The 65,979-nt window shown below is 43.5% G+C and overlaps 1 protein-coding gene across 2 annotated transcripts; it reads right to left on the reverse strand.

The window, feature by feature from the left end:
• Nucleotides 1-28,223: 28,223 nt before the first annotated feature.
• On the reverse strand, nt 28,224-55,226 carry LOC143765063 (uncharacterized). 2 transcript variants are annotated; one of them, XM_077251343.1, is made up of 6 exons: nt 55,099-55,226; nt 54,722-54,812; nt 50,199-50,236; nt 49,170-49,302; nt 48,727-48,897; nt 28,224-30,118 (listed from the first exon to the last, which is right to left on the reverse strand). In XM_077251343.1, the coding sequence occupies exons 2-6, from the start codon at nt 54,788-54,790 to the stop codon at nt 29,414-29,416; spliced, it is 1,116 nt and encodes a 371-aa protein (XP_077107458.1). In that variant the 5' UTR covers nt 54,791-54,812; nt 55,099-55,226; the 3' UTR covers nt 28,224-29,413. The 2 variants fall into 2 exon arrangements, with proteins under 2 accessions (XP_077107458.1, XP_077107457.1); XM_077251342.1 differs by having other exon boundaries at nt 29,264-30,118; nt 50,199-50,239.
• Nucleotides 55,227-65,979: the final 10,753 nt, after the last annotated feature.

A 65,979-nucleotide genomic window follows, 5' to 3' on the forward strand; every position in this document is an offset into this window, starting at 1 on the left:
CATTGCTTTAGGAAGATCAAGTATTTTCAATATGTGACAACTTCTCTACAGCTATAAAACTATTATGAGAGGAAGAATGTCTCATCAATAAATAAAAGGACTGTGGCACAATCTACAACTGTTGGACTGTGAAGAGATACATGTAGTCTGGTTTCACATCAGCGTATCTGTGCACAGCGTATGATCCGCATGCGTCATGCGTACATCTCTTTAACATGGTGTATGCAGGGACATGTGTTTACATGAGTTCACATGCGGATGTGTACGCATGAGTCGTTTCGCGTTGCGCGGTGTGTCCGTCGAATGCAACATGTTGCATATTTTTTGAGGTGTCAAATATTGCGCAATCATGCACATGCGGATGAGTGCATCAAAACAACACATTACTGTCTATGGGAATGCATTGGTACGCAAGGACATGCATACGCATGCATTCGATACGCATGCGTACTTCAGACGGCGCATGTCTAGGAAGTGATTTCACCACCTCCACCATAAGCATAAACAATGGAAATGCATGCCAAAATGCATTTAAATGCATGCACACGCAGTGGGTTTTTTGGGTCATGCGTAAGATGATGCAGAGTAAAAGCACAGCATAAGCATGCGCTTGTGCATGCAGATGATACGCTGCACAAAAAACGCATATGTGAACCTAGCCTTAGGAAATTTTGGACACCACCTATCTACAGATCTAGCCATGAATGAGTGTACATCTCATCAGAATCAAGTTCTCCAAATGAGCCTTCATATTCTTTTTTGGGTTTATCAATGTAGTTATTATGTTTTCTGAACAATTGAATTTTCTGTACCATCAGGCACTTTCTTGTTTTTAACCTATACAATTGGAAATTTGGTGTGAAAAACACACCAATTTTGGAGATGGAATGGCCAGCTGAAGGGGTTGGAGGAGGCTGGATTTTTTAACACCATGTGTGCATGCCCTAAGACTAACATACATGTTGTTAAATTTGTTTTTTTTTTGTGGCCTAACGGTTCAGAATTTTTACAACTTTGTCAACTGGTGAGATGGCAAATCTGTTTCCTTCCGTATTCATGTTGTGCCCCAATTCTTTCAAAGAAAATGGTCCAGAATGGTACCTTTATTTAGGTGGAGAGAAAAGAAATGGTATCCATTGATGAGATATGAGAAGAATGCACTGACCAATGGATGAGAGGAATAGTGCACACAATACACAAAAGATGGATGGTGGTGCAACATATTTAGAGAGCTCTTGACACTGTTTGCACACCTCTAAAAGTATGGCCATTTCTTCAGCAACATCAAGTTTTTTACATATGTGTTCAACTTCTTCACAGCTGTAGAACCGTGATGGGACATCAATGGATCAAATGGACTGTCACAATCTGCAACTGTTGGACTGTGAAAAGACACATTTAAGAAGTTCTGGACACCACCTACTTACAACTCTAGCCATTGAAAGAGGCGAGCTCTTCATCAGAATCGAGTTCTTCAAACACCTCCATATTCTTTTTGGGTTCATCAGTGTAGTTATTAGTTTTCTGAACCATTGAATTTTCTGTACCATCAGGCGCTTTCTAGTTTTTAACCTATACAATTGGAAATTTGGTATGAAAAATACTCCACTTTTGGAGATGGAATGGCCAGCTGAAGGGGTTGGAGGAGGCTGGATTTTTTAACATCATGTATGCATGCCATGAAGACTAACATACATGTTGTTAAATTTGTTTTTTTTGTGGCCTAACGGTTCAGAATTTTTACAACTTTGTCAACTGGTGAGATGGCAAATCTGTTACCTTCCGTATTCATGTTGTGCCCCAATTCTTTCAAAGAAAATGGTCCAGAACGGTAATTTTATTTAGGTGGAGAGAAAAGAAATGGTATCCATTGATGAGATATGAGAAGAATGCACTGACCAATGGATGAAAAGAATAGTGCACACAATATACAAAAGATGGACGGTGGTGCAACATATTTAGAGATCTCTTGACACTATTTGCACACTTCTAAAAGTATGGCCATTTCTTCAGCAACATCAAGTTTTTTACATATGTGTTCAACTTCTTCACAGCTGTAGAACCGTGATGGGACATCAATGGATAAAATGGACTGTCACAATCTACAACTGTTGGACTGTGAAAAGACACATTTAAGAAGTTCTGGACACCACCTACTTACAACTCTAGCCATTGAAAGTAGTGAGCTCTTCATCAGAATCGAGTTCTTCAAACATATCTTTTTGGGTTTATCAATGTAGTTATTATGTTTTCTGAACCATTGGATGTTCTGTACCATCAGGTACTTTTTTGTTTTTAACGTATACAATTGGAAATTTGGTGTGAAAAATACACCAATTTTGGAGATGGAATGGCCAGCTGAAGGGGTTGGAGGAGGCTGGTATTTTTGACATCATGTATGCAATGCGTGCCATGAAGACTAACATACATGTTGTTAAATTATTTTATGGTGGCCTGTTGTTTCAGAACATTTACTCGCTTGACAATTGTTGAGTTGGCTAATCTTTTTTCTTTCGTATTCATCCTGGGCCCTAATGCTTTCAAACATTGCCATCCAAAATGGTACCTCCAGGAGGAAGGAAGAGAAATGGTGTCCACTTACGAGAAATTAGTAGAACTCTCCAAAAGATGGATGAAAAGAATAGTGGCACAATACTCAAAAATTGGAGTGTGGTGCAATATACAGTATTTGGAGAGCTCTGGACTCTAAGCACTTGCATACAAATCTTAATGAATGGACATTGCTTTAGGAAGATCAAGTATTTTCAATATGTGACAACTTCTCTACAGCTATAAAACTATTATGAGAGGAAGAATGTCTCATCAATAAATAAAAGGACTGTGGCACAATCTACAACTGTTGGACTGTGAAGAGATACATGTAGTCTGGTTTCACATCAGCGTATCTGTGCACAGCGTATGATCCGCATGCGTCATGCGTACATCTCTTTAACATGGTGTACGCAGGGACATGTGTTTACATGAGTTCACATGCGGATGTGTACGCATGAGTCGTTTCGCGTTGCGCGGTGTGTCCGTCGAATGCAACATGTTGCATATTTTTTGAGGTGTCAAATATTGCGCAATCATGCACATGCGGATGAGTGCATCAAAACAACACATTACTGTCTATGGGAATGCATTGGTACGCAAGGACATGCATACGCATGCATTCGATACGCATGCGTACTTCAGACGGCGCATGTCTAGGAAGTGATTTCACCACCTCCACCATAAGCATAAACAATGGAAATGCATGCCAAAATGCATTTAAATGCATGCACACGCAGTGGGTTTTTTGGGTCATGCGTAAGATGATGCAGAGTAAAAGCACAGCATAAGCATGCGCTTGTGCATGCAGATGATACGCTGCACAAAAAACGCATATGTGAACCTAGCCTTAGGAAATTTTGGACACCACCTATCTACAGATCTAGCCATGAATGAGTGTACATCTCATCAGAATCAAGTTCTCCAAATGAGCCTTCATATTCTTTTTTGGGTTTATCAATGTAGTTATTATGTTTTCTGAACAATTGAATTTTCTGTACCATCAGGCACTTTCTTGTTTTTAACCTATACAATTGGAAATTTGGTGTGAAAAACACACCAATTTTGGAGATGGAATGGCCAGCTGAAGGGGTTGGAGGAGGCTGGATTTTTTAACACCATGTGTGCATGCCCTAAGACTAACATACATGTTGTTAAATTTGTTTTTTTTTTGTGGCCTAACGGTTCAGAATTTTTACAACTTTGTCAACTGGTGAGATGGCAAATCTGTTTCCTTCCGTATTCATGTTGTGCCCCAATTCTTTCAAAGAAAATGGTCCAGAATGGTACCTTTATTTAGGTGGAGAGAAAAGAAATGGTATCCATTGATGAGATATGAGAAGAATGCACTGACCAATGGATGAGAGGAATAGTGCACACAATACACAAAAGATGGATGGTGGTGCAACATATTTAGAGAGCTCTTGACACTGTTTGCACACCTCTAAAAGTATGGCCATTTCTTCAGCAACATCAAGTTTTTTACATATGTGTTCAACTTCTTCACAGCTGTAGAACCGTGATGGGACATCAATGGATCAAATGGACTGTCACAATCTGCAACTGTTGGACTGTGAAAAGACACATTTAAGAAGTTCTGGACACCACCTACTTACAACTCTAGCCATTGAAAGAGGCGAGCTCTTCATCAGAATAGAGTTCTTCAAACACCTCCATATTCTTTTTGGGTTCATCAGTGTAGTTATTAGTTTTCTGAACCATTGAATTTTCTGTACCATCAGGCGCTTTCTAGTTTTTAACCTATACAATTGGAAATTTGGTATGAAAAATACTCCACTTTTGGAGATGGAATGGCCAGCTGAAGGGGTTGGAGGAGGCTGGATTTTTTAACATCATGTATGCATGCCATGAAGACTAACATACATGTTGTTAAATTTGTTTTTTTTGTGGCCTAACGGTTCAGAATTTTTACAACTTTGTCAACTGGTGAGATGGCAAATCTGTTACCTTCCGTATTCATGTTGTGCCCCAATTCTTTCAAAGAAAATGGTCCAGAACGGTAATTTTATTTAGGTGGAGAGAAAAGAAATGGTATCCATTGATGAGATATGAGAAGAATGCACTGACCAATGGATGAAAAGAATAGTGCACACAATATACAAAAGATGGACGGTGGTGCAACATATTTAGAGATCTCTTGACACTATTTGCACACTTCTAAAAGTATGGCCATTTCTTCAGCAACATCAAGTTTTTTACATATGTGTTCAACTTCTTCACAGCTGTAGAACCGTGATGGGACATCAATGGATAAAATGGACTGTCACAATCTACAACTGTTGGACTGTGAAAAGACACATTTAAGAAGTTCTGGACACCACCTACTTACAACTCTAGCCATTGAAAGTAGTGAGCTCTTCATCAGAATCGAGTTCTTCAAACATATCTTTTTGGGTTTATCAATGTAGTTATTATGTTTTCTGAACCATTGGATGTTCTGTACCATCAGGTACTTTTTTGTTTTTAACGTATACAATTGGAAATTTGGTGTGAAAAATACACCAATTTTGGAGATGGAATGGCCAGCTGAAGGGGTTGGAGGAGGCTGGTATTTTTGACATCATGTATGCAATGCATGCCATGAAGACTAACATACATGTTGTTAAATTATTTTATGGTGGCCTGTTGTTTCAGAACATTTACTCGCTTGACAATTGTTGAGTTGGCTAATCTTTTTTCTTTCGTATTCATCCTGGGCCCTAATGCTTTCAAACATTGCCATCCAAAATGGTACCTCCAGGAGGAAGGAAGAGAAATGGTGTCCACTTACGAGAAATTAGTAGAACTCTCCAAAAGATGGATGAAAAGAATAGTGGCACAATACTCAAAAATTGGAGTGTGGTGCAATATACAGTATTTGGAGAGCTCTGGACTCTAAGCACTTGCATACAAATCTTAATGAATGGACATTGCTTTAGGAAGATCAAGTATTTTCAATATGTGACAACTTCTCTACAGCTATAAAACTATTATGAGAGGAAGAATGTCTCATCAATAAATAAAAGGACTGTGGCACAATCTACAACTGTTGGACTGTGAAGAGATACATGTAGTCTGGTTTCACATCAGCGTATCTGTGCACAGCGTATGATCCGCATGCGTCATGCGTACATCTCTTTAACATGGTGTACGCAGGGACATGTGTTTACATGAGTTCACATGCGGATGTGTACGCATGAGTCGTTTCGCGTTGCGCGGTGTGTCCGTCGAATGCAACATGTTGCATATTTTTTGAGGTGTCAAATATTGCGCAATCATGCACATGCGGATGAGTGCATCAAAACAACACATTACTGTCTATGGGAATGCATTGGTACGCAAGGACATGCATACGCATGCATTCGATACGCATGCGTACTTCAGACGGCGCATGTCTAGGAAGTGATTTCACCACCTCCACCATAAGCATAAACAATGGAAATGCATGCCAAAATGCATTTAAATGCATGCACACGCAGTGGGTTTTTTGGGTCATGCGTAAGATGATGCAGAGTAAAAGCACAGCATAAGCATGCGCTTGTGCATGCAGATGATACGCTGCACAAAAAACGCATATGTGAACCTAGCCTTAGGAAATTTTGGACACCACCTATCTACAGATCTAGCCATGAATGAGTGTACATCTCATCAGAATCAAGTTCTCCAAATGAGCCTTCATATTCTTTTTTGGGTTTATCAATGTAGTTATTATGTTTTCTGAACAATTGAATTTTCTGTACCATCAGGCACTTTCTTGTTTTTAACCTATACAATTGGAAATTTGGTGTGAAAAACACACCAATTTTGGAGATGGAATGGCCAGCTGAAGGGGTTGGAGGAGGCTGGATTTTTTAACACCATGTGTGCATGCCCTAAGACTAACATACATGTTGTTAAATTTGTTTTTTTTTTGTGGCCTAACGGTTCAGAATTTTTACAACTTTGTCAACTGGTGAGATGGCAAATCTGTTTCCTTCCGTATTCATGTTGTGCCCCAATTCTTTCAAAGAAAATGGTCCAGAATGGTACCTTTATTTAGGTGGAGAGAAAAGAAATGGTATCCATTGATGAGATATGAGAAGAATGCACTGACCAATGGATGAGAGGAATAGTGCACACAATACACAAAAGATGGATGGTGGTGCAACATATTTAGAGAGCTCTTGACACTGTTTGCACACCTCTAAAAGTATGGCCATTTCTTCAGCAACATCAAGTTTTTTACATATGTGTTCAACTTCTTCACAGCTGTAGAACCGTGATGGGACATCAATGGATCAAATGGACTGTCACAATCTGCAACTGTTGGACTGTGAAAAGACACATTTAAGAAGTTCTGGACACCACCTACTTACAACTCTAGCCATTGAAAGAGGCGAGCTCTTCATCAGAATCGAGTTCTTCAAACACCTCCATATTCTTTTTGGGTTCATCAGTGTAGTTATTAGTTTTCTGAACCATTGAATTTTCTGTACCATCAGGCGCTTTCTAGTTTTTAACCTATACAATTGGAAATTTGGTATGAAAAATACTCCACTTTTGGAGATGGAATGGCCAGCTGAAGGGGTTGGAGGAGGCTGGATTTTTTAACATCATGTATGCATGCCATGAAGACTAACATACATGTTGTTAAATTTGTTTTTTTTGTGGCCTAACGGTTCAGAATTTTTACAACTTTGTCAACTGGTGAGATGGCAAATCTGTTACCTTCCGTATTCATGTTGTGCCCCAATTCTTTCAAAGAAAATGGTCCAGAACGGTAATTTTATTTAGGTGGAGAGAAAAGAAATGGTATCCATTGATGAGATATGAGAAGAATGCACTGACCAATGGATGAAAAGAATAGTGCACACAATATACAAAAGATGGACGGTGGTGCAACATATTTAGAGATCTCTTGACACTATTTGCACACTTCTAAAAGTATGGCCATTTCTTCAGCAACATCAAGTTTTTTACATATGTGTTCAACTTCTTCACAGCTGTAGAACCGTGATGGGACATCAATGGATAAAATGGACTGTCACAATCTACAACTGTTGGACTGTGAAAAGACACATTTAAGAAGTTCTGGACACCACCTACTTACAACTCTAGCCATTGAAAGTAGTGAGCTCTTCATCAGAATCGAGTTCTTCAAACATATCTTTTTGGGTTTATCAATGTAGTTATTATGTTTTCTGAACCATTGGATGTTCTGTACCATCAGGTACTTTTTTGTTTTTAACGTATACAATTGGAAATTTGGTGTGAAAAATACACCAATTTTGGAGATGGAATGGCCAGCTGAAGGGGTTGGAGGAGGCTGGTATTTTTGACATCATGTATGCAATGCGTGCCATGAAGACTAACATACATGTTGTTAAATTATTTTATGGTGGCCTGTTGTTTCAGAACATTTACTCGCTTGACAATTGTTGAGTTGGCTAATCTTTTTTCTTTCGTATTCATCCTGGGCCCTAATGCTTTCAAACATTGCCATCCAAAATGGTACCTCCAGGAGGAAGGAAGAGAAATGGTGTCCACTTACGAGAAATTAGTAGAACTCTCCAAAAGATGGATGAAAAGAATAGTGGCACAATACTCAAAAATTGGAGTGTGGTGCAATATACAGTATTTGGAGAGCTCTGGACTCTAAGCACTTGCATACAAATCTTAATGAATGGACATTGCTTTAGGAAGATCAAGTATTTTCAATATGTGACAACTTCTCTACAGCTATAAAACTATTATGAGAGGAAGAATGTCTCATCAATAAATAAAAGGACTGTGGCACAATCTACAACTGTTGGACTGTGAAGAGATACATGTAGTCTGGTTTCACATCAGCGTATCTGTGCACAGCGTATGATCCGCATGCGTCATGCGTACATCTCTTTAACATGGTGTACGCAGGGACATGTGTTTACATGAGTTCACATGCGGATGTGTACGCATGAGTCGTTTCGCGTTGCGCGGTGTGTCCGTCGAATGCAACATGTTGCATATTTTTTGAGGTGTCAAATATTGCGCAATCATGCACATGCGGATGAGTGCATCAAAACAACACATTACTGTCTATGGGAATGCATTGGTACGCAAGGACATGCATACGCATGCATTCGATACGCATGCGTACTTCAGACGGCGCATGTCTAGGAAGTGATTTCACCACCTCCACCATAAGCATAAACAATGGAAATGCATGCCAAAATGCATTTAAATGCATGCACACGCAGTGGGTTTTTTGGGTCATGCGTAAGATGATGCAGAGTAAAAGCACAGCATAAGCATGCGCTTGTGCATGCAGATGATACGCTGCACAAAAAACGCATATGTGAACCTAGCCTTAGGAAATTTTGGACACCACCTATCTACAGATCTAGCCATGAATGAGTGTACATCTCATCAGAATCAAGTTCTCCAAATGAGCCTTCATATTCTTTTTTGGGTTTATCAATGTAGTTATTATGTTTTCTGAACAATTGAATTTTCTGTACCATCAGGCACTTTCTTGTTTTTAACCTATACAATTGGAAATTTGGTGTGAAAAACACACCAATTTTGGAGATGGAATGGCCAGCTGAAGGGGTTGGAGGAGGCTGGATTTTTTAACACCATGTGTGCATGCCCTAAGACTAACATACATGTTGTTAAATTTGTTTTTTTTTTGTGGCCTAACGGTTCAGAATTTTTACAACTTTGTCAACTGGTGAGATGGCAAATCTGTTTCCTTCCGTATTCATGTTGTGCCCCAATTCTTTCAAAGAAAATGGTCCAGAATGGTACCTTTATTTAGGTGGAGAGAAAAGAAATGGTATCCATTGATGAGATATGAGAAGAATGCACTGACCAATGGATGAGAGGAATAGTGCACACAATACACAAAAGATGGATGGTGGTGCAACATATTTAGAGAGCTCTTGACACTGTTTGCACACCTCTAAAAGTATGGCCATTTCTTCAGCAACATCAAGTTTTTTACATATGTGTTCAACTTCTTCACAGCTGTAGAACCGTGATGGGACATCAATGGATCAAATGGACTGTCACAATCTGCAACTGTTGGACTGTGAAAAGACACATTTAAGAAGTTCTGGACACCACCTACTTACAACTCTAGCCATTGAAAGTAGTGAGCTCTTCATCAGAATCGAGTTCTTCAAACATATCTTTTTGGGTTTATCAATGTAGGTAATATGTTTTCTGAACCATTGGATGTTCTGTACCATCAGGCACTTTCTTGTTTTTAACGTATACAATTGGAAATTTGGTGTGAAAAATACACCAATTTTGGAGATGGAATGGCCAGCTGAAGGGGTTGGAGGAGGCTGGTATTTTTGACATCATGTATGCATGCCATGAAGACTAACATACATGTTGTTAAATTATTTTATGGTGGCCTGTTGTTTCAGAACATTTACTCGCTTGACAATTGTTGAGTTGGCTAATCTTTTTTCTTTCGTATTCATCCTGGGCCCTAATGCTTTCAAACATTGCCATCCAAAATGGTACCTCCAGGAGGAAGGAGGAGAAATGATGTCCACTGATGAGAAATTAGTAGAACTCTCCGAAAGATGGATGAAAAGAATAGTGGCACAATACTCAAAAATTGGAGTGTGGTGCAATATACAGTATTTGGAGAGCTCTGGACTCTAAGCACTTGCATACAAATCTTAATGAATGGACATTGATTTAGGAAGATCAAGTATTTTCAATATGTGACAACTTCTCTACAGCTATAAAACTATTATGAGAGGAAGAATGTCTCATCAATATAAAAGGACTGTGGCACAATCTACAACTGTTGGACTGTGAAGAGATACATGTAGTCTGGTTTCACATTAGCGTATCTGTGCACAGCGTATGATCCGCATGCGTCATGCGTACATCTCATTAACATGGTGTACGCAGGGACATGTGTTTACATGAGTTCACATGCGGATGTGTACGCATGAGTCGTTTCGTGTTGCGCGGTGTGTCCGTCGAATGCAACATGTTGCATTTTTTTTGAGGTGTCAAATATTGCGCAATCATGCACATGCGGATGATTGCGGATGAGTGCATCAAAACAACGCATTACTGTCTATGGGAATGCATTGGTACGCAAGGACATGCATACGCATGCATTCGATACGCATGCGTACTTCAGACGGCGCATGTCTAGGAAATGATTTCACCACCTCCACCATAAGCATAAACAATGGAAATGCATGCCAAAATGCATTTAAATGCATGTACACACAGTGTTTTTTTGGGGTCATGCGTAAGATGATGCAGAGTAAAAGCACAGCATAAGCATGCGTTTGTGCATGCAGATGATACGCTGCACAAAAAACGCATATGTGAACCTAGCCTTAGGAAATTCTGGACACCACCTATCTACAGATCTAGCCGTGAATGAGTGTACATCTCCTCATCAGAATCAAGTTCTCCAAATGAGCCTTCATATTCTTTTTTGGGTTTATCAATGTAGTTATTATGTTTTCTGAACAATTGAATTTTCTGTACCATCAGGCACTTTCTTGTTTTTAACCTATACAATTGGAAATTTGGTGTGAAAAATACACCAATTTTGGAGATGGAATGGCCAGCTGAAGGGGTTGGAGGAGGCTGGATTTTTTTAACACCATGTGTGCATGCCCTAAGACTAACATACATGTTGTTAAATTTGTTTTTTTTGTGGCCTAACGGTTCAGAATTTTTACAACTTTGTCAACTGGTGAGATGGCAAATCTCTTTCCTTCCATATTCATGTTGTGCCCAAATTCTTTCAAAGAAAATGATCTAGAATGGTACCTTTAGGTGGAGAGAAAAGAAATGGTATCCATTGATGAGATATGAGAAGAATGCACTGACCAATGGATGAAAAGAATAGTGCACACAATATACAAAAGATGGATGGTGGTGCAACATATTTAGAGATCTCTTGACACTATTTGCACACTTCTAAAAGTATGGCCATTTCTTCAGCAACATCAAGTTTTTTACATATGTGTTCAACTTCTTCACAGCTGTAGAACCGTGATGGGACATCAATGGATAAAATGGACTGTCACAATCTACAACTGTTGGACTGTGAAAAGACACATTTAAGAAATTCTGGACACCACCTACTTACAACTCTAGCCATTGAAAGTAGTGAGCTCTTCATCAGAATCGAGCTCTTCAAACATATCTTTTTGGGTTTATCAATGTAGTTATTATGTTTTCTGAACCATTGGATGTTCTGTACCATCAGGCACTTTCTTGTTTTTAATGTATACAATTGGAAATTTGGTGTGAAAAATACACCAATTTTGGAGATGGAATGGCCAGCTGAAGGGGTTGGAGGAGGCTGGTATTTTTGACATCATGTATGCATGCCATGAAGACTAACATACATGTTGTTAAATTATTTTATGGTGGCCTGTTGTTTCAGAACATTTACTCGCTTGACAATTGTTGAGTTGGCTAATCCTTTTTCTTTCGTATTCATCCTGGGCCCTAATGCTTTCAAACATTGCCATCCAAAATGGTACCTCCAGGAGGAAGGAAGAGAAATGGTGTCCACTGACGAGAAATTCGTAGAACTCTCCGAAAGATGGATGAAAAGAATAGTGGCACAATACTCAAAAATTGGAGTGTGGTGCAATATACAGTATTTGGAGAGCTCTGGACTCTAAGCACTTGCATACAAATCTTAATGAATGGACATTGCTTTAGGAAGATCAAGTATTTTCAATATGTGACAACTTCTCTACAGCTATAAAACTATTATGAGAGGAAGAATGTCTCATCAATAAATAAAAGGACTGTGGCACAATCTACAACTGAAGCGATACACGTAGTCTGGTTTCACATTAGCGTATCTGTGCACAGCGTATGATCCGCATGCGTCATGCGTACATCTCTTTAACATGGTGTACGCAGGGACATGTGTTTACATGAGTTCACATGCGGATGTGTACGCATGAGTCGTTTCGCGTTGCGCGGTGTGTCCGTCGAATGCAACATGTTGCATATTTTTTGAGGTGTCAAATATTGCGCAATCATGCACATGCGGATGATTGCGGATGAGTGCATCAAAACAACGCATTACTGTCTATGGGAATGCATTGGTACGCAAGGACATGCATATGCATGCATTCGATACGCATGCGTACTTCAGACGGCGCATGTCTAGGAAATGATTTCACCACCTCCACCATAAGCATAAACAATGGAAATGCATGGCAAAATGCATTTAAATGCATGCACACACAGTGGTTTTTTTGGGTCATGCGTAAGATGATGCAGAGTAAAAGCACAGCATAAGCATGCGTTTGCGCATGCAGATGATACGCTGCACAAAAACCGCATATGTGAACCTAGCCTTAGGAAATTCTGGACACCACCTATCTACAGATCTAGTCGTGAATGAGTGTACATCTCCTCATCAGAATCAAGTTCTCCAAATGAGCCTTCATATTCTTTTTTGGGTTTATCAATGTAGTTATTATGTTTTCTGAACAATTGAATTTTCTGTACCATCAGGCACTTTCTTGTTTTTAACCTATACAATTGGAAATTTGGTGTGAAAAATACACCAATTTTGGAGATGGAATGGCCAGCTGAAGGGGTTGGAGGAGGCTGGATTTTTTAACACCATGTGTGCATGTCCTAAGACTAACATACATGTTGTTAAATTTGTTTTTTTTTGTGGCCTAACGGTTCAGAATTTTTACAACTTTGTCAACTGGTGAGATGGCAAATCTGTTTCCTTCTCTATTCATGTTGTGCCCCAATTGTTTCAAAGAAAATGGTCCAGAATGGTACCTTTATTTAGGTGGAGAGAAAAGAAATGGTATCCATTGATGAGATATGAGAAGAATGCACTGACCAATGGATGAGAGGAATAGTGCACACAATATACAAAAGATGGATGGTGGTGCAACATATTTAGAGAGCTCTTGACACTGTTTGCACACCTCTAAAAGTATGGCCATTTCTTCAGGAACATCAAGTTTTTTACATATGTGTTCAACTTCTTCACAGCTTTTTTTTTGGAAGTGCATCTGAACAGCAAGGTGGATTGCTGTTGAGGGGAGATAGAGAGAAAAAAAAAATCTATAAATCTTCAGCACAGCGAGTGTGAGCGAGCTGAGTGTGACCTGAGCGTAAGTGTGAACGGCGGTAAGTGTGTGACTTGTGATTCAGTGAAGAGGTATTTGGAAGGCCTTTAACAAATACCTGTGTGAATTGGAGTGAGTTGCTGAATTGGGAGTAGCTATATTCATAAGGAGTTAACTTAGGGTGGGGGCTCATAATTAAGGGGATATAAGGGGCAGCTGTTTGGGGCTCAAGTCCTTTTTGGAAGTGCATCTGAACAGCAAGGTGGATTGCTGTTGAGGGGAGATAGAGAGAAAAAAAAAATCTATAAATCTTCAGCACAGCGAGTGTGAGCGAGCTGAGTGTGACCTGAGCGTAAGTGTGAACGGCGGTAAGTGTGACTTGTGATTCAGTGACTTTGGAATCAGGGAGTTTCCAAGGGAGGAATTGCTTCTGTTTTTTTTTTTTTTTTTTTTGGGTTTAATTAATACTTTGTATTTATTTTTAATTAACGTTTCTGTGTGGTGCAATCCCCATTAGGAAATGTGCTCCACAATTGTTAATGCCATCCAGTGCACATCTTGCCACATGTATGCAGTCCTTGACCAGCCGGTCGAGGGTGCATACTGCTGTGCGAGATGTGAGCACATTGTGCATTTGGAAACCCAGATACTGGATCTAAATGTGCAGCTGGCAACACTGAGATCCATAGACAATATGGAGAGGAGTCTTCTGCTCACAGAGCAGACGCTCAATGGGATAGATGAGGAGGGGGATGGTAGGATGGAGCTGCAGGACAGTGTGGCAGTTAGCTGGGTGACAGATAGAAGGCGGGGTAGAGGGAAGAGTGCCAGGGAGGCTAGTCCTGATCTGGCACACCCCAATAAGTTTGCTAAGTTGGCAGATGAGGGGGGTGCCAGTACAGGGGTAGCACTGCTGCAGCCAGGCATGTCCTCTGAAAGCCGGAGGAGTGACTGCTCCAGTAAGGAGGGAAAAAGGAGAGCAGGGCAGGCCAGACAGGTGCTGGTAGTGGGGGACTCAATTATTAGGGGAACAGATAGGGCAATCTGTCACAAAGACAGGGATCGTCGGACGGTGTGCTGCCTACCTGGCGCTCGAGTCCGACACATCGCTGATCGGGTGGACAGATTACTGGGAGGGGCTGGTGAGGACCCAGCGGTCATGGTGCACATTGGCACAAATGACAAAGTTAGAGGTAGGTGGAAGGTCCTTAAAGATGATTTCAGGGAATTAGGCTGCAAGCTGAAAGCAAGGACCTCCAACGTGGTATTTTCCGAAATACTGCCTGTACCACGTGCCACGCCAGAGAGGCAACGGGAGATTAGGGAGGTTAATAAGTGGCTCAAGAATTGGTGTAGGAAGGAGGGGTTTGGGTTCCTGCAGAACTGGGCCGACTTCTCAGTTGGCTACAGGCTCTACGCTAGGGACGGGCTGCACCTCAATGGGGAAGGTGCAGCTGTGCTGGGGGAGAAAATGGTTAGAAGGTTGGAGGAGTGTTTAAACTAGGGATTGGGGGGGAGGGTATTCATTTTATAGGAGGGGAAGATAGTGCAGATAGAGACCTGGGCACAAATAAGGAAGTTGGGGGTGGCAGTGGCATGGGGGGTGGGGTTAGAACAGTTAGTAATTTAAGAAAGAATAGAGGTACAGAGAGTAACATCAAGTGCATGTATACTAATGCCAGAAGCCTCGCCAACAAAATGGATGAATTAGAACTAATGTTGTTGGAGCATAATTATGACATGGTGGGGATATCTGAGACGTGGCTGGATGAGAGCCATGACTGGGCTGTTAACTTGCAGGGCTATAGCCTGTTCAGAAATGACCGTACAGATAAGCGAGGGGGTGGGGTGTGTCTGTATGTAAAATCGACCTTAAAACCCATCCTGCGTGATAATATAGGTGAATCTAATGAAAATGTAGAGTCTCTGTGGGTGGAGATAAGGGGAGGGGGAAAAAATAATAAATTACTGATAGGGGTTTGTTATAAATCTCCAAAACTAATGGAAGCAATGGAGAATATCCTCGTAAAGCAAATAGATGAAGCTGCGACTCAAGGAGAAGTCATTATTATGGGGGACTTCAACTACCCTGAAATAGATTGGGGAACAGAAACCTGCAGTTCCAGCAAAGGTAATCGGTTTTTGACAACTATGAGAGACAATTACCTTTCACAACTGGTTCAGGACCCAACAAGGAGGGGGGCACTGCTAGACCTAATATTAACCAACAGGCCAGACCGCATATCAAATATAAGGGTTGGGGGTCACTTGGGGAATAGTGATCACAAAATAATAAGTTTTCATGTAACCTTTAATAAGATGGGTAGTAGGGGGGTGACAAGGACACTAAACTTCAGGAGGGCAAATTTCCAACGGATGAGAGAGGATCTTGGTGCAATTAACTGGGACGATATCCTGAGACATAAAAATACACAAAGAAAATGGGAGACATTTATTAGCATCCTGGATAGGACCTGTGCACAGTATATACCGTATGGGAATAAACATACTAGAAATAGGAGGAAACCAATATGGCTAAATAGAGCTGTAAGGGGCGCAATAAGGGACAAAAAGAAAGCATTTAGAGAATTAAAGGAAGTAGGTAGTGAGGAGGCATTAAATAAATACAGAAAATTAAATAAATTCTGTAAAAAGCAAATCAAGGCAGCAAAGATTGAGACAGAGAGACTCATTGCCAGAGAGAGTAAAAATAATCCCAAAATATTCTTTAACTATATAAATAGTAAGAAACTAAAAAATGACAGTGTTGGCCCCCTTAAAAATAGTCTGGGTGAAATGGTGGATGAGGATGAGGAAAAAGCCAATATGCTAAATGACTTTTTTTCATCAGTATTTACAAAAGAAAATCCCATGGCAGACAAAATGACTAGTGATAAAAATTCCCCATTAAATGTCACCTGCTTAACCCAGCAGGAAGTACAGCGGCGTCTAAAAATAACTAAAATTGACAAATCTCCGGGCCCGGATGGGATACACCCCCGAGTACTGCAGGAACTAAGTACAGTCATTGATAGACCATTATTTTTAATCTTTAAAGACTCCATAATAACAGGGTCTGTACCACAGGACTGGCGTATAGCAAATGTGGTGCCAATATTCAAAAAAGGGGCAAAAACTGAACTCGGTAATTATAGGCCAGTAAGTTTAACCTCTACTGTGGGTAAAATCCTGGAGGGCATTCTAAGGGATGCTATGCTGGAGTATCTGAAGAGGAATAACCTCATGACCCAGTATCAGCACGGGTTTACTAGGGACCGTTCATGTCAGACTAATTTGATCAGCTTCTATGAAGAGGTAAGTTCCGGACTGGACCAAGGGAACCCAGTGGACGTAGTATATATGGACTTTTCCAAAGCTTTTGATACGGTGCCACACAAAAGGTTGTTACATAAAATGAGAGTAATGGGGATAGGGGAAAATATGTGTAAGTGGGTTGAGAGCTGGCTCAGGGATAGGAAACAAAGGGTGGTTATTAATGGAGCACACTCAGACTGGGTCACGGTTAGCAGTGGGGTACCACAGGGGTCAGTATTGGGCCCTCTTCTTTTTAACATATTTATTAATGACCTTGTAGGGGGCATTCAGAGTAGAATTTCAATATTTGCAGATGACACTAAACTCTGCAGGGTAATCAATACAGGGGAGGACAATTTTATATTACAGGATGATTTATGTAAACTAGAAGCTTGGGCTGATAAATGGCAAATGAGCTTTAATGGGGATAAATGTAAGGTCATGCACTTGGGTAGAAGTAATAAGATGTATAACTATGTGCTTAATTCTAAAACTCTGGGCAAAACCGTCAATGAAAAAGACCTGGGTGTATGGGTGGATGACAAACTCATATTCAGTGGCCAGTGTCAGGCAGCTGCTACAAAGGCAAATAAAATAATGGGATGTATTAAAAGAGGCATAGATGCTCATGAGGAGAACATAATTTTACCTCTATACAAGTCACTAGTTCGACCACACTTAGAATACTGTGCACAGTTCTGGTCTCCGGTGTATAAGAAAGACATAGCTGAACTGGAGCGGGTGCAGAGAAGAGCGACCAAGGTTATTAGAGGACTGAGGGGTCTGCAATACCAAGATAGGTTATTACACTTGGGGCTATTTAGTTTGGAAAAACGAAGACTAAGGGGTGATCTTATGTTAATGTATAAATATATGAGGGGACAGTACAAAGACCTTTCTGATGATCTTTTTAATCATAGACCGGTGACAGGGACAAGGGGGCATCCTCTACGTCTGGAGGAAAGAAGGTTTAAGCATAATAACAGACGCGGATTCTTTACTGTAAGAGCAGTGAGACTATGGAACTCTCTGCCGTATGATGTTGTAATGAGTGATTCATTAATTAAATTTAAGAGGGGACTGGATACCTTTCTGGAAAAGTATAATGTTACAGGGTATATACACTAGATTCCTTGATAAGGCGTTGATCCAGGGAACTAGTCTGATTGCCGTATGTGGAGTCGGGAAGGAATTTTTTTCCCCATGGTGGAGTTACTCTTTGCCACATGGGGTTTTTTTGCCTTCCCCTGGATCAACATGTTAGGGCATGTTAGGTTAGGCTATGGGTTGAACTAGATGGACTTACAGTCTTCCTTCAACCTTAATAACTATGTAACAGCTGTAGAATCGTGATGAGACATCAGAGGATAAAATGGACTGTCACAATCCAGAACTGTTGGCCTGTGAAAAGACACATTTAAGAAGTTCTGGACACCACCTACTTACAACTCTAGCCATTGAAAGAGGCGAGCTCTTCATCAGAATTGAGTTCTTCAAACACCTCCATATTCTTTTTGGGTTCATCAGTGTAGTTATTAGTTTTCTGAACCATTGAATTTTCTGTACCATCAGGCACTTTCTAGTTTTTAACCTATACAATTGGAAATTTGGTATGAAAAATACACCACTTTTGGAGATGGAATGGCCAGCTGAAGGGGTTGGAGGAGGCTGGATTTTTTTAACATCATGTGTGCATGCCCTAAAGACTAACATACATGTTGTTAAATTCGTTTTTTTGTGGCCTAATGGTTCAGAATTTTTACAACTTTGTCAACTGGTGAGATGGCAAATCTCTTTCCTTCCATATTCATGTTGTGCCCAAATTCTTTCAAAGTAAATGATCTAGAATAGTACCTTTCTTTAGGTGCAGAGAAAAGAAATGGTATCCATTGATGAGATATGAGAAGAATGCACTGACCAATGGATGAAAAGAATAGTGCACACAATATACAAAAGATGGATGGTGGTGCAACATATTTAGAGATCTCTTGACACTATTTGCACACCTCTAAAAGTATGGCCATTTCTTCAGCAAAATCAAGTTTCTAACAAGTATGTTCAACTTCTTCACAGCTGTAGAACCGTGATGAGACATCAATGGATAAAATGGACTGTCACAATCCACAACTGTTGGACTGTGAAAAGACACATTTAAGAAGTTCTGGACACCACCTACTTAGAACTCTAGCCATTGAAAGAGGCGAACTCTTCATCAGAATCGAGTTCTTCAAACACCTTCATATTCTTTTTGTGTTTATCAATGTAGTAATTATGTTTTCTGAACAATTGAATTTTCTGTACCATCAGCAGGGCCGGACTGGGACTAAAATGCAGCCCTGGCATTTGAAGTTACACAGGCCCACTTGTCACATGGTGACTGTATAATATCTTTGTACACTTGTAGGCAGGGCCGGTTTTAGGCAAAGTGGGGCCCTAGGCAAAGTTTAAAATGGGTCCCCAAATGCTAACATATTGCACATCACACAGAAGCCTTTCTGTTGTATTTACGTGCGCTGAGTTCAGGCCGCTAAACGAGTTTGATCGACAATACTGAAGTTGTTCAACGCTTGTTTCCCGGCCTCTTTCCACCAGCTGAGGAATAATGATGAGACAGAACGATCACTAATAGATCACCATACAGTATCATGTTTTCAGCAGCACATCTACAGTTTACACTGGCAATGTGCTGCTGACAACAAGGCTTTTTGTTCCAGCAAAAACAATCCGAATATGCAGCATTTTACTTGTTTAGTAAAATACACCCCATAGTCCTCCATATATTATAATGTGCTCCATAGTCCTCCATATAGTATAATACACTCCCTATAGTCCTCCATATATTAAAATACACTGCTCAGTCCTCCACATAGTATAATACACTCCTCATAGTCCTCCATATAGCACAATACAATCCTCATAGTCCTCCATATAGCATAATACAATCCTCATAGTGCTCCATATAGTATAATGCACCGCCACAGTCATCCATGTAGTACAATTCACTTCCCATAGTATAATGCACCCCATAGTTCTTCATATAGTATAACGTATTCCCCATAGTCCTCGATACAGTATAATGCAGCCCACATATAGTATAATGCAGCCACCCCAGAGTATAATGCAGCCACCCCAGAGTATAATGCAGCCACCCCAGAGTATAATGCAGCCACCCCACAGAGTATAATGCAGCCACCCCAGAGTATGTAACCCCCATAGAATATAATACAGCCCACCTCCCCATAATATATAATGTAGCCCCCCATAGAATATAATGCAGCCCCCCATAGTATATAACGCAGCCTCCCCCATAGAATATAATATACCCCCACAATAGTATATAACACAGCCACATAGTACATAACATGGCCTCCCCCATAGAATATAATATACTCCCCATAGTATATAGCAAAGCCCGCATATTATATAGCACAAACCGCATAGTATACAGCACAGCCTGCATACTATAGCACAGCTCGCGTAGTAGATAACACAGCCCACACAGCAGTATTCAGCACAGACCACACAGTAGTATACAGCACAGACCACACAGTAGTATACAGCACAGCCCACGTAGAAGTATACAGCACAGTCCACACAGTAGTATACAGCACAGCCCACAGAGTAATATATACAGCACAGCCCACAAAGTAATATATACAGCACAGCCCACAAAGTAATATATACAGCACAGCCCACAGAGAACTATATACAGCACAGCCCACAGAGAACTATATACAGCACAGCCCACAGAGAACTATATAAAGCACAGCCCAGAGTACTATATACAGCACAGCCCAGAGTACTATATAAAGCACAGCCCAGAGAGTACTATATTGAGCACAGCCCAGAGAGTACTATATACAGCACAGCCCAGAGAGTACTATATACAGCACAGCCCACAGAGTACTATATACAGCACAGCCCACAGAGTACTATACACAGCACAGCCCACAGAGTACTATATACAGCACAGCCCACAGAGTACTATATAACACAGCCCACAGAGTACTATATACAGCACAGCCCACAGAGAACTATATACAGCACACAGTAGTATACAGCACAGAGCACAGCCCACAGAGAACTATATACAGCCCACAGTAGTATACAGCACAGAGCACAGCCCACAGAGAACTATATACAGCACAGAGCACAGCCCACAGAGAACTATATACAGCCCACAGTAGCATACAGCACAGAGCACAGCCCACAGATAACTATATACAGCCCACAGTAGTATACAGCACAGAGCACAGCCCACAGAGAACTATATACAGCACAGAGCACAGCCCACAGAGAACTATATACAGCCCACAGTAGCATACAGCACAGAGCACAGCCCACAGATAACTATATACAGCCCACAGTAGTATACAGCACAGAGCACAGCCCACAGAGAGCTATATACAGCCCACAGTAGTATACAGCACAGAGCACAGCCCACAGAGAACTATATACAGCCCACAGCAGTATACAGCACAGAGCACAGCCCACAGAGAACTATATACAGCCCACAGCAGTATACAGCACAGAGCACAGCCCACAGAGAACTATATACAGCCCACATCTCTTCTCTTCCTCCCCTCACCTCCTCCGAGAATGGCCCCACAGTCCAGAAAAAAAAAAAACTCTCCTCACCTCTCCTCGTGCCCAGCGTTGCTTCCTGGTTCCTGCTCCTGTCTCAGCAGCTGCAGTCTGCCCGGGACACAGCAGGTGCGCGATGATATGACATCATCGCGCACCCGCAGTGTCAGAGGCAGAGCGGGGAATGATGGGAGAGGGGGCGTCAGCAGACGCTCTCTCCTCCATCATTGCATTCAACTGTACCAGCGTCTATACGCCGGTATAGTTGAATGCGACGGCGGGGGCGGCGGATTGAGCGGCCCACCACTGGCACCGGCCCTTCTGGCATTTGCAAGAAGTGCCCTATGGCCAGTCCGGCCCTGACCATCAGGCACTTTCTTGTTTTTAACCTATACAATTGGAAATTTAATGTGAAAAATACACCAATTTTGGAGATGGAATGGCCAGCTGAAGGGGTTGGAGGAGGCTGGTATTTTTGACATCATGTATGCGTGCCATGAAGACTAACATACATGTTGTTAAATTATTTTATGGAGGCCTGTTGTTTCAGAATATTTACTCGCTTGACAATTGTTGAGTTGGCTAATCTTTTTTCTTTTGTATTCATCCTGGGCCCTAATGCTTTCAAACATTTCTATCCAAAATGGTACCTCCAGGAGGAAGGAAGAGAAATGGTGTCCACTGACGAGAAATTAGTAGAACTCTCCGAAAGATGGATAAAAAGAATAGTAGAACAATACTCAAAAATTGGAGTGTGGTGCAACATACAGTATTTGGAGAGCTCTGGACTCTAAGCACTTGCATACAAATCTTAAAGAATGGTCATTGCTTTAGGAAGATCAAGTTTTTTCAATATGTGACAACTTCTCTACAGCTATAAAACTATTATGAGAGAAAGAATGTCTCATCATTAAATAAAAGGACTGTGGCACAATCTACAACTGTTTGACTGTGAAGAGATACATGTAGTCTGGTTTCACATTAGCGTATCTGTGCGCAGCGTATGATCCGCATAGATCGGCATACGTCATGCAAACATATCTTTAACATGGTGTATGCAGGGACATGCATTTGTATGACTTCACATTCGGAAGCGTACTCATGCGTCATTTCGTGGTGTGTGGTGGTGTCCGGCGAATGCAACATGCTGCATTTTTTGAGGCGTCAAATATTCCGCAATCATGTGCATGCGGATGATTGCGGATGAGTGTGTCATCAAAGCAACGCATTACTTTCTATGGGAATGCATTGGTACGCGAGGACATGCGTACCCATGCGTTCAATATGCATGCGTACTTCAGACGGCGCATGTCCAGGAAATGATTTCACCACCTCAACCATAAGCATAAACAATGCAAACGCATGCTGAAGCGCATTTAAAGGCATGCACATGCAGCGGGCCTTTTTTGCATCATGCGTAAGATGATGTGGAGTAAACTCACAGCATAAGCATGCATTTGCGCATGCAGATGATACGCTGCGCAAAAAACGCATGTGTGAACCTAGCCTTAGGAAGTTCTGGACACCACCTATCTACAGATCTAGCCATGAATGAGTGTACATCTCCTCATCAGAATCAAGATCTCCAAATGAGCCTTCATATTTTTGGGTTTATCAATGTAGTAATTATGTTTTCTGAACAATTGAATTTTCTGTACCATCAGGCACTTTCTTGGTTTTAACCTATACAATTGGAAATTTGGTGTGAAAAATGCACCAATTTTGGAGATGGAATGGCCAGCTGAAGGGGTTGGAGGAGCTGGAGTTTTTAACATCATGTGTGCATGTCCTAAGACTAACATACATGTTGTTAAATTAGTTTTTTTGTGGCCTAATGGTTCAGAATTTTTACAACTTTGTCAACTGGTGAGATGGCAAATCTTTTTCCTTCCGTATTCATGTTGTTCCCCAATTCTTTCAAAGAAAATGGTCCAGAATAGTACCTTTATTTAGGTGGAGAGAAAAGAAATGGCATCCATTGATGAGATATGAGAAGAATGCACTGACAAATGGATGAAAAGAATAGTGCACACAATACACAAAAGATGGACGGTGGTGCAACATATTTAGAGAGCTCTAGACACTATTTGCACACCTCTAAAAGTATAGCCATTTCTTGAGCAACATCAAGTTTTTTACATATGTGTTCAACTTCTTCACACCTGTAGAACCGTGATGGGACATCAATGGATAAAATGGACTGTCACAATCCACAACTGTTGGACTGTGAAAAGACACATTTAAGAAGTTCTGGACACCACGTACTTACAACGCTAGCCATTGAAAGTAGTGAGCTCTTCATCAAAATCGAGTTCTTCAAACATGTCTTTTTGGGTTTATCAATGTAGTGATTATGCTTTCTGAACCGTTAAATTTTCTGTGCCATCAGGTACTTTCTTGTTTTTAACCTATACAATTGGAAATTTGGTGAAAAATATACCAATTTTGGAGATGGAATGGCCAGCTGTAGGGGTTGGAGGAGGCTGGTATTTTTGACATCATGTATGCATGCCATGAATACTAACATACATGTTTTAAAATTATTTTATGGTGGCCTGTTGTTTCAGAATATTTACTCGCTTGACAAATGTTGAGTTGGCTAATCTTTTTTCTTTCGTATTCATCCTGGGCCCTAATGCTTTCAAACATTGCCATCTAAAATGGTACCTCCAGGAGGAAAGAAGACAAATGGTGTCCACTGATGAGAAATTAGTAGAACTCTCCGAAAGATGGATGAAAAGAATAGTGGCACAATACTCAAAAATTGGAGTGTGGTGCAACATACAGTATTTGGAGAGCTCTGGACTCTAAGCACTTGCATACAAATCTTAATGAATGGACATTGCTTTAGGAAGATCAAGTTTTTTTCAATATGTGACAGCTTCTCTACAGCTATAAAACTATTATGAGAGAAAGAATGTCTCATCAATAAATAAAAGGACTGTAGCACAATCTACAACTGTTGGACTGTGAAGAGATAAATTTAGGCTGGTTTAACATTAGCGTATCTGTGCACAGCGTATGATCCGCATGCGTATATATCTTTAACATGGTGTACGCAAGGCCATGCGTTTGCATCAGTTCGCATGTTGAAGCGTACGCATGCGTCGTTTCGCTGTGTGCGGTGGTGTCCGGCGAATGCAACATGTTGCATTTTTTGAGGCGTCAAATATTGCGCAATCATTTACATGCGGATGATTTCGGATGAGTGCGTCAAAACAATGCATTACTGTCTATAGGAATGCATTGGTACGCAAGGACATGCGTACACATGCGTTCGATACGCATGCGTACTTCAGACTGCTCTTGTCCAGGAAATGATTTCACCACCTCCACCTTGTGCATAAACAACGCAAACGCTTTTAAACGCATGCACATACAGCCCCTAATTTTATTCCCCCAATCTGCACAGCCTGTTACTTTATTCTCCCAATCTGCACAGCTTGTCAGTTTATTCCCCCCTCTGTACAGCACCTCCTTTTATTACCCCCCTCGGCCGAGCCCCTCAGCTTATTCCCCCATCTGCACAGCCCCTCATTTTATTCCCCCCTCTTCACTGCCCTTTATTTTATTCACCTCCTTTTATTCCCCTTTGTTAACACAACTGCTCACCTCATAATATTCCCCCATTAGCAGAGCCCCTCACCTTATTTTATACCCCCATCAGCACAGCCCCTCACTTCATTTTACTCCCCCATCACAGCACCTCACCTCATTTTATCCCCCCATTACCACAGGCCTTCACCTCATTTTATTCCCCTCAGCACAGTTTCTCCATTCAATTTATTCCCCCATCAGTACAGCCACTCCCCTCATTTTATGCCCGACCCCCCTGCACAGTAATATCACTGGATGTTATATAGCTGGATGGCTCGATGACATCACTGCAGTGCGTCCTGCTGTAGATCCTAGTGGAGCAGGGGAGATGACAGCTCCACTGCTCCTGTGCCAGTGGCGCACACAGCAATTGCATTCGCGTCTGATAAACATGAATGCAATTGATAGCAGTGAGGGAGACAGCCGGGATGCAGGGAGAGAGAGGGGTGAGTGGTGTCAGTGACTGTGCCCTCCTTGGGTAGGCAGGAGATGACGCCCTAGGCAGGTAGCTACTCTGCCTACCCCTTGTCCCGGCCATGGGTGCCAGTAAAATATATTTAAAGAAATATTCCAGGTAAAGGTCTACATTGTTCTATGCTAAGTGTTGAAGAGCCTAAGGGGATTTCATGTAATGGGGATTAAAAGATCAACTAACAGAGAATCTCTGCCTTGAATACTACTCTCTTACATTTTACACTAGGCATTTTATGGTTGTCCATGGAGTGACATTGTTATACAGATTTTGTTATGGTAGAAAAATGAAATTTGACAACCTGAATAAATACATGAAGCACAGAAAAAAAGTACATGATTCCTAAAATGCCTTACAATTTTATTTTATATTGTAGAAATACAGGATGTATTACAAAAGTGGAAAAAAATAAACCCAGGAAAAAATCTATAAGCTTGAGGTTACAATGTTTTAGATAGTGGTAGAGACAGTATAAAAACCTTCATTATAAAAAGCTGAATTTTAAAGATTAGCTTTCATGGAAAGCATCCATAAAGGTGTATTCCCTTTATGGCAGGTGTGATAAATGTCTGAAAGATACAAGTCCCACCTCTGATCCCATTTCCAAATGGGAGTTTCTCAACATTTCTAATGAGATAGTCATTGGCGGCAGGCCTATACCAGAGCATTCGCACAGCTTACTTCATTCACTTAATAGCCAAAACACACAAAAAAAATTACATGTGGATCTGAAAATAAAAGGTTGATCAGCATGGACAGCAGTGTTCCCCATCAGATTACCATCTACCCAAGAGGGGCCTCTTCATCAGGATGTCCCTTGTGTTATAAATAATGGCCATTCAAAGAGGGTCTGTCAAAAAGCATGCAACACCTTTTAATTTTAACCTCTATAGCAGGGGTCCCCAACTTGTACCTCGAGAGCCACATGGGGATTGCAGGCCTGTGATATTTGGCTTGCGGCTGTCTGCCAGCTTGGTGCATTAGACCCAGGTGTAGCAAAGAGCTACAAGGACTCAATCTCTAGATGGTGACTTGTGTGTAGCTCTGCATAGAAGAGCAGATCTGGAAGGGGGTAAGATAAGAAACCCTGGAGCTTGGCATACTTCCCTGGTGTGATTTCAGAAGAAAAGCTTTGGCTGTCATTATATCAGTAATGGGGGGCGCTGGGTGTCACAACTGTGAGTGGGGCAGGAGCTGGATGTGACTCGTGAACGTCTCTCAGAGCTGAATGTGGCTCTCAAGGTAAGAAAACTTGGGAACATCTGCTCTATAGTTTACTAATATTTTAGTGTTTTTTGCAGTTCGTGCACATATTAAATGTACTATTCCTATCTACACAGGCTATTTAATGACTGACAATCACCAAACAAGTAGTTACCAGTGGTCGTTTACTGCTACAAGTCAGGTTGTGTCTAGAGATTAATACCAACCAACATGTAGGTTCTCCTTCGGCTTAATAGAGATCAACCTACACGATGAAAGTCTTGTTCCCTTTACAGTCACAGTTTTTGGTCCTCTGTAATTATTTCTTTAGGAAACAAAATATCAGGAGATCATAATTTTATTTATTTTTTTTAAATTAATGAACATTTTATTAGCGTAATCATCATGAAAAGGGGCCCTTGTTTATAATAAAAGACCCTCTTCATTGAAGAAAACGCTATAATTATTAAGCTTCTTGGTCTGAACACTGCTAGTGGCCCAAATATGGTACCTTTAGTGCCAGGTATTCCGAATATAAAATAATATATTGGACATTAGACAACAGCTTTAAGATTTTTTTATATGTTAGAATTACAAGATAAAAATGTAATTTTAAACATTTTTTTTATTTTAACCTGGACGAGAAACTGCCTGACAGTTACTAGTCCCTTATTCTAGTGTGAAATATACACAACTCAACTTGGATGAATCCCTTCATAGAGAGTTTCCCCAATGAATAAGCTCATCCAATGAAAGTAATAATAGCCCAATGTTTCACAGCTAGGGCTACTGGAATAAAATAAGTATTATTCCACCATAATTTCTATACTGTGCACACAATATTCTTAGGTATGCAAGTCACATTCATTGTTTTTGCCCAAATTTCTGTAAGGATAGGTTAACACAACTTGCTGATAAAATTTCTTGATGCTTACATTAACCGTGTCGCAAACTTTCATTAGTTACATGCAAAGTGGACACTTTCATAAATATGTATACAGTCTGTATGGTATACTTTTTGTTGATTTTAATGAAAGTAATTGGTAAATGGCCATAGGCAAACAGTTGCATACCCCTGGGGAATACGCTGAGTGAAATTAATCAAGCAATCCTGCCAAATGTGCACCTGAAGTTATAAGAAACAGATCAGAGATTCTAACCGGGAGACATCTCACCACGTATGATCATTTTAACCGTGACTTTTATTAGTCAAGTCAAGTTGAGTGATCCGTGGATAAAACAAACATCATCCTCCAATAATTGGATATCTGGATTCTGCTACTGATCTCATTCTGGAGATCATATGAATTACAGAAATTCATCTCAAGGATGTCTCGGTCATCTCAGGGAACTTGTCAGGAGAATCATGTTATCTGATCCACGGACAGGCTACCTCTTTACAAGCAACCATGTTTTACTCTGAAATCCTGTGGCATTGTAAAGAAAACAGTGGTTGGAATATGAGAAACTTATCAATCATTCTGAATATGGCAGTGGTAAACCAGAGGGTCCAGCAGTAGGTTGTTCATCTTGTACCTGGACACTGCTCCCTGTCTCTGCCTCGTTCTACAAGCTACGTTTTATCTGAAACATCAGATTTCCCAGTAAAAGCATAGTTTTGTAATGAGGGAACCTGTCTGTATATCATACTGCCCATAGTTTGGGCAGCAAAAAATATCTTACAGGTTCAGTTTAACACCAGCATTAATTACATGGATTATCAAAGGATAATTTTAAAAATATTCATACATTTTTGTATAAACTATCATAAATACAATCCAGAAAAAAATAATTTGCACATTTTGCCAATTAAATACTGTATGTAAATTAACACCAGCATTAATTACATGGATTGTCAAAGGATAATTTTAAAGATATTCATACATTTTTGTAAAACTATCATAAATACAATCCAGAAAAAAATAATTTGCACATTTTGCCAATTAAATACTGTATGTAAATTAACACCAGCATTAATTACATGGATTGTCAAAGGATAATTTTAAAGATATTCATACATTTTTGTATAAACTATCATAAATACAATCCAGAAAAAAATAATTTGCACATTTTGCCAATTAAATAAAGTATGTAAATTGTTGAGAGTAAGTCTTCTGATTGGCAGAGTAAAGCCTCATTCAAACGTCTGAATTTATCACTTTTGTTAAGGAATAAAACCTCGAAAAACAGACATTCAACAATGTTTTGGGCTCGATTTTCATCAGTGTTTGGTCAGTGTGACATCAGTGATTCAACAGTGATTTTCATGAGTAAGAAAGAAAACCGATTACAAAGCTTCGCTTACCAATGTTAATGTTACTTACGGACAGCACATGGACTACAAAGTGATGCCATCCTTGCGCTCTCTGTGATTTTCATGGACCCATAAACTTCTGTGGGTAATTTTGACCCATGACTCCGATCAAAAAGGGACATCTATGTGTTTTGTTTTTAGTAGGCACATGGTCCACAGTAAATCACAGTCCTGTGAGCAGCCCCATAGATTGTAATGGGCAGATGTGCTATCCGTAAAAACACCTACATGATAAATAGATGTCTGAATGAGGCCTAACGGTTAGGTTAGCTTTTGTTGGTTATAGAAGACACTCTAGATGATACATCAAGGGATGAAGAACTTCCATTCTCCGGAGCCAAGCTTAAATCCCCGAGATGAAAGGAGGTTTTTTATTTCCTCTTTTTTTGCATCCTCATATTTTTCTTTAAACTTACTCTGTATATCCTCCCAATTCATCAATGTCTCCCCATTTTCACCTATGATACATATTTTTTCCCTCACAGTTCTGTCACTTTGCAGCAGCCTACTGAATGATTCATTTTCAGCACAGTTTCCATATGGCCAGTCTTCCTTCTTGTTATGTGCTTGGTATTTTGGGCTGAACTTTACAGTATACATCTTGTTGCATTTTGTGCATGGAGCAGTTTTCACGTATCCTCGTATTTGAGTTTTAAATTTATAGGCATTGCAGTGTACTTGTTCTGGGAATGTTATAGGAAGATCTGTGCCAGCACAACACACTGCATACGAGATCGCCTTGTCCCACACATGCAGGGCTGATATAGCAATCATTATTTGTCGTTGGACCTTTCCTTTACAGGACATTGAGGATCCATAAGCTTTCTTAAGAACTTTTGCATCCCTAGAATCTTTAACACAGCAATATGTAACTACTGTAGCTGTTAAGGCAAAATCATTGGCAATGGGTTGGTTTCCTTCTTCGTCAGTAACCTTCCACAGGGACTCATTGATAACCACCAGTTCTTTCAGCAATAAATCTGGATCTTCAGGTTTCAGACATTCAGTCATCTAGAAGCGAAATTAAAGGAAACATACAATTAGTAGAAAAACCCATATTTGCCAATTAGGTGAGATGAGAGAGAACTTGCCTTAACCCCCTTCCTGCATTTTTCAAATCTGATCAATGTGACTTTCTGTGGTTGTAACTTTCTAATACTTCTACGTATCTCAGTGATTCTGAGAATGTTTTTTAACACACTGTACTCTATTAGTAGTAAATTTACGTCAATATGATTTGTGTTTTTTATGAAAATATAAGAAATTTGACAAATTGAGAAAAAGTCTTCATTTTCGAACTTCGATTCTTTATGCTTTTAAACCAGACAGTAATAGTATCGGTACTCAAAATGAATATATAACATTTACCATATCTCTACTTTATGTCAGCATCATTTTTTAAACAAACTATTTTTTGCTGTTAGGAGGATTAAAAGTTTAACAATTTTTTTTATCTTTTTTTCAATGAAATTTACAAAACCTTTTTTTTCTTCAGGGACAACTTCACATTTGAAGTGACTTTTAGAGGCCGCCTATATGTCAGAAAACCACTAGTGATGAGCGAATATACTCGTTGCTTGGGTTTTCCCGAGCACGCTTGGGTGGTCTCCGAGTATTTATCACTGCTCGGAGATTTAGTTTTCATCTCTGCAGCTGACTGATTTACCACTACTAGCCAGTCTGAGTACATGTGTGGGTTGCCTGGTTGCTAGGGAATTCCCACATGTAATCAAGCTGGCTAAGGCTTCTTTCACACTTGCGTCGTGTGACGTACGTCGCAATGCGTCGTTTTGAGAAAAAACGGATCCTGCAAATGTGCCCGCAGGATGCGTTTTTTGCCCATAGACTTGTATTGCCGACGGATCCGTCGTGCACTGGATGCGTCGTGTTTTGGCGGACCGTCGTCACGAAAAAACGTTCAAGGGAACTTTTTTTGTAGGTTGCATCCGCCATTTCCTACTACGCATGCGCAGCCGGAACTCCGCCCCCTCCTCCCCGGACTTTAGAATGGGCAGCGGATGCGTTGAAAAACTGCATCCGCTGCCCACGTCGTGCCACATTTTCACAACGTGTATCGGTACGTCGCGCCGACGCTTAGCGACGGACCCGTACCGACGCAAGTGTGAAAGAAGCCTAACAGGTGTAAATCATTCAGCTGCAGCAAGGAAAACTAAATCTCCGAGCACTAAAAAATACTCGGAGACCACCTGAAATCTCGAGTAACGAGTATATTCGCTCATCACTAAAAACCACTAAACAAGACCCCATTTTGAAAACAGCATTCATAACCACGTTTGGAACGTTTGTTAACCCTTCAGGTGCTTCACAGGAATTAAAAAATGAAAAATTACATTATTTTCACTAAAATGTTACTTTTTCACCCACATTTTTCATTTCCAAAAGGTAAACAGCAACATTACTCCACAATTTGTTATGCAATTTCTTCTGAGTACGGAGATAGCCCACACATGGTTGGAAACTACTGTTTGAGAAGAGAAGGAGCACTATTTGAATTTTGGAGCGCAATTTTGGCAAGAACAAATTGCAGATGCCATGTCACATTTGAAAAGTGCCTAAGGTGCCAAAACAGCATACACCCCCACAGGTGACCCCATTTTAGAAACTAGACCCCTCAAGGAATTAATTTAGATGGATAATCACCATTTTGGACTCACTGGTGCTTCACAAAAGCTTCTAACATTGGAATGCAAAAAATTAAAATTTTCATTAGCCCCTTTCTGACATATGACGTACTATCCCATCAAGGTGGTCTGTTCCCCTTTGACCACCGACGGGATAGTACGTCATATGCGATCGGCCGATCACTGCCGGGTGTCAGCTGATTATTACACAGGAGCGGTCACGGACCGCTCCCGACACATTAACCCCCGGAACACAGCGATCAAACATGATCGCAGCGTTCCGGCGGCATAGGGAAGCATTGTGCAGGGAGGGGGCTCCCTGCGTGCTTCCCAGAGACCCTCGTAGCAACGCAATGTGATTGCGATGCTCAGAGCATCTCATCCCTGCAGGCCACGGATCCAAAATGGCCACGGGGCTCCTTCTGGGTCCTGCAGGAAGGTGGCTTGCAAGCGCCTGCTCAGAGCAGGCGCCGGGAAGCCTCCCTGCAGTGCCTGTCAGATTGCTGATCTGACACAGTGCATTGCAAAGTGTCAGATCAGCGATCTGATACTATACTGTGATATCCCCCCCCTGGGGCAATATTATAAAGCAAAAAACATATACAGTGGGGCAAAAAAGTATTTAGTCATTCAGCAATAGTGCAAGTTCCACCACTTAAAAAGATGAGAGGCGTCTGTAATTTACATCATAGGTAGACCTCAACTATGGAGACAAACTGAGAAATAAAAATCCAGAAAATCACATTGTCTGTTTTTTTATCATTTTATTTGCATATTATGGTGGAAAATAAGTATTTGGTCAGAAACAAAATTTCATCTCAATACTTTGTAATATATCCTTTGTTGGCAATGACAGAGGTCAAACGTTTTCTGTAAGTCTTCACAAGGTTGCCACACACTGTTGTTGGTATGTTGGCCCATTCCTCCATGCAGATCTCCTCTAGAGCAGTGATGTTTTTGGCTTTTCGCTTGGCAACATGGACTTTCAACTCCCTCCAAAGGTTTTCTATAGGGTTGAGATCTGGAGACTGGCTAGGCCACTCCAGGACCTTGAAATGCTTCTTACGAAGCCACTCCTTCGTTGCCCTGGCGGTGTGCTTTGGATCATTGTCATGTTGAAAGACCCAGCCACGTTTCATCTTCAATGCCCTTGCTGATGGAAGGAGGTTTGCACTCAAAATCTCACGATACATGGCCCCATTCATTCTTTCATGTACCCGGATCAGTCGTCCTGGCCCCTTTGCAGAGAAACAGCCCCAAAGCATGATGTTTCCACCACCATGCTTTACAGTAGGTATGGTGTTTGATGGATGCAACTCAGTATTCTTTTTCCTCCAAACACGACAAGTTGTGTTTCTACCAAACAGTTCCAGTTTGGCTTCATCAGACCATAGGACATTCTCCCAAAACTCCTCTGGATCATCCAAATGCTCTCTAGCAAACTTCAGACAGGCCCGGACATGTACTGGCTTAAGCAGTGGGACACGTCTGGCACTGCAGGATCTGAGTCCATGGTGGCGTAGTGTGTTACTTATGGTAGGCCTTGTTACATTGGTCCCAGCTCTCTGCAGTTCATTCACTATGTCCCCCCCCGCGTGGTTCTGGGATTTTTGCTCACCGTTCTTGTGATCATTCTGACCCCACGGGGTGGGATTTTGCGTGGAGCCCCAGATCGAGGGAGATTATCAGTGGTCTTGAATGTCTTCCATTTTCTAATTATTGCTCCCACTGTTGATTTCTTCACTCCAAGCTGGTTGGCTATTGCAGATTCAATCTTCCCAGCCTGGTGCAGGGCTACAATTTTGTTTCTGGTGTCCTTTGACAGCTCTTTGGTCTTCACCATAGTGGAGTTTGGAGTCAGACTGTTTGAGGGTGTGCACAGGTGTCTTTTTATACTGATAACAAGTTTAAACAGGTGCCATTACTACAGGTAATGAGTGGAGGAAAGAGGAGACTCTTAAAGAAGAAGTTACAGGTCTGTGAGAGCCAGAAATCTTGATTGTTTGTTTCTGACCAAATACTTATTTTCCACCATAATATGCAAATAAAATGATAAAAAAACAGACAATGTGATTTTCTGGATTTTTATTTCTCAGTTTGTCTCCCATAGTTGAGGTCTACCTATGATGTAAATTACAGACGCCTCTCATCTTTTTAAGTGGTGGAACTTGCACTATTGCTGACTGACTGACATGTGTAAAAAAAAATAAAAAATTCCTAAATAAGGAAAAAAAATATATATATATATTGTTCCAATAAATACATTTCTTTGTCTAAATAAAAAAAACAATAAAAGTACACATATTTAGTATTGCCGCGTCCATAACGACCCGAACTATAAAACTGTCCCACTAGTTAACCCCTTCAGTGAACATCGTAAAAAAAAAACAAATGAGGCTAAAAACAACGCTTGATTATCACACCGCCGAACAAAAAGTGGAATAACACGCGATCAAAAAGACAGATATAAATAACCATGGTACCGCTGAAAATGTCATCTTGTCCTGCAAAAAACAAGCCACCATACAGCATCATGAGTGAAAAAATGAAAGAGTTATAGTCCTCAGAATAAAGCGATGCAAAAATAATTATTTTTTATATAAAATAGTTTTTATCGTATAAAAGCGCCAAAACATAAAAAATATATAAATGAGGTATTGCTGTAATCGTACTGACCCGAAGAATAAAACTGCTTTATCAATTTTACCAAACGTGGAACGGTATCAACGCCCCCCCAAAAGAAATTCATGAATAGCTGGTTTTTGGTCATTCTGCCTCACAAAAATCAGAATAAAAGCGATCAAAAAAGTCACGTGCCCGAAAATAGTACCAATAAAAATGTCAACGCATCCCGCAAAAAACAAGACCTCACATGACTCTGTGGACCGAAATATGGAAAAATTATAGCTCTCAAAATGTGGAGACGCAAAAACTATTTTTTGCAATAAAAAGCAACTTTTAGTGTGTGACAGCTGCCAATCAGAAAAATCCGCTAAAAAAACGCTATAAAAGTAAATCAAACCCCCCTTCATCACCCCCTTAGTTAGGGAAAAATAGTAAAATTAAAAGAAATGTATTTATTTCCATTTTCCCATTAGGGTTAGGTGTTGTGAAATTGGATTCTGGGCTCCCCCGGTGGCCACTTGTGGAATTGAACTTGTGTGCATCATCCCCTCTGTTCACCTGCTCCTATCAGGATGTGGGAGTCGCTATATAACCTTGCTCCTCTGTCAGTTTCTTGCCGGTCAACAATGTAATCAGAAGCCTTCTGTGCTTGTTCCTGCTACTAGACAACTCCCAGCTAAGTTGGACTTTTGTCCTTGTGTGTTTTTGCATTTTGTTCCTGTTCACAGCTGCTGTTTCGTTACTGTGTCTGGAAAGCTCTTGTGATCGGAAATTGCCACTCTGGTGTTATGAGTTAATGCTAGAGTCTTAAAGGAATTTCTGGATGGTGTTTTGATAGGGTTTTCTGCTGACCATGAAAGTGTCCTTTCTGTCTTCCTGCTATCTAGAAAGCGGACCTCGATTTTGCTAAACCTATTTTCATACTACGTTTGTCATTTCATCTAAAATCACCGCCAATATATGTGGGGGCCTCTGTCTGCCTTTTGGGAAAATTTCTCTAGAGGTGAGCCAGGACTGTCTTTTCCTCTGCTAGGATTAGGTAGTTCTCCGGCTGGCGCTGGGCATCTAGGGTTAAAAAACGTAGGCATGCTACCCGGCCACTTCTAGTTGTGCGGCAGGTTTAGTTCATGGTCAGTATAGTTTCCATCTTCCAAGAGCTAGTTCTCATATATGCTGGGCTATGTTCTCTCGCCATTGAGAATCATGACAGTTTGACCGGCCCAAAAAAGGGTTAAATTACTGGCTGAGAAAGGAGAGAAAAAAGAAGTCTGCTACAATTTTTTTTTTTTTTTTTTTCCCTCTAGTTCTGAGTGTGCTCTTAATTGAATCACTTGCTAGTCTGCCTATACTGCAGCCTTCCTCTCTTTCTCTCCTTCTAATCCTTGAATGGCTCTGTGTTCACCTGTTTCAAATGGATCTTCAGAGTGTAGCTACAGGTTTGAATAATCTCGCCACAAAGGTACAAAATTTGCAAGATTTTGTTGTTCATGCACCTATGTCTGAGCCTAGAATTCCTTTGCCTGAATTCTTCTCGGGGAATAGATCTCACTTTCAAAATTTTAAAAATAATTGCAAATTGTTTTTGTCCCTGAAGTCTCGCTCTGCCGGAGACCCTGCACAGCAGGTCAGGATTGTAATTTCCTTGCTCCGGGGCGACCCTCAAGACTGGGCTTTTGCATTGGCACCAGGGGATCCTGCGTTGCTCAATGTGGATGCGTTTTTTCTGGCCTTGGGGTTGCTTTATGAGGAACCTCATTTAGAGCTTCAGGCGGAAAAGGCCTTGATGTCCTTGTCTCAGGGGCAAGATGAAGCTGAAATATACTGCCAAAAATTCCGCAAATGGTCTGTGCTTACTCAGTGGAATGAGTGCGCCCTGGCGGCGATTTTCAGAGAAGGTCTCTCTGATGCCATTAAGGATGTTATGGTGGGGTTCCCTGTGCCTGCGAGTCTGAATGAGTCCATGACGATGGCTATTCAGATCGATAGGCGTCTGCGGGAGCGCAAACCTGTGCACCATTTGGCGGTGTCTACTGAGAAAACGCCAGAAAATATGCAATGTGATAGAATTCTGTCCAGAAGCGAGCGGCAGAATTTTAGACGAAAAAATGGGTTGTGCTTCTATTGTGGTGATTCAACTCATGTTATATCAGCATGCTTTAAGCGTACTAAGAAGCCTGACAAGTCTGTTTCAATTAGCACTTTACAGTCTAAGTTTATTCTATCTGTGACCCTGATTTGTTCTTTGTCATCTATTACCGCGGACGCCTATGTCGACTCTGGCGCTGCTTTGAGTCTTATGGATTGGTCCTTTGCCAAACGCTGTGGGTATGATTTGGAGCCACTGGAGGCTCCGATACCTCTGAAAGGGATTGACTCCACCCCATTGGCTAGTAATAAACCACAATACTGGACACAAGTGACTATGCGTGTTAATCCGGATCACCAGGAGGTTATTCGCTTTCTGGTGCTGTATAATCTACATGATGTTTTGGTGCTGGGATTGCCATGGCTGCAATCTCATAACCCAGTCCTCGACTGGAGAGCTATGTCTGTGTTAAGCTGGGGATGTAAAGGAACTCATGGGGACGTACCTTTGGTTTCCATTTCATCATCTATTCCCTCTGAGATTCCTGAATTCTTGTCTGACTTTCGTGACGTTTTTGAAGAACCCAAGGTTGGTTCACTACCTCCGCACCGGGAGTGCGATTGTGCCATAGACTTGATTCCGGGTAGTAAATACCCTAAGGGTCGTTTATTTAATCTGTCTGTGCCTGAACACGCTGCTATGCGAGAATATATAAAGGAGTCCTTGGAAAAGGGACATATTCGTCCTTCGTCATCTCCCTTAGGAGCCGTTTTTTTCTTTGTGTCTAAGAAAGACGGCTCTTTAAGGCCGTGTATTGATTATCGACTTTTGAATAAAATCACGGTTAAATATCAATATCCGTTACCACTGCTTACTGATTTGTTTGCTCGTATAAAGGGGGCCAAGTGGTTCTCTAAGATTGATCTCCGTGGGGCGTATAATTTGGTGCGAATCAAGCAGGGGGATGAGTGGAAAACCGCATTTAATACGCCCGACGGCCATTTTGAGTATTTGGTGATGCCTTTTGGTCTTTCAAATGCCCCTTCAGTCTTCCAGTCCTTTATGCATGACATTTTCCGCGATTATTTGGATAAATTTATGATTGTGTATCTGGATGATATTCTGATTTTTTCGGATGACTGGGACTCTCATGTCCAGCAGGTCAGGAGGGTTTTTCAGGTTTTGCGGTCTAATTCCTTGTGTGTGAAGGGTTCTAAGTGTGTTTTTGGGGTTCAAAAGATTTCTTTCTTGGGATACATTTTTTCCCCCTCTTCCATCGAGATGGATCCTGTCAAGGTTCAGGCTATTGGTGATTGGACGCAACCCTCTTCTCTTAAGAGTCTTCAGAAATTTTTGGGCTTTGCTAACTTTTATCGTCGATTTATTGCTGGTTTTTCTGATGTTGTAAAACCATTGACTGATTTGACTAAGAAGGGTGCTGATGTTGCTGATTGGTCCCCTGATGCTGTGGAGGCCTTTCGGGAGCTCAAGCGCCGCTTTTCTTCCGCCCCAGTGTTGCGTCAGCCTGATGTTGCTCTTCCTTTTCAGGTTGAGGTCGACGCTTCTGAAATCGGAGCTGGGGCGGTGTTGTCGCAGAGAAGTTCCGACAGCTCCGTGATGAGACCTTGTGCTTTTTTTTCCCGTAAATTTTCGCCCGCCGAGCGGAATTATGATATTGGGAATCGGGAGCTTTTGGCCATGAAGTGGGCTTTTGAGGAGTGGCGTCACTGGCTTGAGGGGGCCAGACATCAGGTGGTGGTATTGACTGACCACAAAAATTTAATTTACCTTGAGTCTGCCAGGCGCCTGAATCCTAGACAGGCGCGCTGGTCGTTGTTTTTCTCTCGGTTTAATTTTGTGGTGTCGTACCTACCGGGTTCTAAGAATGTTAAGGCGGATGCCCTTTCTAGGAGTTTTGAGCCTGACTCCCCTGGTAATTCTGAGCCCACAGGTATCCTTAAAGATGGAGTGATATTGTCTGCCGTTTCTCCAGACCTGCGGCGGGCCTTGCAGGAGTTTCAGGCGGATAGACCTGATCGTTGCCCACCTGGTAGACTGTTTGTTCCTGATGATTGGACCAGTAGAGTCATCTCTGAGGTTCATTCTTCTGCGTTGGCAGGTCAGCCTGGAATCTTTGGTACCAGGGATTTGGTGGCAAGGTCCTTCTGGTGGCCTTCCCTGTCACGAGATGTGCGAGGCTTTGTGCAGTCTTGTGACGTTTGTGCTCGGGCCAAGCCTTGTTGTTCTCGGGCTAGTGGATTGTTGTTGCCCTTGCCTATCCCGAAGAGGCCTTGGACGCACATCTCGATGGATTTTATTTCGGATCTGCCTGTTTCTCAGAAGATGTCTGTCATCTGGGTGGTGTGTGACCGTTTCTCTAAGATGGTCCATCTGGTTCCCTTGCCTAAGTTGCCTTCTTCTTCCGAGTTGGTTCCTCTGTTTTTTCAAAATGTTGTTCGTTTGCATGGTATTCCTGAGAATATCGTTTCTGACAGAGGGACCCAATTCGTGTCTAGATTTTGGCGGGCATTCTGTGCTAGGATGGGCATAGATTTGTCTTTTTCGTCTGCTTTCCATCCTCAGACTAATGGCCAGACCGAGCGGACTAATCAGACCTTGGAGACATATTTGAGGTGTTTTGTGTCTGCAGATCAGGATGATTGGGTTGCTTTTTTGCCTTTGGCGGAGTTCGCCCTCAATAATCGGGCCAGCTCTGCCACCTTGGTGTCCCCGTTTTTCTGTAATTTGGGGTTTCATCCTCGATTTTCCTCCGGTCAAGTGGAATCTTCGGATTGTCCTGGAGTGGATGCTGTGGTGGAGAGGTTGCATCAGATTTGGGGGCAGGTGGTGGACAATTTGAAGTTGTCCCAGGAGAAGACTCAGCTTTTTGCCAACCGCCGTCGTCGTGTTGGTCCTCGGCTTTGTGTTGGGGACTTGGTGTGGTTGTCTTCTCGTTTTGTCCCTATGAGGGTTTCTTCTCCTAAGTTTAAGCCTCGGTTCATCGGCCCGTACAAGATATTGGAGATTCTTAACCCTGTGTCCTTCCGTTTGGACCTCCCTGCATCCTTTTCGATTCATAATGTTTTTCATCGGTCATTGTTGCGCAGGTATGAGGTACCGGTTGTGCCTTCCGTTGAGCCTCCTGCTCCGGTGTTGGTTGAGGGTGAGTTGGAGTACGTTGTGGAAAAGATCTTAGACTCTCGTGTTTCCAGACGGAGACTCCAGTATCTGGTCAAATGGAAGGGATACGGTCAGGAGGATAATTCTTGGGTCACTGCCTCTGATGTTCATGCCTCCGATCTTGTCCGTGCCTTTCATAGGGCTCATCCTGATCGCCCTGGTGGTTCTGGTGAGGGTTCGGTGCCCCCTCCTTGAGGGGGGGGGGGTACTGTTGTGAAATTGGATTCTGGGCTCCCCCGGTGGCCACTTGTGGAATTGAACTTGTGTGCATCATCCCCTCTGTTCACCTGCTCCTATCAGGATGTGGGAGTCGCTATATAACCTTGCTCCTCTGTCAGTTTCTTGCCGGTCAACAATGTAATCAGAAGCCTTCTGTGCTTGTTCCTGCTACTAGACAACTCCCAGCTAAGTTGGACTTTTGTCCTTGTGTGTTTTTGCATTTTGTTCCTGTTCACAGCTGCTGTTTCGTTACTGTGTCTGGAAAGCTCTTGTGATCGGAAATTGCCACTCTGGTGTTATGAGTTAATGCTAGAGTCTTAAAGGAATTTCTGGATGGTGTTTTGATAGGGTTTTCTGCTGACCATGAAAGTGTCCTTTCTGTCTTCCTGCTATCTAGAAAGCGGACCTCGATTTTGCTAAACCTATTTTCATACTACGTTTGTCATTTCATCTAAAATCACCGCCAATATATGTGGGGGCCTCTGTCTGCCTTTTGGGAAAATTTCTCTAGAGGTGAGCCAGGACTGTCTTTTCCTCTGCTAGGATTAGGTAGTTCTCCGGCTGGCGCTGGGCATCTAGGGTTAAAAAACGTAGGCATGCTACCCGGCCACTTCTAGTTGTGCGGCAGGTTTAGTTCATGGTCAGTATAGTTTCCATCTTCCAAGAGCTAGTTCTCATATATGCTGGGCTATGTTCTCTCGCCATTGAGAATCATGACAGTTAGGGTTGGGGCTAAAGTTAGGGTTAGGGCTACAGTTAGGGTTGGGGCTAAAGTTAGGGTTAGGGTTGGGGCTAAAGATAAGGTTAGGGCTACAGTTAGGGTTGGGGCTACAGTTAGGGTTGGGGCTACAGTTAGGGTTGGGGTTAAAGTTAGGGTTGGGGCTAAAGTTAGGGTTGGGGCTACAGTTAGGGTTGGGACTAAAGTTAGGGTTAGGGTTGGGGCTAAAGTTAGGGTTAGGGCTAAAGTTAGGGTTTGGATTACATTTATGGTTGGGATTAGGGTTAGGGGTGTGTTAGAGTTAGTGGTGTGGTTAGGGTTGGGATTAAGGTTAGGGGTGTGTTTGGGTTAGGGTTTCAGTTAGAATTGGGGGGTTTCCACTGTTTAGGCACATCAGGGGCTCTCCAAACGCGACATGGCGTCCGATCTCAATTCCAGCCAATTCTGCATTGAAAAAGTAAAACAGTGCTCCTTCCCTTCCGAGCTCTCCCGTGCGCCCAAACAGGGGTTTATCCCAACATATAATGCATCAGCGTACTCAGGACAAATTGGACAACAACTTTTGTGGTCCAGTTTCTCCTGTTACTCTTGGGAAAATACAAAACCGGGGGCTAAAATATAATTTTTGTGGAAAAAAAAAATATTTTTTATTTTCACGGCTCTGCGTTATAAACTGTAGTGAAACACTCGGGGGTTCAAAGTTCTCGCAACACATCTAGATAAGGTCCTTGGGGGGTCTAGTTTCCCATTTGGGGTCACTTGTGGGGGGTTTCTACTGTTCAGGGGCTCTGCAAATGCAACGTGACGCCTGCAGACCAATCCATCTAAGTCTGCATTCCAAATGGCGCTCCTTCCCTTCTGCCATGCGCCCAGTGGTTTACCCCCAGATATGGGGTATCAGCGTACTCAGGACAAATTGGACAACAACTTTTGGGGTCCAATTTCTCCTGTTACTTTTAGTAAAATAAACCAAATTGGAGCTGAAGTAAATTTTTGTGAAAAAAATTTAAATTCTCATTTTTTTTTTAAACATTACAAAAATTCCTGTGAATCACCTGAAGGGTTAATAAACTTTTTGAATGTGGTTTTGAGCACCTTGAGATGTGCAGTTTTTAGAATGGTGTCACACTTGGGTGTTTTCTATCATATAGACCCCTCAAAGTGACTTCAAATGTGATGTGGTCCCAAAAAAAAATTGGTGTTGTGAAAATGAGAAATTGCTGGTCAAATTTTAACCCTTATAACTCCCTAACAAAAAAAAATTTGGGTCCAAAATTGTGCTGATGTAAAGTAGACATGTGGGAAATGTCACTTATTACCGTATATACTCGAGTATAAGCTGACCCGAGTATAAGCTGAGACCCCTAATTTTGCCACAAAAAACTGGGAAAACTTAATGACTCGAGTATAAGCCTAGGGTGGGAAATGCAGCAGCTACTGGTAAATTTCAAAAATAAAAATAGATACCAATAAAAGTAAAATTAATTGAGACATCAATAGGTTAAGTGTTTTTAAATATCCATATTGAATCAGGAGCCCCATATAATGCTCCATAAAGTTTATGATGGGCTCCATAAGATGCTCCATACAAAATACGCCCCATATAATGCTCCATACAGTTCATTATAGCCCCATAACATGCTCCATATAAAAATGTGCCACATGTAATGCTGCATTAAAGTTCATTATGGCCCCATAAGATGCTCCATATAAAAATGTGCCACATGTAATGCTCCAAACAGTTCATTATGGCCCCATAAGATGCTCCATATAAAAATGTGCCACATGTAATGCTCCATACAGTTCATTATGGCCCCATAAGATGCTCCATATAAAAATGTGCCACATATAATGCTCCATACAGTTCATTATAGCCCCATAAGATGCTCCATATAAAAATGTGCCACATATAATGCTACATACAGTTCATTATAGCCCATAAGATGCTCCATATAAAATGTGCCACATATAATGCTCCATACAGTTCATTATAGCCCCATAAGATGCTCCATATAAAAATGTGCCACATGTAATGCTGCTGCAATAAAAATAAAATGACATACTCACCTCTTGTTGCTGCCCGCTGCTCCTCAGCATCCTGTCTCTCCACAGTGACTGTTCAGGCATATGGCGCACACTAACACATCATTGCGCCCTCTGACCTGAACAGTCACTGACGGAGCGGCGGTGGAACAGGGAAAGATGAATATGAAATACTCACCTGCTCCCGGTGCATTATTACAGTAATGAATATGCGGCTCCACCCCTAAGGGAGTGGAGTCCATATTCATTACTTTAATGAAGTCTTAACCCCAAATTTGTCATTTGTTATGAAGTCTGGACTGAGTATACCAATACCCAATAAATGGTCAGAAACTACTGATTGGGCACTCGGTAGAGCTCAGAAAGAAAGGTGCACAATTTTGGCTGGAGTAGACTGGGGATGCCATGTCACATGTGAAGAGCTTCACAGAATTTTAATACTAAGCCATGAAAATAAAAAATACATTTTGTCCAGATGTTGCTTTACCCCCAAATGCTTAATCTTCACGAGGGTAACAGGAAAAAAATAGGCCACCCAATTTGTTGTACAATTTCTCCTGAGTACACCAATCCCCAATATGTGGTCAGAAACAACTGTTTGGGCATACGGCAGGGGTCAGAAGAGAAGGAGCTCCATTTTAGAGTGCAGATTTTGCTGCAGTGGTTTCAATGTCAAGTTGGCAGTGCCCCTATGGTGCCAAAAAAATTACCCCATTTTATAAACTACACCTTTGACCAGCTTCACTTGTTTACATGGGGAATGCATGAGTGGTTCTTCATAATGGGGTTGTCCGGTAAGAGAATAATGAGAAAGGGCCGCAGTCCTGACTTAATGTAGGCAAAAACTCAGCACCGAAATGACAATGGAGAACGAAGATCTTGATGCAGTAAGTAAATATTTTATTTTGATCCGGAAAGAAAAAAGTCCAGCGTTTTGACCAACAACGGCCTTTATCAATGACATTGTTTTGTAGAAGAGCCAAGTAACTCCATTGTCACCATTGTCGTTTTGGTGCTGAAGTTTTTTTGCCTACATTGTCACAGTCATAGACCTCATTCTCAATATTTCACACTTAACGAGCATCATCTTTGCACTTAGGCCGTTATATCTTCACCCCCAGACTCTGCCCTACAGGGTTTTATCACTCCCCCTGTCACCATCTTACATCTCAAGGGTTTGGCTTCTTTGTTATGATTTTAAAGGGCTCAAGGGTTCCAGTAGTTTTTTATCTCTGTTCTTTGTTTCTTTGTCATTGCTCTCTGCCCCTGAAGAGTTGCATCTTTAAAGGCTCCATTTTAAACATTCCTCTCACAAAAGCACCTCACAGTCACCCTTGCCAGGTTGTCTAGACCACTCTCCATGTCCTCTTCATACACTTAGGGTACTGTCACACTCTGCAACTTTCCAACGATCACGACCAGCGATACGACCTGGCCGTGATCGTTGGAAAGTCGTTGTGTGGTCGCTGGGGAGCTGTCACACAGACAGCTCTCCAGCGACCAACGATGCCGAAGGCCCCGGGTAACCAGGGTAAACATCGGGTTACTAAGCGCAGGGCCGCGCTTAGTAACCCGATGTTTACCCTGGTTACCATCGTAAAAGTTTAAAAAAAACAGTACATACTCACATTCCGGTGTCCGTCAGGTCCCTTGCAGTCTGCTTCCCGCTCTGACTGAGTGCCGCCGTAAAGTGAAAGCACAGCACAGCGGTGACGTCACCGCTGTGCTCTGCTCTTACTTTACGGCCGGCACTCAGTCAGAGCGGGAAGCAGACGGCAAGGGACCTGACGGACACCGGAATGTGAGTATGTACGGTTTGTTTTTTTTAACTTTTACGCTGGTAACCAGGGTAAACATCGGGTTACTAAGCGCGGCCCTGCGCTTAGTAACCCGATGTTTACCCTGGTTACCAGTGAAGACATCGCTGGATCGGTGTCACACACACCGATTCAGCGATGTCAGCGGGACCTCAACGACCAAAAAAAGGTCCAGGCCATTCCGACACGACCAGCGATCTCACAGCAGGGGCCTGATCGCTGGTACGTGTCAAACATAGCGAGATCGCTACTGAGGTCGCTGTTGCGTCACAAAACTTGTGACTCAGCAGCGATCCCGCTAGCGATCTCGCTATGTGTGACGGGGCCTTAACAGGAAATCTCTCCTTGTAGCTCCCCACTGGGCATTCTTTCATGTTTGCTAGACCCTTGGTCTACCATTCCAATCAGCAACATTTGAATAGCTCTTCATCTCACCTTAGAAGGACAATTTATCACTCCAAGAGGTTTTGTCAGAGGGACAATTTGTCAATGACCAAGCCTTTCTTTTACTAAGAACAAATGTATCCCAGTCACCTTATACTGATAACCAATACATACAAACCTTGATCGAGGGTGGATACGTGCAAAATACTGATGAACATACTCGCACACCTGCGATAACTGTGACTTACCTCCTATAGAAGCCTTATTTGTGTTCATTCAGAATAACAACATCCCCACCCTCTGTATGGGTGATAGGTGGATGTTTCAAAATTGTAATTTTGATCTCCTTACAAGTGTTAACATCCCAAGCAACAATATATTCGATTTTTTACATATTGATATAATTGTTACATTTTCACCAGCACAAGGTGAAAACTAATATTATGCAATCTGATGATTGGCCTTGTGATCATTTCATGGGCAGAAATGTAACCATCAGGTAGATTTCATTTACTTGAAACCTTTTAGGGTATGTATTTTGTAAAAATGGTTTATTGGGTTTGTCTAGTTTGGAATAAATTTTCATGTGCCCAATTAGAGAATTCTAAAGGTACCTTCACACTTAGCGACGCTGCAGCGATACAGACAACGATGCTGATCACTGCAGCGTCGCTGTTTTGTCGCTGTGTGGTCGCAGGAGAGCTGTCACACAGACCGCTCTCCAGCGACCAACGATGCCGAGGTCCCTGGGTAACCAGGGTAAACATCGGGTTGCTAAGCGCAGGGCCGCGCTTAGTAACCCGATGTTTACCCTGGTTACCAGTGTAAAATGTAAAAAAACAAACAGTACATACTCACCTTCGCGTCCCCCGGCGTCCGCTTCCTGCACTGACTGAGCGCCGGCCCTAACAGCAGAGCGGTGACGTCACCGCTGTGCTGTACTTTCACTTTACGGCCGGCAGTCAGTTAGTGCGGGAAGCAGACGGCGGACACCGGAATGTGAGTATGTAGTGTTTTTTTTTTTTTTACATTTACGATGGTAACCAGGGTAAACATTTGGGTTACTAAGCGCGGCCCTGCGCTTAGTAACCCGATGTTTACCCTGGTTACCAGTGAAGACATCGCTGAATCCGTGTCACACACACCGATTCAGCGATGTCAGCGGGACCTCAACGACCAAAAAAAGGTCCAGGACATTCCGACACGACCAGCGATCTCACAGCAGGGGCCTGGTCGCTGCTACGTGTCAAACATAGCGAGATCGCTACTGAGGTCACTGTTGCGTCACAAAACTTGTGACTCAGCAGCGATCTCGCTAGCGATCTCGCTAAGTGTGACGGGGCCTTTAGTTGAAAGATCCTCATCTCCTTCTAAGGGTACCGTCACACAGTACCATTTTAATCGCTACGACGGCACGATCCGTGACGTCGCAGCGATCGTATGATTATCGCTCCAGCGTCGTAGACTGCGGTCACACGTTGCAATCACGGCCCTGGAGCGATGCCGAAGTCCCCGGTAACCAGGGTAAACATCGGGTAACTAAGCGCAGGGCCGCGCTTAGTAACCCGATGTTTACCCTGGTTACCAGCGTAAACGTAAAAAAACCAAACAGTACATACTTACATTCCGGTGTCTGTCCCCGGCGTTCTGCTTCTCTCCACTGTGTAAGCGCCATAGCCGGAAAGCACAGCGGTGACGTCAGACGTCACCGCTGTGCTCGTTTCCGGCTGGCAGACGCTCACACAGTGCAGAGAAGCACAGCGCCGGGGACAGACACCGGAATGTAAGTATGTACTGTTTGTTTTTTTTACGTTTACGCTGGTAACCACGGTAAACATCGGGTTACTAAGCGCGGCCCTGCGCTTAGTTACCCGATGTTTACCTTGGTTACAAGCGAACACATCGCTGGATCGCTGTCACACACAACGATCCAGCGATGTCAGCGGGTGATCAAGCGACGAAAGAAAGTTCCATACGATCTGCTACGACGTACGATTCTCAGCAGGATCCCTGATCGCTGCTGCGTGTCAGACACTGCGATATCGTAACGATATCGCTAGAACGTCACGAATCGTACCGTCATAGCGATCAAAATGGTACTGTGTGACGGTACCCTTAAGGCCCCGTCTCACATAGCGAGATCGCTAGCGAGATCGCTGCTGAGTCACAAGTTTTGTGACGCAACAGCGACCTCAGTAGCGATCTCGCTATGTGTGACACGTACCAGCGATCAGGCCCCTGCTGTGAGATCGCTGGTCGTGTCGGAATGGCCTGAACCATTTTTTGGTCGTTGAGGCCCCGCTGACATCGCTGAATCGGTGTGTGTGACACCGATCCAGCGATGTCTTCACTGGTAACCAGGGTAAACATCGGGTTACTAAGCGCAGGGCCGCGCTTAGTAACCCGATGTTTACCCTGGTTACCAGCGTAAAAGTAAAAAAAAACAAACAGTACATACTCACCATCTGTTGCCCGTCAGGTCCCTTGCCGTCTGCTTCCTGCTCTGACTGAGCCGCCGTAAAGTGAGAGCACAGCAGTGACGTCACCGCTGCGCTCTGCTCTCAGTGTATGGCGGCACTGTCAGAGCAGGAAGCAGACGCCAAGGGACCTGACGGGCAACAGATGGTGAGTATGTACTGTTTGTTTTTTTGGTAACCAGGGTAAACATCGGGTTACTAAGCGCGGCCCTGCGCTTAGTAACCCGATGTTTACCCTGGTTACCCGGGTGCTGCAGGGGGACTTCGGCATCGTTGAAGACAGTTTCAACGATGCCGAAGTCGTTCCCCTGATCGTTGGTCGCTGGAGAGAGATGTCTGTGTGACAGCTCCCCAGCGACCACACAGCGACCACACAGCGACGCTGCAGCGATCAGCATCGTTGTCTGTATCGCTGCAGCGTCGCTGTGTGAGACGGGGCCTTTACACTGCAGAGCAGTTATCTGGGGGTCACAGCAGGAGGACCCTTCTAACAAGTAAAGACTGTCCTAAGCTTTTAATGAGTATAGTCTTGATCGAACTCTATAAGTCCTATGTAAATCTGTTCTGCAGGTAATAGTCTCTTCTGTTATCTACTTTTGATAAGGTTGGCAGATTGCCACAAGTGGAGAACGTAACAATGGAGGATGAGTGGAAGATCAAATTATCCATGATTTGTTTGCACTCAAAATATACAGTTCTTTTTTTGAACTGTAGCGTTTAAACGTTAAAGGGAGTCTGTCACTGGGTTTTTGATATTTAATCTGAGAGCAGCATAATGTAGGTATAGAGACACTTATTAGGCTGTGTAATGTAGTTTCACTACAATCAGAGTTTTATCAGTAGGATATTATCATTGCAGGACTAGTTCTCACGTGCAGCCCAGACCAGCTAATCTGTGTAACCCCGCCTCCACCACTGATTGGCAGATTACTCATAATGTACAGTGGAATCTGCCAATCAGTGATGTGGGCAGGGTTATACACAGCTCAGCAATGTGAGCACCGCTATACGTCCTACAGAGAAAACAAGGATGCCAGCAAAACTACACCAAGCAGTCCAGTAAATGATTGCTGATCTCTGGAATCAGACTGTCTGCACTACATTGTGATGCTCTCAGATTACACAGCAAAATATTTAGCAAAATAGTTTTTTATCTTTATTTTAAATGTAATGAAAAAAATTATAAGAGGTTGCGAACACTGACACAGTCTTGTATGGCAAGCTTAAGATTTGACTATTATACTCTGACAACCTGATTTCTATGCACCAGCATTTCTGCTCATTATATGAGTATATATGAGTAGTCCTGCAGTAGTATTAATAAAAATAATAATAATAATTTTATTTCTATAGCGCCAACATATTCCGCAGCATCATTCTATAAAATAGGAAATAAGGATGTAGTATTACTGAAAGGAGCACACTTACATATTCCAGGAAAATGGAGTACGGAGTGTAATACGGGAGGTGGGTGTTGTACTCATTGAAAGCTTTTGGTACTTTTTTTCTGAATTGGTCAATGTTCTCCTCAGGAAGGAATTCATTAGGTTTGATTGGTGGGATGCTAATATGTCCAAAAAAGAAGATGGAATGTAGGAACTGGTGGGAGAAATGGATAAATAAGTGGTACAGCAAGTGTGCATTGTATGCCTTCACACATAGTCTATAAAATACATTTAAAATAGAAAGTATTGCCAGTACCAACCAATCAAATCACAGATTTCACCAAAAGTTGGAATCTTAGTGGTTGTTATAGATAACACTTCTACTTTTACCAGCCATATTATCTTATACATGATTATATTAAGATGAGGTTTAGTATTTTTGTAACCATTAATATTTCCCCAAATTCCTAATATTATTACACGTACCCGTTCGATATAGTGATGCGTGACTTCCTTACTGGCCTTCTCCTTCTGCAGCCGCTTCATAAAGGTGATAATGAAGAGGTTTCCGCTTGTCACTAAGTTTTCTCTTTGTTTTTCTCTATTAATTTTCCGTTTTCTGGAGGAGACAAGCCATATTGTAGATTACACTGACTTGATCCCTTCTTTCCAGTATCACAAATGGTGAATACCATGCGGAACCCCTCCTTAAAGGGGTTGTTCCTGTTCAAAAAACCTGTGTATAAGCCTCAATAGATTAAAAAAAAATCTGAGTATTATTTATCCTCCCCCTGGTTCAGCGCCTTGTCCTTGTTTTTTGTTTTTACAACTACCGAAGCTTAGACCCCAAAGTTTCTGAATAGGGGCAACCCCTTTAATAGCTTTAACTAGGCTTTTTAGTTTCAGCAAATAAATCCTATTCATTGTAAAGGGTAAAGCTGCTCAGCCCCATACACATCAAACTGCAATGCTCTGTGTCTTGACACCATTTAATCACATGTGAAACCAGCAATTGTAAGTACACAGTGCTATATAATATGGTGCTAGCAATGTAGTAAGAGGATAAAAACTTTGATGCGAGGAAGTCTTCTTTAATGACTGCTGGGACACGCACTGCTTAGCAAAATGGGACATTTATATCCCCAATGGGGCACTTTTATGTCTGACTGCCAGAGTGGAGTATTCGTTCACTATGGGGCTGTTTGGAAAAATATCATAGAGAATGTATGGAGCAGGGGTTGAGGATGCGCATGGCCACATCATTCCAACAAGGATAAAAATATGTGATCATTTGTTTTCACCGGACAACCCCTTTAAACTTTAGAAAATGGGCTAGCCTACACTTCCCATGTGTCTCAAAAAGCCTTGGACACCCACAACCCAGTTGCCAGTTCATGATGTGTTCTTCCTTACTAACTACTGCATATCGTTAAAAGTTGACACAATTTAACCCTTTTTTGCTCTGATCCTTACGTTTGCCCACTAGTTATAATTTTATTTACAAAGAAAACTTACTTTTTCTTCTCCATCTTCTCATTGTCCAAACGGGTATTCTGCTTTGAAGGAGAACAAAGAAGGATAGTCACATGTAGAACGTACGGGTTAGTTTTACCATATCTAACATAAACTCACGTACGTATTTGATCTGGAAAAATTTGCAGTAAGATTGTGGGTAATACATGGAGTTTCACTGCCTGTTAAAGTGGGAACCTTCTCTATGATGTGTATATGCCACAGGATTTTATCTAAACTAAATTGGAGTATCATACAATCTTGTTCAAAGGCTGCCAACCAATTTTGTTGTATTTACTCACTACCCAGTGTGCAAACACGATCCATGTGGCGCTAGTGGCAGATATTACTGATCCATGATCTAGATGCTATATGTGATCCAAAGAAGTAGAAGGATGAGGAGGCAGTCAGTACCCATACCTCTGAAGAACCACTACCAGGCTCTCACGCTGGACAAAATGTACATCAAAAAAGTGCATTGCCCACAAATAACACTCCAGTAACCAATCAGGAGCCTCTTGAAGGGAGAAAAAGAAGAACTGTGGTGAAGAAGAAAAGGAGAATGGTGGTCGTGCGGGATTCCCTATTGAGAGGAACAAAAGCCGTTGTCTGCCAACCGGACATCACCTCATGAAAAGTGTGCTGTCTTGCAGGTGCCCAAAGAAAGATACGTCTGATAGGCTATCAAGACTCTTCAGTGCTACGGACGACTACCTATGTCTACTAATACATGTTGGAACAAATGACACAGCCAAAAAGAACCTAGAAACTATATGCAGAGATTTTGAAGACCAAGGCCAGAAAGTGAAGAAACTTGGTGAGCAGGTTGTCTTCTCATCTATCCTCCCAATGAATGGACATGGAAACAAGGAGATTGAACAGGATTCTACAGGTGAACAACTGGCTACGTCATTGGTGCCATCAGAAACATTTTTGGCTTTCTTGACCATGGAATGAGTTACCTGTGTGATGGATTCCTTGCTAGAGATGAGTAGCATCTAACGAAAACAGGAAACCACACATTTGGTAGACGCTTGCTACACTCATCAGGAGAACTTTAAACTAGAGCAATATGGGAAGGTAATTATATTGCCAGGAAAATATATGCAGATAATGAATTCTTTTGAGAACCCTGCTATTAGAAGTGGAAATAAAGAACAAACACAACAAATTCTGAATGAAAATAGATGAGCAAGAGAAACCAACTATAAACTAAAATGTGTCTATACAAAAGCACAGAGAGACCATCAAGGAGAATTTGAGCTGCTAACATAGGAATATGATGTCATAGGCATCACTGAAACTTGGTGGGTTGATACACATGATTGAAATACAAACCTTGAAGGCTAGAACTTAATTGCAAGAAACAGGATTTAAAAGAGGGGAGGAGGAGTTGTACTGTATGTTAGGAAAGCGTTTTTCTCCACAGAGATCCAAGCTTCAGAGAATGGTAGCTCTGTATAAACTGCTTGGGTATGAATACAAGGAGAAAAGAACAGAATAGGTGTTTACCATAGGCCGCCTGAACAGACTGATGATATGGTTGAACTCTTTTTACATCAGATGTCTTTGTTCTCAAAACATTATGACATAGTGATCGTGGGAGATTTTAACTATCCAGATATTTGTTGGGAATCTCTCTTAGGCAAAATTAATAGGTCCAGAAAATTCTTATCTTCTCTCGATGACAACTTTATCTTTCAAAAGGTAGAAGAGTGGACAAGAGGATCTGCCATCTTGGACCTAATTCTTACCAACAGGGAGGAAATGGTTGAGCAAGTAAAGGTGGAAGTCCTGCGAAGACTCAGACTCACACTTTGTTATTGTACATCAGGTTGGGTTCAAGAAAGGCAAATTTTAATAGACTCGGAAAGAGGGTAGGAAAGGTCCAATGGCTGGCAGAAATGTCCAAGAAGGATGGGATATTTTGCTAAATGAAATTCTCACTGCACAATCAGCATCAACAAAGTGTCATCAGTGATACTCGTTTCGGGGGCTGTGCTCGTCCCTGCTGTATCCCTCTATGCGAGCCATGCACTGTGCGATCTGCACAGTGACAGTGTCCAGGTCAGTAATAATCATCCAAGAACAGGGAGGCATCAGAATACCCAGTATGTAGGAGACTATTGACGTCACTAGTGGGGGGGCAGTGAACGTCTCTTGCACGCTTGATATTCTGACACCTCTCTGTTGTTGGTCGATTATTACTCATCTGAGCCAGCAATAGAGTGGACACTGTCACTGTGCAGATAACACAGTGCACAGATCGGACAGTGCACAGTTTGCAGGGAGAGACAAGCACAGCCCTAGAAATTAGCGCCATTGATTTGTTTCAGGGAAGAGTCAGGGGCTGTGACAGTGACCGTAGCCCCTGCCCCCTGCTCTGATCATGCTTTGTTTGAGCATCCCAGGATGCACTGGGATTTCCAAGCGTAGCGTCATCAAACAGGAAATGGGGAAAAATACAATAGCAGTTAGACAGTGTACTTAGGGAATGGCAAGGAATTTTTAATACAAGAATAGCTCTGGCAAAAATTAAGAGACCATTGCAAAATGTTCAGTTTATCTGATTTTTTTCATTATAGGTATATTTTGAGTAAAATATAAATTGTTCACTTATTCTATAAACTGACAACATGTCTCAGAATTTACAAGCAATACATTTTGTATTTTTTTTTATGAAAAAGAAAAATGGTCAAAATTAAAAAAACAGTGCTTTCAGACCTCAAATAATGCAAAGAAAACAAGTTCATAATAAATTAGAAACAACAATACTAGCTGTGATGGTGTGATATGCTATGTAGGTATCATTTTTGTGCATATTTCTATTTTACTTATTTTCATGGTGTTCTCTTGTAGAAGGAGTTATTTGCTAATTGATGAATGGCTGTTGCTGCCATCTGATATCAGCCCCCATAGTACTGTATTGTTTGCTAATATGCTAATAACATGTTGACCTAGCTTATTGAAGCAATGAGCCCCTGAGACCTTCCCCCTCCTGACCTGTGAATGAGGAGGGAGACTCTTAAAATATCATGGCGGTGAGACACAGATCAGTCCTGTGTGGAATGATGATGTGTTCACAGCATCTCAGAGAGAAAGAAGAGTATATGGATTATGCTATCTTCTGTCTGCTGGATTGTTGGACTTTTATCCTGTTACTGAACTGCATTCATGCTCTGGACTATTTTATCCTTTGTGTGGTGGATCGCATATGTACCTTTCATATTTTTGCCTAAATAAAGGTCTTGGGATTGTTCACTCTTTGCTGGCTCTGTTGATTGTGTGGTACCGGAGAAGGACCCCATGACACTAACATTTTGTTTAATAACCATGATTTTAATCACAGCTTTCATGCGTCTTGGCATGCTTTCCACAATCTTTCACACTGCTTCTGGCACAAAAATGTAAGCAGTTCTTCTTTGTTTGATGGTTTGTGACTATCCATCATCCTCTTGATTACATTCCAGAGGTTTTCAGTGGGATTCACGTCTGGAGATTGGGCTGCCCATGACAGGGTTGTGATGTGGTGGTCTCTTAATTTTTTCCAGAGCTGTATATTAGAAAATAGCTTGGATCCTGGCACTAAATACACATGGATTTAGAATGAAATTTCATTTGACTTTGGCCCACCCCTTTAAGTAAATGGCTATGATTGATATATTATGGTTTAAGTCTGCTCTGCCACTGTTTAAGTAATCCTGAAAAAGTCAATAAAGTCTTGAGCTTTGCACAGCTGCCACAAGGGGAGAGATAGTTCAATCAATATTCATACCATTTCTATAAATGAGAGTAATAGAAACACAACTAATAATCATAATAATAGTCATTCTGATATGTTCAGGGTTCCATTATAACAAAGTGAGACTCTGTTCTTGGCTACATGGACAGCTGCGTTATTAGTCTTTGTCACAGATTCTGTCATTTTTGCAAGGACAAATATCCCAACATGCCAGGTAAAATAGCATGTAACATGACGGAAACCCTATGGAATCCATTATAAACAATGGGGTCCATCTGCTATTGCTGGTGTGAACAGAACCTGATCCTAGTTCAAAAATACAAACCACATCTGAACAATGACTATATCACTATATGAGATGAAACATAATAAACTAAATGTATGCATAGGCACATGAAATGTAAGCTCTGTCTGAGAACAAACCAGATGTTTTACATTCCAGGGGGTTTTTCTCGTATGGTAAAATAAAGCTTAATCATTGCATAATAAAATGTAGTACAGATTTATAAGTTCTTATCGTTTTTCAAAATCTCTGCTTGAGGTCATGGAATGAGAACCTTGTTTACTCCCAGATGAAATAAATATTTCCAAGGGTTCATTATACATGGTGTATTGTAGATATATAAAGTCAAGGGAATATTATAATACACAGTGTATGGGCAAAAGTATGTCAAACACCTGATACGCTTGTTGTATAGTTTTTTTCCCCAATCTTATATATCTATTCTACATTCTATAACTTCAGGCATTTGCCTAATATTTACGTCCCAAAGGCTTGACTTACATTGTCCTGTATGTTCTGATTCGACTCTTCCACGTCCATGGGTTCTGGCTCGGAATCACAGCAGTTCATAGTTGTCAATTACGGGTTATACCTGATGAAGAATATGAGGAGCACATTCATGATAATGATCCTTTATATAAAACGCCAGCCCTTTTATTCCCAGTACAAACAAAATCCACCTTTGCTACAATCACAATCCCATATAAAAGTGGCCGAACTTATCAATGTGCATATTATTAATCAGATATCTCTATATATGATTCTTTTAATGCACGCCCACCCAAAAATTGTTTATAAAGCTTATCTAAAAAAATTTTGGGAAGTCACAAAAGACTTTGCCTGGATTATCTAACCTGTTGAGGGTCTGTGATTCTCACCTTCACTGTAGTCTGCAGATCTTCGTTTGCCGGTATTCTGTGCAAATCAGGAAATGAATAGACTTAACGTGAAATGGAAACTGATCTTCTAGGAGGAGGGAGGTATTGCACCGTACCAGAAGTTAGACCAGGCTGAAACAGGAAGAGCAAGTTGTATTTACTCACTGAGCCTCCCAACCCAGCACGTCACAGGGCTGATACATACCATTGATTTGTGTAGGGGATTTACACTTGCAGCATGTAATAGAACAATTCTAGACTATTCCATCCTGATATTTCTGGCTGCTGACAGTATTTGCAGCTAGGTGTCCTAGCAGGGGGTCTCAGACGGGCATAAGGGTCAAAAGGCACATTTTTATATGCTTCTACAAAGGGGCATGCAAAAATGGGCAGCGTCTGTAATCACTAGATCATCAGTGTCAGATTGTTGGGGGTCCATTACCAGGCACCCCCTCTGATCAGCTGTTATAATGTTACATGCTCTTACAGCGGCCGAATGTAAACAGTGTACGAAGCAGAACACCACTATCCTAGTAGTGGACAACCCCTTTAATTGAATTTGTCCACAATTCTGTATAGAAAGTTGTTGAAGGGCTTATCCACTACTCAATCCATTCTCAATCACTATGTTTCCCCCAAGTAAAATAAGAACACCTATACTGGAACACTGGAACGCGCCGGTACTGGCTCTTCTGGGGCTGACATGCCATTGTTATGCTATGTGACCCCTGCAGCTAATCACCTCTCTCCTCCTTCTGACAAATCAGACATCTGAAAGAAGTGAGAGAGCAGCCACAGTTCACACTTTTTCCGGATGTCAAATATAGGGAAGCTACCGCTGATCGGCCACAGGGATAGCTTGACATATGTCACGTCAACCTCGGGAGAGCCAGTGCAGACACCGCTGGAACGGTTATAGATGTTATTATGTTAGGCTACTTTCACACTAGCGTCGGGTGACGTCAGTCGCAATGCGTCGTTTTGGAGAAAAAACGCATCCTGCAAAGTTGCCCGCAGGATGCGTTTTTTCTCCATAGACATGCATGCGTGTGACGGATGCGTCGTGTTTTGGCGGACTGTTGGCACAAAAAACCTTCCATGTAACATTTTTTTGTGCGTCGGGTCCGCCATTTTCGACAGCGCATTCGCGGCCGAAACTCCGCCCCCTCCTCCCCGGAACTCACAATGGGCAGCGGATGTGTAGTAAAACTGCATCCGCTGCCCACGTTGTGCTACATTAACACACTGTCCGTCGGTACGTCGGGCCGACGGTTTGCGACGGCCCGTACCGACGGACTAGTGTGAAAGTAGCCTTACTTGGGAGAAACAGTGATTGAGAAGGGGTTGTCCAAGTAGTATTCAACCCCTTTAAACTGAGTTTGCTTACTAGAATTTTGTATTACCAATTACTGAAAAAATACCCCATCTGTATTTTGTGAGCAGCACTTTTGAAAATAGGACATTTATAATAAGTGGAATTTTTTGTTACCGGTGTAAATTATGTTGAAGGAAATATCCGCAAATTAGTCAGTTAAACATGTTTAGAAATATGCAGGGTGCTGCCATTCATGTAAGTATGGGAGGCTTCATGAGCTCACTACATGGGATGTGGCAGCAGATACTTTCATTTCCAGGAAAATGAAACTTACTACAATGCTGCACAAAGCAGCCAGTAGAGGAAGCTGTGTACAGATTCTGGTGGATGACTTGTAATGATTCCGATGCAGGATGGGCAGCCGCTGCAGCAGTCACACCCTTCATTGTACCTCAAGAAATAATTAAGCTTTCTTCCTCAGCAGCAAACTGAAACTTTGCTACCTTCTAAAACAAATCATGTATAAATTAGTGGCCCTAAGCAATTGGAAATACAGAAGTTATTGGGCAGCGTAGCTAGCGAGAGGGTGGAAGGCAGAGGGTGCGGTGGTCCCGAGCTCTGAGGGGCCCACCCAGACCTATTCTACTTTTAACTGTTTCAGCGTGCGCAGAGTGTCGATACAGTTAAACTCTGTGGCAGAGCAGAGAGACATGATTTCCCTGTACTCGCCGTTCTGTAGGCAGTAGCTTGCTGCAGTCCTGCCGCCTACAGAACGGCAGGTCCATGGCGGTGCAATGCTGTGATGTCATCACACCGCGACATGCACAGGGCATGAGTGCCGGCGCGATGATGTCACCGCATTCGTCTGCCCGTGACCTGCCGCTGTCTGCTGCTGAACTCGCTGGGGTAAGGTGTGTATGTGATGTTTAATTTTTTTGCTTAAAATTGTGTCATGGCCATATGTGTGGGCCGGGGGCCCTGCAAAAATAGTGGAGGCTACTATCAGGGCCTCCATAAATAGTGGGGCTACAAAGGAGGACCACGTAAAATGAAAAGGCTACTAATGAGGTCCCCATAAATGGTGAGGGCTACTAAGTGGAGGACATCAGATACAGTGGGGGCTACCAGAATGTGGGGACTACTAAGGGGGCTATGACACTGTGGGGGATATTAAGGGGGTGATTACACTTTGGGGGCTACTAAGAGTGCCATGACACAGTTTGGTGGCTACAAAGGGGGTGATGACACAGTGTTGGGGCTACAAAGGTGGCCATGTCACAGTATGGAGGCTACTAAGGGGGTCATAATAAAGAGTGGGTGTTACTTGCGGGGCCATGATACAGAATAGTGGCTACTGAGGGGGTCATCATACAGTTTAGGGGCTGCTGTAGGGGCCATGATACAGTGTGAGGGCAACTAAAGAGGTCATGATACTGTAGGGGCTACTAAAGGGCTATGATACAAAGTGGTGACTACTAAATTGGTCATCTTACAGTGTGGGGGCTACTGAGGGAGACTTCTTACAGTGTGGGGGCTACTGAGTGGGCCATCATACAGTGTAGGGATTACTGTGGATCCATCATAAGGGATTACTGTGGATCAATCATAAAGTGTGGGGAAAGTGTGGGAACCATTATCAGGGCCATCATACAGTGAGGGAGCAATCATACTGTGTTGGGGCCATAAAACAGTTTGGAGGCTACTAAAGGGTCAGTATGCTGTTTGGGGCTACTGTACAGTTTGGAGGCATTATACTCTGTGTAGGAGAGCGTCATACTGTGTATAGGGGAGCTGTACAGGGGGAGACTATGGACATTATTAAATGTTAAGTGGGCACTTATGGTTCTTGTGACTGTCAAAGGGACACACAGCGTGCATTATTATTCTAGGGGGCAAAATGTGAGTACTGTTTTCTAGGACACTTGCAAAGGGCATTAATATATTCTAGAGGTTTGTTTTCCCATCTAGAGGTCTCACAATACCACCCAGTAGTTGCAGTAATAGGCACACATACGGCAGCAGTGGCTCAGCATTGGGGTATCAATAGGATGAGAAGTGAAATGTGTCTTTGTTGTAATCTCTGCAGACGAGTTCTAGCTGGAAGAAGTTGTCATGTCGATCTGGGTCAGATGGAAAAGACGGGAAAAGTTAACAACTCCATCAGAAGGAACGTCAGCTGTGAGTCACTATCTGTATCTGTGCAGTGATCTCTTATATGTTCTGCAGGACTGATCTACCATTATATGGCAGAGGCATATCTAGGGGAAGGCTGGAGTGCATCTGCCTTGAGCGCAGCCATCAGGGGGGCGCCACTGGGCAGCCTGATGCGGCATTCTGTGGTGTCTTCCCGGCAGCTGCATTTTTACATCCTCGGACTGACAGCTGACTCAGCGAAGGTGCAGGGCGTCGGCTCCCACTGATCAATTGTATTTGCATCTTTAAGACGCGAGTACAATTGAAACCGTGACCGCCTGCGACAGCAGTAGTGTGATAGGGTCATATGATCGCACTGCTGACGTCCCTCGCCAGCACTGCAGAGGTGCATACAACGATGGGGACACAGTGTGAGAGGATAGTGTGAAGAGGGGGCCCAATATGCAAAGAAGGGGACAGTGTGGAGAGCATGTACCATAGGAGGGCGAGTGTGAGGGTAATATTTTGTGCAGGGAATATAGTGCGGAACAATTATTCAGGGGTTCAGCATAGGGCAGATATTTTTATTCAGGAACATTATAATTACACTGTTGTCTTTAAGGGCATTGTGTGAGGATGTGCTGCAGAACACCGGAGAAGATGGAAGTCTGCAGAGACGATCTCTGGATGAGAAAACTCATCATGGAGTCTGGACAAGATGAAGAAGAAAAGAAGGAGAACGACTCCAGAGACAACGTCATCTATAAGGTACCTGGATGCAAATTTTTTTTGTGATACTGACTAATTCTCATGTTTTTATTTATGTTAGGCGCATTAAAGGGGTTGTCCAAGTTTGTGATGAGTCTACAGTCATTCTTTGTGACTGCAGACTTCTGAATTCTCACAGTGCTCACTTGTGACAGCAATTTGCATGCATGCGTTCACGTGCCGACTAGACATGTGTGGCCTCACTCAATGAAAATTAATTAAGTGAGGCATGACACGTCTAGTCGGAATGTGGCCAGAAGTATACAAATCGCATACTTGTGCTCACATGACCATCCACTCTTGCCAACGGCGAGGGAGAAACCTAAAAGTGTGCAGTGCATGCGCTGTGAGAATTCAGAAGCCTGAAGCCACATAGAGTGACTGCAGACTTACATCTCGAACCTGGGCAAGCCCTTTAATTATAAAATGAAGCCCTGTAGTATGCCAATCCTAACAGTGTGTAGCATACCCACTGTCAGGATTCAGCTCTGCTTGCTGTTCCAACCTTCATCACGTGACCACATCACTCATATGCAATTTTCATACTTATGGTCACATGACAACGAGCTTCTCTTCTTGCTTCTTTCAGTTCTTTACTGAACATTGAGAGAATTAGGGAGAGGAGCTCGGCACGTGACTAAATGAGCAAATCTCATATGTGCTTAGAATGGTAATGATGGTAATATCAGTGTTGGTCTTTGTATAGAGATTTTTTTTTAGTAACAGCGAGATCATCTACTGAGGTTCTCATACATCCACTATTTGGGTGCGCCCCCATAGTTGTAATTAGGGTTACCTGGTTATGGGCTCACTCAGAAGGTTAGCCCCCTGAACCAAACCCCTAGCTAAGCCTTTGTAAAGACAACTTAGGCTACTTTCACACTAGCGTTAACTGCATTACGTCTCAAAACGTCTTTTTTTCGAAAAAACGCATCCAGCAAAAGTTTTTGCTGGATGCGTTTTTTCCCCATAGACTTGTATTGGCGACGTATTGCGACGGATTGACATACGTCGTGTACGTTTTACGACGTATGCGTCGAAATTTGGCGACACGTCGTCTCAAAAAAACATTGATTGTAACGTTTTTTGTCTCCGCCTAAAAAACGTGTCGCGACGCATCCTGCGGCATACGTCGTTGGCTGCAATGGAAGCCTATGAGCGACGGATGCGTCGGGACACGTCGTACGACGCAATACAGCGCTGCAATACGTTTTTTTTACACTGAGCATGCTCAGAAGCAGAATTTTGTTGCCAATTGGCCAGACACCCCCAAATCTATATAAACCTGGCCTGGGCCTTCAACCCCACATATGCCTGCAAGACCCAGAGAGGAGAAGACTGCCAGCAAGACCCCAGCCAGCCACAAGACCCCAGCCAGCAACAGGACCCCAGCCAGCCACAAGACCCCAGCCAGCCACAGGACCCCAGCCAGCCACAGGACCCCAGCCAGCCACAGGACCCCAGCCAGCCACAGGACCCCAGCCAGCCACAAGACCCCAGCCAGCCACAAGACCCCAGCCAGCCACAAGACCCCAGCCAGCCACAAGACCCCAGCCAGCCACAAGACCCCAGCCAGCCACAAGACCCCAGCCAGCCACAAGACCCAGCCACAGGACTCCAGCCACAAGACTCCAGCCACAAGACTCCAGCCACAAGACTCCAGCCACAAGACTCCAGCCACAAGACTCCAGCCACAAGACTCCAGCCACAAGACTCCAGCCACCATAGAGCCAGTGTGAGTATTGCAATTTTTGTGTGCATCTGTGTGCCTGTGCATTTCTGTGTGTATGAGGTACTACTGACTACAGCAAGAGCTTAAAACCTGAAGAGAACCTGAGGCCTGCCATCGTCCTGCACCAGCCAGTGCAATGCTAGAGTCCAGATCCACCATGATGCCAGCCACTGTGAAGACCTGCAGCTCCAGCCAAAGGATTGTCAGCCTTTTGAATGTGTGTGTGTGTGTATGCGTCTTCTGATTGGGTTCACCTTTCTGCCTTTGTTGTACATATGTGTATTTGCATAAAGCTATGTGCGTGCATGTGTATGTGTGTATTTTTGGACGGCTGTGTGCTTTTGTATCATGTGCCTGCACCTTATTATGCCTTTGTCAATCTTATGCCCAGGGGCGTAACTACCGCGGTCGCAGGGGTCGCAATTGCGACGGGGCCCGCAGTGCTTAGGGGCCCCTAAGAACTCTGAGCTACAAAATGGGCCACCGGCCCTTTATAAATCTTCTTTACAGGCCCTGGTGCGCGTGCACTCTCTCAGTGCATGCGCGATCACGGGTGGGACTGCACTTGTCACGGCAGCAGAGCCCCTCCACCGCAGAGAGCCGCACACCACAACTATGGCTGCAGCTGCTCTGTGCGCACAGGTCCTAGGATGAGGTCACAGGAGGGGAGGAGTCGGAGTCACATGACCAAGGGCTTCCGTGTAGTGCAGGACAGTAGTGCAGTGCTGGTCGTCATCGTGCTGGAGGAGGGTAAGCTTTTGTGTGAGGTCAGGAGGGGTTTGTGTGGATGTAGCAGAGCCGTGTGTGTATGAGGTGTACGGAGCGGAGCCGTGTGTGTATGAGGTGTACAGAGCGGAGCCGGGTGTGTATGAGGTGTACGGAGCGGAGCCATGTGTGTATGAGGTGTACAGAGCGGAGCCGGGTGTGTATGAGGTGTACGGAGCGGAGCCATGTGTGTATGAGGTGTACAAGGCGGAGCCGGGTGTGTATGAGGTGTACAAGGCAGAGCTGGGTGTGTATGAGGTGTACGGAGCGGAGCCGTGTGTGTATGAGGTGTACAAGGCGGAGCTGGGTGTGTATGAGGTGTACAAGGCAGAGCTGGGTGTGTATGAGGTGTACGGAGCGGAGCCGTGTGTGTATGAGGTGTACAAGGCGGAGCTGGGTGTGTATGAGGTGTACGGAGCGGAGCCGTGTGTGTATGAGGTGTACAAGGCGGAGCCGGGTGTGTACGAGGTGTACGGAGCGGAGCCGTGTGTGTATGAGGTGTACAAGGCGGAGCTGGGTGTGTATGAGGTGTACGGAGCGGAGCCGTGTGTGTATGAGGTGTACAAGGCGGAGCTGGGTGTGTATGAGGTGTACAAGGTGGAGCCGGGTGTGTATGAGGTGTACGAAGCGGAGCCGGGTGTGTACGAGGTGTACGAAGCGGAGCCATGTGTGTACGAGGTATACGGAGCGGAGCCGTGCGTGCAAGGTGTACGGAGCGGAGCCGTGTGTGTACGAGGTGTACGGAGCGGAGCCATGTGTGTACGAGGTATACGGAGCGGAGCCGTGTGTGCAAGGTGTACGGAGCGGAGCCGTGTGTGTACGAGGTGTACGGAGCGGAGCCATGTGTGTACGAGGTATACGGAGCGGAGCCATATGTGCAAGGTGTACGGAGCGGAGCCATGTGTGTACGAGGTGTACGGAGCGGAGCCGTGTGTGTACGAGGTGTACGGAGCGGAGCCATGTGTGTACGAGGTGTACGGAGCGGAGCAGTGTGTGTACGAGGTGTACGGAGCGGAGCCATGTGTGTACGAGGTATACGGAGCGGAGCCGTGTGTGCAAGGTGTACGGAGCGGAGCCGTGTGTGTACGAGGTGTACGGAGATCATAGACGCCGGTATAGTTGAATGCGACGGCGGGGGGGGTGAGTTGGTGGCGGGGGGAGGCGGATCGAGCAGCCCATGACTGGCACCGGCTCTTCTGGCATTTGCCAGAAGTGCCCGATGGCCAGTCCGGCCCTGCTCTGACCTGCCGGCCCCGGGCCCGACCTGCCGGGCCCGGTCGCAGTGGCGACCGCTGCAACCGCGGTAGTTACGCCCCTGTCCATACTGTACAATGGCCACACATAGTGCTCTATACTGTACAATGGCCACACATGATGCTCCATACTGTACAATTGGCCACACATGATATTGCCTACAGTATAATGGCCACACATAGTTACTCCTACACACGCGGCTGAGCTCTGTACACGTTGCACATGCGGCTCCCCTCCGTACACCTCGTACACACCCGGCTCCGCTCCGTATACCTCGTACACACATGGCTCCGATCCGTACACCTTGTACACACACGGCTACGCTCCGTACACCTCGTACACACACGGCTACGCTCCGTACACCTCGTACACACACGGCTACGCTCCGTACACCTCGTACACACACGGCTACGCTCCGTACACCTCGTACACACACGGCTACGCTCCGTACACCTCGTACACACACGGCTACGCTCCGTACACCTCGTACACACACGGCTACGCTCCGTACACCTCGTACACACACGGCTACGCTCCGTACACCTCGTACACACACGGCTACGCTCCGTACACCTTGCACACGGCTCCGCTCCGTATACCTCATACACACGGCTCCGCTCCGTACACGGAGTACGGTGCAAGGTGTACGGAGCGGAGCCATGTGTGTACGAGGTATACGGAGCGGAGCCATGTGTGCAAGGTGTGCGGAGCGGAGCCGTGTGTGTACGAGGTGTACAGAGCGGAGCCATGTGTGTACGAGGTATACGGAGCGGAGCCGTGTGTGTACGAGGTGTACGGAGCGGAGCCGTGTGTGTACGAGGTGTACGGAGCGGAGCCGTGTGTGTACGAGGTGTACGGAGCGGAGCCGTGTGTGTACGAGGTGTACGGAGCGGAGCCGTGTGTGTACGAGGTGTACGGAGCGGAGCCGTGTGTATGAGGTATACGGAGCGGAGCCGTGTGTGTACGAGGTGTACGGAGCGTAGCCGTGTGTGTACGAGGTGTACGGAGCGTAGCCGTGTGTGTACGAGGTGTACGGATCGGAGCCATGTGTGTACGAGGTATACGGAGCGGAGCCGTGTGTGCAAGGTGTACGGAGCGGAGCCGGGTGTGTACGAGGTGTACGGAGGGGAGCCGCATGTGCAATGTGTACGGAGCTCAGCCGCGTGTGTAGGAGTAACTATGTGTGGCCATTATACTGTAGGCAATATCATGTGTGGCCAATTGTACAGTATGGAGCATCATGTGTGGCCATTGTACAGTATAGAGCACTATGTGTGGCCATTGTACAGTATGGACAGGGGCGTAACTACCGCGGTTGCAGCGGTCGCCACTGCGACCGGGCCCGGCAGGTCAGGGGCCCGGGGCCGGCAGGTCAGAGCAGGGCCGGACTGGCCATCGGGCACTTCTGGCAAATGCCAGAAGAGCCGGTGCCAGTCATGGGCTGCTCGATCCGCCTCCCCCCGCCACCGACTCACCCCCCCCGCCGTCGCATTCAACTATACCGGCGTCTATGACGCCGGTACAGTTAAATGCAATGACGGAGGAGAGAGCGTCTACAGACGCTCCCTCTCCCATCATTCCCCGCTCTGCCTCTGACACTGCAGGTGCGCGATGACGTCATATCATCGCGCACCTGCTGTGTCCCGGGCAGACTGCAGCCGAGCCTGAGATCGGAGCAGGAAGCAACGCTGGCAAGAGGAAAGGTAAGGAGAGTGTTTTTTTGTTTTTTTACTGGACTGTGGGGGCATTCTCGGGGGGGGGCGAGAGATGCGGGCTGTGCTGTATAGACCACTGTGCGGGCTGTGCTGGATAGACCACTGTGCGGGCTGTGCTGGATAGACCACTGTGCGGGCTGTGCTGGATAGACCACTGTGCGGGCTGTGCTGGATAGACCACTGTGCGGGCTGTGCTGGATAGACCACTGTGCGGGCTGTGCTGGATAGACCACTGTGCGGGCTGTGCTGGATAGACCACTGTGCGGGCTGTGCTGGATAGACCACTGTGCGGGCTGTGCTGGATAGACCACTGTGCGGGCTGTGCTGGATAGACCACTGTGCGGGCTGTGCTGGCACCCAACACCATATTGCAGTGCAGGGGATTCCTCCTGCACAGCAACAGTCCGAGGCGTATCTAGGGGAAGGGGGCAGCCGGGGCACGTGAGAGACAGGAAGCAGCTCCAGTCATCACGATGAGACAGCTTCTCAATCTGTTTTTTCCCCCTCATACATCTCATGTACCTCTGAATGAGATCGTATTTAAGAGAAAGCCAAAATAACCCCGGTACAGAAGGCGAGAGCAGGGGGGAGGTGCGGGACAGAGCCGCTTTAGTCAGGAGAAGCTGAGGAGCTGCAGCCGGTTTACATCAGCCACCCCTGTACCAGAGAGGAGATTGTCAGTTGTGTATATGAGCTGGTATCTCTGGTGTGTGTGTGTGTGTGTGTGTGTGTGTGTGTGTGTGTGTGTGTGATATCTGTAGTATGATGTGTGTGTGTGTGTGATATCTGTAGTGTGTGTGTGATATCTGTAGTATGTGTGTGTGTGAGGCAGCGGCGTAACTACCACGGTCACAGCTGCAAGCGGCTCTGGCAGGTCAGGGGGCCGTGTGTCCCCTTGAGCCTGTCTCCCTTATGCTTGTGTCCCCATGTGCCAGTCTCCCTTGCCCATTAGTCCCTGTGTGTCCCCATGTGCTTGTGTCAGTCTCCTTCGCCCACTAGTCCCTGTGTGTCAGTCTCCCTTTCCCACTTGTCCCTGTGTGTCCCCTTGTGCTTGTATCCCTTGTGTCAGTCTCTTGCCCACTAGTCCCTGTGTGTCCCCTTGTGCCTGTCTCCCTTGTCCCCTTGTGCTTGTCCCTTGTCCCCGTGTGTCCCCGTGTGCCAGTCTCCCTTGTCCACTAGTCCCCATGTGCCCTTTGTGT

Source organism: Ranitomeya variabilis, chromosome 4 (assembly GCF_051348905.1).
Source record: "Ranitomeya variabilis isolate aRanVar5 chromosome 4, aRanVar5.hap1, whole genome shotgun sequence".
NCBI classification, from domain to species: Eukaryota; Metazoa; Chordata; class Amphibia; order Anura; family Dendrobatidae; genus Ranitomeya; species Ranitomeya variabilis.

Bases quoted from the DNA above. Each gene is read 5' to 3' on its own strand.
- LOC143765063 (XM_077251342.1), bottom strand. From the start codon at position 54,790: ATGAACTGCTGTGATTCCGAGCCAGAACCCATGGACGTGGAAGAGTCG. The intron at 48,898-49,169 runs GTACGTGTAATA...TTCTCCCACCAG, and splicing joins CGCATCACTATATCGAACGG to TTCCTACATTCCATCTTCTT. The intron at 30,119-48,726 runs GTAAGTGTGCTC...TTTCGCTTCTAG, and splicing joins ACTCCATTTTCCTGGAATAT to ATGACTGAATGTCTGAAACC.